At 41.0% G+C, this 62,631-nt stretch overlaps 1 protein-coding gene across 1 annotated transcript; it reads right to left on the bottom strand.

The window, feature by feature from the left end:
- Positions 1-1,990: 1,990 nt before the first annotated feature.
- dsg2.1 (desmoglein 2, tandem duplicate 1) lies at positions 1,991-21,126 on the bottom strand. Its single transcript, XM_039810201.1, has 14 exons — positions 21,007-21,126; positions 17,823-17,918; positions 14,605-14,763; positions 14,308-14,449; positions 12,202-12,362; positions 11,098-11,232; positions 10,727-10,912; positions 9,267-9,781; positions 7,995-8,165; positions 7,158-7,219; positions 6,685-6,915; positions 5,534-5,664; positions 5,030-5,350; positions 1,991-4,887 (listed from the first exon to the last, which is right to left on the bottom strand). Exons 1-14 carry the CDS (start codon positions 21,049-21,051, stop codon positions 3,793-3,795), a joined length of 3,450 nt encoding a protein of 1,149 aa, XP_039666135.1. The 5' UTR covers positions 21,052-21,126; the 3' UTR covers positions 1,991-3,792.
- Between the last annotated feature and the right edge of the window lie 41,505 nt (positions 21,127-62,631).

Genomic DNA, 62,631 nt, shown 5'->3' with positions numbered 1-62,631 from the left:
CGTAATACGGCAGCACGGTGGCAATTTAAACACATGACCATTACACATTAGCCTGACAAGCCAGACCCACATCAAGATGTTGGGTCTGGGAACTCACTATTGACGGAGCTCAATCCTAGGGGCGGGATAAACGGTTGTATTTCAAATTCCCTCTGCACGCAATAGGACAGCGCTGCAAACAGGCAGAGCAACGAAGAAGGTAGCGAAGCTAGTTGATAGATTAAACTTTAAACTTTTGCCATATCCGGTCCGAACACATCTTCCTTTTATAACCCTTGTGTGGTCCTTCGGGTCCCAGTGACCCAAAGGACCACACGAGGATTATGTACTTCCGTTTACTTTGTTGAGAATTGCTCTCTAAACAAGGGTTAATACAGCACCTTAGTTCTTGTTTGTACAGCATTTTGGTCAGCTTAAACTGTGTTTAAATGTGTTCTAAATAAACTTTACTTACTTACTTTACAAGAAACCGGGTTTAGAGAGCAATTCTCAACAAAGTAAACGGAAGTACATAATCCTTGTGTTGTCCTTCGGGTCACTGGGACCCGAAGGACAACACAAGGGTTAAGAATGATTTCTGTGCCGTTCTTTGTTCTTTTCTCAAAGAAAAGCTTAACTCCAAGTCTTCCAGAAGACCGCTGTTCCCAGCAGCAGCACCCATAAGCCCGCCCACTGACTCTAGTATACACGATGTGATTGGCCTGACCAGAGTTTGTTTTTTCCAGCTCGCAAGTCAACAGATAGTGCCTAGACTGACCCTGGCTGCAAATTAAATTAGCTAGGGTGCGTCTAGATTTCTAGGCTAATTACACATGGCTGTAACACGTGATCTCTGTGGCTGGTTTAATTACTATATGTGACTGTTGGTAACATTGTGAAACAGGGACGGGCTGATTCCTGAGGCGTTGACAGACACAATGTGCCAGGAGCAGAACAGTAGTGCATGATTCAAAGCAGAGGAATTCTATGGTGTGTGAGAGAATATGTGTTTGAAAAGTTAATTACACATTGCATTAAATGTTTAGGGAGTGATGAACCATCACAGGCATTAAGATTTACAACCTAAAATGATAAACCTAAACACGCAGGGCCTCCCAGCCATGGTCCACATTTCACCTGGTTAGACCTCTGCTCAGCACTGTGTGTGTGTGTGTGTGTGTGTGTGTGTGTGTGTGTGTGTTGTGTCCTGACTTCCACCTGAGCTGCTCAGCCAGAGTAACTAAAAGTCTCTGCAGGGCCTTTATGACGATCTCGCCCGGTACTTCGCAATGCTTTCGGCTTGATTCCACTTTAAAGGAATTCACGTCGCTTCAGGTATATTTGAATAATTATTGGAAGCCTGAAAGGGGTAAAATGATTATCCAGTAATCCACCAAGAAATGATTAATGGCGTCATGGTGGCCCAGGGGGTGAAAACACTGATTGTGTGTGGACCTTTGTTGGATGTCATTACCCCTCTCTCTCCCTTCACTTCCTGTCTCTTTGTAATGCATCATATTGAATAAAGAAAGATATCAGAGAATAAGTCAAATTGAATTGAAAAGTAAAGTGCGTAAGTCATATAAAGTAAAGCACTTATCTTAACATAGTTAAAGTGCTTCCCGAAGGAGAAAAAAATAAACACAATGCAAGTAAAATCAAGAAATGGAATCATAAAACACGAGAAAAAATGCAGTCAAAAGTACATAAGATCATAAAATAGTTAAAAAATGGAGGGATTTAACAGTTTTACAAACTGGAGGCAGCGTCAGTTGGCTGCGATAATGTTCAAATCTTTCTGAAATGAATTGTTCTTTGAAAATATGCCCCTGTGCATGCTCTGTCCTGATCGTCTTCATTGCTTCTGGGTGTGTTCTTACTGTCAAACACTGTTTTCCCTCTGCCAAGCCAATTACAGCAAAAAAAAGTAAAGCTTGTCATTCACAGTCATATCATGTTTGAGCCTGCCCTTGTGCAGGCAGAGACACAAAAAACGCTTGTGGACCTGAAGTATTCTGTGTAAAAGAGTTTATTAAAGTAAGCCAGCATAAGACAAATGCTTCCCATTGGACATCACTGAGACAGTCATTATCGCATTGTGATGCATTGTGCCTGTTTTTACCATTTATAGGAATGAACATGTACACACAATAAAAAAAAAGTTTAGTTCAACAAAAACAATTGTGGATTTCACGTTCTCAATTGATTTGAGTTTGAAAGTGTAAACACAGCATAATCGGCCATTTTACATTTATACTGAAAATGACATAACACAAAACCCATGACCTTACCACGGTGACTAAAAAAAAAAAAACCTTTGTCCAACATAAAAACATTTCCTGTAATTCATTCAAGAGCAACAATCAAATGGTATAAACACAAGAGCTGTGTAAAGGCAGATTGAGCTTGTTTAGCTCAAGCTGGATCACCATAAACCAAAGTGCAAATTAGCAGAAACAAATGTTTAGGTTTTTGTCAAGATTACCCCCACTTTGTATCTTATTGCTTAAAAGTGCTTCTGCTTTAAGAGAATTATGAAATATAATAGTCTTAGCTAGGCAAACATATATCTCTCTCCAAAGGTGTATAGAGCAAGAAAGCAGGTAATTCATGGTCAGCTGACTAGGAATAGTTCCAGTGGGTTATCTTCACCCATATAATCACAACAATGCATTCCAACCCAGACTCTTCAAATACGTAGTGGATCAGCTGTTGGGCTTTCTACTCTGGTTGTTGGTCTTCTGTTTAGGCATGTTGTCCTGTAGTATCGACATGTGCTGTACTGTATATTGCACCCTCAGGATGTTGTTTTTAGAGAAACATTTCAAAAATCTGAACAGCTGACAACAACTGTTTAATCAGTGACGAGAAGTCTGTTTTTGCCCTACAAGTGACCATTAGTGATTTGAAAATACTTTAAATTGATTGCAACCTGTTTAACTGATCTTTCATAATGAGTATAAAAAACATTTTATCAATCAATATTCTGTACAGTGACACATTTGAACCATTTCTGAATTTTAATTGTCTGTTGGACAAGACATGCATCTCAGTAAGTGTCACACTGCCCTAATGGTGGAGGGACAAATCTGCAGAGGATGTTTAGTTATATTACCACAGAGGCACTTTACCTGAAATAACATACCTAACCCTTACCCTAACCCCGCCAAAGGTTAAGGTTGTTGGTCAGTACAAATGTTTGTACCAATTCATCTGTTAGATGTTGCAATATTTAAAAGGATAAGGGAAAACGTTGACTTCATGGTGGCGCTAGTCAGGGGCGTCACCAAAGTTATTCAATATCATCCTCTCGGGTCCATAAATATCAGTACAGAATTTCACAACAATACATTACATACATTACAATAGTCGTTAAGACAATTGACCCTGATAACAAATTAGTGGACCGACAGACTAACAGTGCTGCCAGCATGGCAAACTAAACTGAACATCACAAAAATACCTTTGCAAAAACAAACAGTGGACAGAAAAAAACACCTTTTTCTAAAGATATGGCAGCTATGTGTTTGGAAATGAAATTTCCAGAAAACTGTGAATATAAACGTATAACATATGAACACACAATATGAAATATTCTTAAATCCAAGATTGATGGGCTTGATAGTGTTTGTCTGGGTGCATATGTTGGTGTCAAGCAGAAGCAGTGGTATCATGCGGGTACATGTTGCTTCATTCTGAGTCCATCTGCTGCAGCACACCCTCCACAAATAAACTGACATGAACTATAAAAATAGTTGAGAACTTGCCTTGCCATAAGTTTAAACTGCATTTAAAAAGTTTTTTTTTCTCACATCACATTTCAGTGGTTTTCTCCTGCACCACCACCTTGCGGTAGGTGGGGGTTCCGCTCACTCTGGTGGTAGAGGAACTTGCCACGCTGCTCTGAGGGCCAGCTGAAGTGCTGACCTTGCTGTAGAGGACTCTCTGAGAGCCAGAGATGTCACTTTTCTGGGACAGACCTCCTGTCTCCTGGACCAGCTGACCTGCGCTGCTCGTTGGCCCCCCGACCAGCAGGACCCTCTGAGATCCAGAATGTCCTCCTGGCTGCTGCAGAGTGCCCCCCTGCATGAGGAAGGTCTGGCTCCCCGACAGGCCTTTCATTGACCCTGCAGGGACCATGCCCTCCATGACCATCATGGTCTGGGAGCCAGAGAGGTTGCCAGCATGGATCATGTTGGCACCGCTCCCTTGGATCCCGCTCCTCTCCACTAGCATCATGTGGGGGCCCTGGGCTTGTCCGCCGGACATCACTGTCTGGTTCTGAAAAACCATGCCTTGGGCCGGACCAGTCTGGGTGCCGTTAAGCAGTACCATGTTCTGCATGTTGGTGGCTGGTGCCTCAGCCAGCAGCACTGTGTTCTGAACCTGTGGCTGGACTACATAGTGCATCGGCTGCATCACAGGGGCGGTGGTGTAGTAGACAGGCTGCTGCGCTGGCTGCTGTAGCAGGAGCATCTGGCCTTGAGTTGCCATCCCTTCCTTCACTGTAGTCATCCCTTTCGTCATTGTAGTCTTCTCTTCCCTAACTGTGGCTGTGCTTTTGTTCACTGTCTCACTGACCACGGCCTTAGGGACGCGGGGCTTCGGCTGGGGTGGAGGGGGAAGCTGTTGGGTAGTCATCAAAGTTGATACTGAGGACTGAGTGTTGACGGAAGCGCTGGGCAGAGGAGTGAATTCTTGTTTGACTTCAGTTGGGATCTTCTTTTCTCCGCATACCTCAGCCAGAGTCTTGAACTTTGGCCCGAGGTCATCGAGGAAGTGCAAGTCGTTGTCAGACTCCAGGAGGCTGCAGCAGCCCACTGAGCCAGCAGGGGAGCCCTGGCCCTCGTAGTCATAAACCAAAAGACAGTCCTTGCCTCTGAGGTTTCCATTTCCACTGGCCACCTTCTGTTGAAAAAAAGGAAATCATCCCCAAGGTTACCTCGTTTGTAGCAAATAGGTACTTTGTTATGGCAAAGATCCAAGACGACAAAACTCCCACTATGGGTGACAGAAAGTTGAGAGTAGAAATACCTTAATGACTCCTCACCTGAGTGTAGTACTGTGCCAGGAAGTGATCTGGCAGAGCCATGCCATCATACATTCCTCCACCTACTCCTGATTCTCTGCCCTCAAACTCAGAGTAGAAGCCACTGCCGCCCTGCTGGTTCATCCCCCATGCCCCTTCTCTGTGGCCACTTGCAAAACCTTCTTGATAGCCGGCCCCGTTCATCCCATCCATGGAAGTAACGGATGTCTGGAAATCCAAACCTGCCATGGGCGCCATTGCTAAAGTATTGTTAGCCATGCCCATATTCACGTTGACCATATTTCCATCTATTTGTGTTGGCATGTTCAGTAGCGGCACCTCCTATAAAAGGCCAATGATCGATTGTTAGTACAGAGTCAGCAGTTATTCTGCTGCCTAAATCACTTAATGCAGCTTTCAAGCAGACATCATCTCAATAGCAAGTGGTCAGTATGAATGAATGACAGTATTCCTGTCCTCAACAGTGAGGCTAGTGTGTTGAAAAGGCAAATATGTTAATCTTACCGTGTTCTCTCCCTGGCCCTCAGTGCGGTAGTTAATGAGGTGTGATTTGGTGTCGAAAGGCATCTCAGTAAAGCCCCCTGGCAAGCCCCCAGCCCCCCCACATTGGCAGAAAAGCAGCAACAGAAGAAGTACTGCAAAATCAACAACAACAAAGTTTTAGTCTAACATGTGGTCCTTTGGGGTCCTCCAAAAGAGAAAGTGCAGTTTCAGTTTACCTTACAATACAGTTTGATTATGCTTTCTTTTATCAAAGGAAACCCTGTGGTACTTTAAAACAACCATTGTGGTGTAAGTTGTATGTATGTGGCATTTTTTTGACTTCTCTCTCTCTGACTGTGTACAAACTGGGGCTGTTAGAGACCGTGATGGTTCATTGTGCTTGTTAAAGCATTTAAGGGGACCTGAACGTTCTCAATCAGCTTATTCCTGTGATTGATGGGAGCCTACATAAACACAGCTGTGTCATTTTTGAGTGTTAATAATAATATAATAATAATAATAATAATAATAATAATATTTTTTTCACCTAAATTGATGCTTATCTAGTCATGAAATACTTCATATTTGAAGCCAAGTTTTCAGGGGCTCAAATTCTCTTGTCTGTAGGCAGTGTAGAGGGTTTGAATGCCCGGAGGAAGTCCCTTTATGTCACCCCTGTGGAGTTACAGCTATGAACAACACAATATACCATATTATACATAGCCTTATTGAGGTATGGAGACCTCTTTGGCTTTTATCAGCCAGTCAGGCTTAAGTCCTTAATGTTGAGTCCTGTATTGAGACCACTTCTCTGACATCCCAGGCTTTGTCTTCATGTTCTGCCCATTCAGAGTCAGACCTTACTGTGTCCTGCATATCTAAAGTACTCAAACATCTTTTTTACTCTCTATATGGCAGCACTTACTATGTATGGGGTTGTGTATAGGATGTAGTAGTTTTCAACTGATGACATCCTATGTGTTCAGTGTGTTTAAAGGTTCCAGTCTTCATTTTGGTATTATTAAACACTTGAAAAGATGTGCGCACTGTCTTCGACCTAGTTTAAACTTGACTACGACTAAACTCGACCTGTCTTGGGATTGTCGTGAGCACAGCAAAGGTGTAAAATGTCTTAGCCCACTTCATCAGAATGAGCATCACATCATACTTACGTAGTAACAGCAGCAGACCCAGGAACAGCAGTCCGACGCCTAAAGGTCCGAACTCTGATCTTTTGCTGGTGGCTCGTTTTCCACACACCACCCCGTCCACACAGGTACAGACTTCGACCGTCACTTTCTGTGGGTCTGGACAGGCCTCTCCCTGCTTGTCCCTCACCACAAATTTCACCTCGTAGAATCCAGGCCACATGGATTCCTGGGCATTTAGGGAAGCTGCAGTGTCTGCGCCATGAAAAGTGTACTTAGTCAATCATCTTTACTCTGCAGTTGACTACAAATTGAAATTTCAAAACAAGGTTCCAGACCTTGTGGTACTACTGGTCCAAGAAAAAAAAGAAACAAATCTGTAGTAGACACCAATTAATGTCGATACAGAGCCATTTTTAATTTATTAATTTATTTCTATATCTGTATCTATCTTTTACTTTACAAAACTTTTAAGTAATTGTCAGTATTCCTCTCACCATTTAAAGGGTTCACCTGCCATTTGCCCTGAGTGCCCTCTGGGATGATGACAAAGTCAAAAGGGGGGGGGTGGTGGGTGGGTTTTTTTTTGTTGGGGGGGGAGAGGGGGGGGGGGGGGGGGGGGGGGGGGGGGGGGGGGGGGGGGGGGGGGGGGGGGGGGTGGGGGGGGGGGCCGGGGGGGGGGGGGGGGGGGGGGGGGGGGGGGGTTTGTTTGTGGGGGGGGTGGGTGTGGGGGGGGGGGGGGGGGGGGGGGGGGGGGGGGGGGGGGGGGGGGGGGGTTGGTGGGTTTGTTTTTTGGAAGATAATCCTACATGTATCTAGTAGCTGGCTAAACTCTTGCATACAAATAAAAACACTGCACAAACTTCATAATCTAATGGGATTGTCGTGAAAATTGTCATCTATGCTCCTGAATTATAATATTTAATGATTTTAATGACTCTATGGCATTTCCTCTCGAGCCATCCTCAGAGCAAACGTTAGATTTTAGCTCGGCTAGAAGATTAGCAACAACTGGCAGTGTTTTTTCATCTATCACGTTCATCTTGTTCATACTGTAGCCGGTAGAAGTCACTAGCAGAGTTCAGAGCTTGATGCTTGATGTTTCCTACTTTCCAAGGCTACTTTTCACCAAAGAAGAGCTGAAGAGCTCATAGTAGCCTATTGATCCCACTAGAACACTGCGCTGCCAGATTGAATAATTACTCACTAAGTAAATTATAGAGTGTGGTTTAGACCTACTCTATCTGTAAAGTGTCCTGAGATAACTTCTGCTATAATTTGACACTATAAATGAAATTGAATTGAATTAAGAATACTAGTATTATATGTATAACATCTGGAACATAGCGGCGTAGAGCGTACCTTCTGTAATGCAGACTATTTGTGCAATATATGTCCCATTGACCAGGTATGGAGATTCTCTATCAGGCTTCTTGTTCAGTTTGATCTCAGCTGTCAAAGGGTCGACGGTTAGCCAGTTGTCAGGATCTGAGCCCTTGGCATACCTACAGCAGAAGGAGACGGTATCGGTTATTATCGCTGAGTGTAGAATTAGCTGTAGTTTTAACTGCAGAGGCTTTCATCTTTGTGTTGTATTATTACGTACATGTAAAACAAAAAAAAGATAAAAGCAAAATAAAAGAACAATAACATTAAAATGAATTCTATACATCTATACACAAACTCAATGAATGCATTCTCAAAAACACAAATTCAGTTTTACATGTTCTCAATACTTTTTCATCTACTATTCATCATATCTATACATATATGCTAGGGCTGTACAATATTATTATTATTGTTATTTTTTTTAATCGTCATTGCAATATGAACTTGCGCAATATACAAATTGCAAAAGGCTGCAACATATCACAATAGACACTCAGAGATTTTTTGTGTTAGTTGAAAGAAAATATCTTTACAGGCTGTCGAGCATTGGATCACTAGAATACAGCACAGAGCCCAACGTAGGAGGTATGAGTAGCGTTACATTTTAATGGCCATTTAAATTGTGTGCACACATAACTAAGCATAAACCCAATGCATTGGCTGCTGACGAGGATGGACAATAGACTTTGCTTTGTTTGTTTACTGTGAACTTTTGATTGCCTGACTGACACAGAGATGCGTGACTCAGTGTCGGACATTATTACCGGGACCGGTGTGCATAAAGTTACCGCTGGTAAACCTAGTAGTGTGAGTAGCGTGTTGAAGCACAAACTGAAAAACAGGTAACGTTAGTTAAGCTCACTGCAGAAGCACATGCTGATAAATTGGACAGGTTGCAAAATGCTAGTAAGGCTAAGCTACACAAAGCAAGCCTCTTAATAAAATCAATACAAGGGTTGATATTAAAGGGTGATCTATAACTGTATTTTTATTAGGCTAATGACCGGAAAAACAATGTCAATGACATCATAAGTGCCTAGTCAATGTCGACTTGAGTTTCATCACATCAGGCAACTTTAAAAAATGTGAACTCATGCAAACCCTAGTATTCATACAAACCAACATATGCAATTAATTAACAATTATCTAACTTATTTGTAGCACGTGAATACACACTGTGTCCATAGAACTGTGTATGTGTTTGTGTATGCACTGACCTGACATTCTCAGCTGGTTTCCCAGTGTCTCCATCTATTGCCTGGTAGTGGCCGATGACATCATTCACGTTGAAGGAGGTGCCTCCTTCTGACACGGGAATCTTTTTGATCTTTGGGTCAAAAGCTGGCCCCTCGGGCTGGTTCATCACATTGATTTTGATTGGATAGGTCACAAATTTGCTCCCACCTTGCCATGATGCTCCTCCAGACCCACCTCCCCCACTTGTTCCACCTCCCCCACTTGTTCCACCTCCCCCACTTGTTCCACTTGTTCCACCTCCCCCACTTGCTCCACCTCCCCCACTTGCTCCACCTCCCACACTTGCTGCACTTGCCCCACCTGCTCCACCTCCCCCACCTGCTCCACCTCCCCCACCTGCTCCCCCTGCCCCATCTCCTCCCCCTCCGAAACCTATACCAGCTTCAGAACCTGCCCCAGATCCATCAAACATCGGAGCCTTGTTCTTCACAATTATGCCTAGGTTAAGGTCCTTCACATCTTCATAGTTCACAGCCTGTGAAATGGCACACACAAGCACAACAAGCACATAATACCATTAATACAAATATTAACATTGTGTCAATACACACTCTCTAAATTGAGTAAAATGAATGACAGCAACATGTGCTGAGTTTAGCACAACACACTGATAGGCATCAAAGTATGCAAGCACAAATCAAACACTGGAGCTGGAAGACCCGGCTGTGGGTGTGGCGCCGTCGCTCCACTGTTGCAATAAATTTGAATGGAAACACATAAACTGGCCAAAACACATTATAATTAATTAATTAATAGATGTGCCGAATGCAATAAATGAAATACTGAAGCAAATGGCATTTACATATACATATAGCCAAGGTGGAAGGGTGCAAGGTTCTTATTTTTTATTTTAAAAAAGTTTTCCAAAGAGGACAGAAGGTTCCGCAGCAGAAGGATTGGGTCTCTCTTTGACGCCTGAACTACTTTCCGTTGTAAATAAAGAAAAAAACCCGAATCCTTATGCATTTTTGTTCCGGACTGAACCGTGACTTCTAAACTGTGGATTCTGTGTGCGTTACACCGCTAAGGCTGACGCTGTAACTGACTATCATGTAGGGGGAACCACAGCTCCCAGAAGCTTGGCTCATTTGGATGAGGGGATGGCTGCTTCTTTGCTTTAAAAGGACTCTCAACTGAGTTGGTTCAGGTGGAAGGACTACATATCCAATCTGACTAGGGAATGCCTTGGGATCCCCCAGTAGGACCTGCATGTGGCTAGGGGGCCTCATTATTATTATTTTTTTCAGGTCATGTGTACACCTAGTCCTTTCATGATGGGCAAGTTACTATTTTCATGCAGTAAGTATGGGAGCAGTATGACTGGATTCACCACATTGATCCCACAAACGACTGGGAGACCAACATATTTCGTCTCGAATGATATTGCAGAAACACCACTGTGTTGCTCATTCAGCTGTACCTTGACGAGCATTAGGATGCCCTCGTTGGTGACGGGGTCTGTTTTGATGCTGAAGTACCCAGCCTCGTTGCCTTGGACAATGTCAAACACAGCTTCCCAGTTGTCTGTGTTCTGCAGGTCCATGTCATGTGTTTTGAGCCTCATCACCTCCACATCCTTTGTGTTCTCCTCAATGCTGCCCTGATACTGAAAGTCAAACACAAAGCAACTGGGTTCATTTCTGCAGCATTTGTTTTAACGACACATTCGTTGATTAGCATTTCCTCATGAGCATGTCAACATTTCCAAATGTTCTTTTTTCCTCACAAAACAACAACATTGAAACCATGCAACTAACCAACACAATACAACATGTTGATATGGAAAACTACCTGGGTTTTTTCCAGAGTTGGGGCGTTGTCATTCACGTCCAGGATATTAATGGTAACTGTGCCGGTTCCTGTGTTTCCCCCTGGTTCGCCATATAAGTCTTGACCTCTCACCCTCAGAACGTACTGATCTGTTTTCTGAAATTAGAGACATAAATGACTTACAGGGACTGCATCACATTGCTGTGAGATGGGACTATAAATGAGTTTGCTGCATGGTTGCACATTGGACAGAGTAGCAATGGTCCTGCTGTAAATTCCAGAAATGATAGGATTCACAGCCAATGAACTTGCAAATTTCTGGTATTTATAAATGCATATGTTGCAAGATACAAGGTAAAACCGGTAAATGTTCTGAAACCTATTAGAGTCAACAAGCATTCTGCAATTTCTCCAAACAAGATAATGAAGTCAGAGAAGGACATGAACTTATAATAGTTTGAAGGTGAGGATCATTAGCTGTATTTTCTTTGTAAACCTTCAGGAATATTTGCAGCAAACTGAGGTACAATGGTGTCTTTAACAATAAATCAACGGTGAACTTCAGATAAAGCAAATTATGATAATGGAAAAAAGCTCAAACAGAAAATGCTTGTTTGGCAGGTATAACGCAAACATTTAATCAGGAATCCTATGGGTCCCACACAAACGTTGCTTAATGTTGTCTTAAAGCTGCATTAACTGAACATTTTTGGCTTTTTAGGCATTGACATATGTGAAGTGTATGTTGCTATAATGTTGTTACGTTAATGTTAAAGGAAAAGATTGACTATTACTGTACTCCCAATGCAATTAGGTCAAATGTTTATTCTCCTTTTAGCTCTGGTTTAGTCTCCACCAACTCCCCTGGTTGGGAGTTAGTGCAGGGTGGGTGGGTAGCGTACAGTGGGTCTGTCAGAGCTCTTTTTCACTTTCCATCTGCCTGCTGCTGGAAACAAGGTGCACACGAGCAGACAGCAGTCCAGAAAATCGGAACACCGGAGCTGAGAGGGGCTCCAGAGTTTGGTGATATTTTTCTGTGTTCATCACTTTCACCAACACCTTTCACATTACACATTGTCATTTTAACCACTGTTGAGTAGGCTGTGGATGTAATTCAAACTGTACCTCTCTGTCCAGGCCAGAATTTTTGACAAGGATGTATCCAGATTTGCTCATCTCAAACATGTCATGAGCTGGTGTCTGATCTATGATGTGATAGGCGATCTGAGAGTTCTTATTCCCTGGTTGATCATCATCAGTTGCAATTACTCTCATAACTGTAGTCCCTGTAAAAACAGCATCACATCACCAAAATGAAAGATGTTCCGTGTAGTTTTGTTGTAAACAAACCAAAGTTACGTTTACATTCAGTGTTTTTCACCAAAACACTTGTAGCACGTTGTATCCTCGAGTGCATTTCTTTTCTCGTAAAATATTTGCAATCCTGATTTTTCAACTATGTTTAACATTTAAGACAAGGGGCTCAAATTGTGGGTCAGAACAGCCAGAAAAGCATGCTGGCTGGAATGTGACCAGATGCAGCAGGACATCCTGGTATTTTTGGCAGACTGCATTTAGAATTTATTCATTGTATTGTATATATTACTTATTTTTTTAAATATTATAAATTAATTTTTTTTTTAAATATAGTCCAGTATATATATATATATATATATATATATATATATATATATATATATATATATATATATATATATATATATATATATATATATAAATAATAAGCATGCTCAGAGTGTTAGTTTCTCTGGAATCAAAACACCTTGGTGCCCTCCAGCCTCAGGATATTGTCATCACACAAACTGCTGGTAAAAGTCACTGCGGTTTAACGTGGAGTGGTTAGCATATAAACTAAGTCACGTGTGCCCAGAGGAAGAACTGCTGCGTCGCCGTTCTCTTTAGTGAGCCCTCAGCCTTGGTGAGTGAAAACACATTTTATCATCCTGCCTCTGTGATGCTGGTCCTTATGTTGCGTTGGATCAATTGATATTACGTTAGATGGTGACACATTAACTGTAATTATGAGCCCAAGCCAGATTTAAACCCAACACTGTTTTCAAGTTTGGGCTAGGGCTCGGGCTGAGAATCTAAACTCTAATCTGTATGCATAGTCGCATGACGTTCACTTTTTCTGACTAAACTCCACTACCACGGCCCCTGAAAGGACCTGAACAACTGCCGCTGGTAGCCGGTGTCCTGGAGCTCTGTAGCGGCTAAATACAACCAGCAACTGCCGCTCAGATTTTATCGTTCTATGGCACTATAGACTGTTGTCTGTTCACGTCTTTATGGCCTTCATGGTGTTGAGCTCATGACTGTTTGTGTATGGCCCTGTAGGCGCATACGCCTTTTCTGGTTGAGTCCTTTTCTGGTTGAGTCGCCTTAAATATTTCATTCTTAATTTAGGTTTGTGACAGTGTTAGTTTTACCTGTGAGTGAGTGGGAGAGAAAGAGAGGGGGAAATGCAAAAGTTACGCTCCTGTCTCTGACACACACTCTCTCTCAGCCCATCTTTTGAAATGGTTGGTGCCCCACCAATTTCACCACTGATTGACATACTATCTTTTGGGACACTATACAGTATGGTAGTATGGGTATTAATAAAATGCAGGAATAATGTTTTTTGGAGAGTAACACTGAGTGTAAACATGAGAAAGTTTGATTTTTTTGCAGATCCAAATCAAAAGTTGTTTTTTATTTTAATCATCATTTAAAGGTCCCATGGCATGAAAATTTCACTTTATGAGGTTTTTTAACATTAATATTAGTTCCCCCAGCCTGCCTATGGTCCCCAATTGGCTTGAAATGGTGATAGGTGTAAACCGAGCCCTGGGTATCCTGCTCTGCCTTTGAGAAAATGAAAGCTCAGATGGGCCGATCTGGAATCTGCTCCTTATGAGGTCATAACAAGCGAGGTTAGTTGGTCAAGGCCACACTCCCACCATCCACCTTGCCCCTCCCTCTCTCCTCCTCAATAGCTACAGACACAGAAATGGCACATCCTAAGGAAAGCTCATTGTGGGACTGGCTCTAGTGGTTGTAATTCTGCACCAAGGCTGAATTTCTGGAAAGAGACTTCAGATACAGTATTAGGGGACCACTAAGGTCTATAGAAAAGCATCCAAAGAGCACCATGTCATGGGACCTTTAATGAAGCTATTAAGGATTACGAACAGTATAGACATGTTACACAAAAGCAGAAACACTAACCTGCAGCACTGCACTCATGCACCCCCCCAGTCTGGATTTCTTGAAACACTGGAGAGTTGTCGTTGTCATCTTCAACATTGAATCGTATGTCAACGTTGCTCTCTGCAAGGCTGCCATCTTTGTACCTAGCAACACCTGACAGCTGAAACAGAAAACTCAAATGATGTCTTCATCCTCTGTCTTAGCAGGTTAGGACAGACATAAATAGCCTGTGACGTCAATGTGTAGCAAATGGCTGCCAAATATTTCAATAGTCAATATGACAAGCACAGAAGAACAGAATCTGTCATTACTCACATTGTAGGAATTGATGAATTCCCTGTCAAGAATTTTGGTGACACGAATGTTTCCAGTTGTAGGGTGGACTACAAACACATGGAAGGGATTTTGGTTTGCACCCTTGCCTTCTAGAGAGTATTCAATATTCCCATTCCCTTGATCAAAATCGGAATGAATCTGAAACACAGTGCACAGAGCTGGTTAAGCTAAATACAGTCTAATTCACATACATTTGAAAAGCTCTAAACCATCATATCTTGAGAAATAATTGCGATGAACAATATAATTGTCTCTTTCAGTCAATTTAAAATTTTTAAATATTTATTTATGTATTACTTTTGCAAACAAATTAAAGTTTTGAATGAATTCCAGGATACATCTTTTGGTTATATCACTGTCATGTGACCCAGATAATGTAATAGGACAGGTACACGGCATATGAAGTCAACCACACCTCTTTATTATCATAAAACGTATCTTTTTCTTAAAGGGATACTTCACCGATTTAGCATTCAGCTTTGTATCAGTAGAAACCCGATAGTATTTCTGAATGACCGTGCTTCCCTCCCTCATGTCCCCCTGAGACGAGAGATCTCTGCATTTGGGGCCTGGAAAAAATCTTCCGATGACGTAAAATGACGATTTTTGCGTCATCGGAAGATTTTTTGGGCCAGAGGCAAAGGACTACAGCCAGTAGTAGGATCTACTTCCGTATGTTTTCAACACGCCCACAGGGGGTTGGACTGCCGAGGTACAGTATTCCGAATGAAAACGACTGTCAGCCATCTTGAAGCTTCGCTAAACAGGCTCTCGGTTTTCAGCAGAAAACTTTTACAACAATTATCTGCATTCAAACTACCGGACGTGTGTACCAACGGGATACATCGGAGAATATGGAGGAAACGTTATTACAGACGCAATACTCGGCACACTACGTGAGCTTCGGCTGCACGGAGACCAGCGGTGTCGCTCAATGCCGCTAGCCGGCTAGGGGACATCCTCATCGGCTAGGTGGAAAGCTAACGCTAGCTGTCCACCTGTCCCAGCCATCCTGCTTGCAAGTTTCTGCTCATTAAACAATAAGCTGGACTACATCCTCCTTCAACGAAACTCCAAACGTGAGTTCAGAGACTGCTATGTTTTTGTTGGAAACATCCCTGAAAAACAGTGTACCGGAACCGGGACTATCCAGCTACCAGGCTGCTCTCGCCGGCCCGTGGAGGTGGACTGGTGTAGAAATAAAATCCAACTAGCTACTGCTAACTGCTGGTGGAGCTTGTGACTGTTAATTGCCGACCATTCGACATTCCACGCTAATTCACGCCTGTGTTTAGCTACACCAATGCTAGTATGCGTTAGCTGAACCTTACGGATCCTGCTTGCAAGTGTCCGCTCATTTAGGGCGTTTTCACACATGAAAGTCCGAACCAAGGTCCGGACCAAGGTTCATGTTTTTGTTACATTGTATACATTTGATCTGGTAAGTTTTGGTTTCACACTGCAGTTTTGCAAGCGCACTAAAGATCTATACGTGACAAAACTACGTCCTGCCGTCATCACATACGTGAGCTGCGTCTCCAGATAATTATAATTGATTGGTTTGTAGGCGGACATCCCCGTCCCTCTCTCTGTGTCGGAGTTTTTTCAACTGACTGCTGCTCTCCCCTTTTGTTGTGATGTTGAGATGCAAGATACGGGAACTTTCTTTCTGGAGCATTTATTCAGAGACAAACTGAAACCTACACTGTACATTTACTACCACTTAACAAATAAACTGCTGATGTATTCTCTGCTCTGATAGCCGACAGCTGTCTTCTTTGAGCGCATTCACCGTCACTCTCTCTCTCTCACTAAGCACCGAGCTGTTCCTTAAGGGAGCTTCCCCGGTCTTGTAACACAAGGAGAGGCTGCCAGAGCTTCTTGTATTGGTCCGAAAGTCCGAACCATCCAAAAAATGCTTTCACACTACAAACGAACTGAACCATGGTTCAGTTTGGTCCGGACCGAGACCACCTCTTTTTATCGGACCAAAATTTGGTCTTTTGATCCGGACTGTGGTCCGGGGGAGGTTTCACACCTGTAATTTTGGTTCGGATCAAACTAAAAAGTCTGAAAGTCCGGACCAAACGAGGTATGTGTGAAAACGCCCCTAGACCACAAACTGGACTACATCCAACTTCAACGACACTCCCAACGTGAGTTCAGAGACTGCTGTGTTTTTGCTGTTGTGGAAACATGCCTGAATAGTGTACCGGACTGTCCAGCTACCAGGCCTGCTAGCCCTCCGAGCTAGAGATGCTCTGTCGCCAGGTAAAAGAGGTGGGCTGTGTTAACACCGAGTGGCGCAGAAATGTGGTGATTTGTATTCATTTAACTAACTGCTGGTGGAGTTTGTGACTGTTAAATGCCGACCATTCTACATTGTACACTAATTCACGGCTGTGTTTATGCTCGGTGTTTACAGCCCACCAAGCGCTAATGCTAGTATGTGTTAGCTGAACTTTACGGAGCCTATAAAGTGTGTGTACTAAAGGTAGCATGTTTCGTATGTCGTTTTTATATAATGTCGTTTTTATATATGTTAAATGTGTAACACCACTTGAGTCAAGATGAAACGTTGTTTCGTGTATATGGTTGAAATGACAATAAAACACGCTTGAGTTGAGTTGAATGCCTCTGTCGGTCTGTCAAGCGGTAGGCGGGGCTTGGGAGTGGACTCAAAGCAACGAAGCAGGTGCATTCTGGGATTTGGTGTTTTTCATCCATATAAGACCAAAACACATTTACTGGCTTTTCTCAGCCTAGAAGGCACCAATTTCAATTTTTTTTTCACATTTCTACTACATAAGTGACCCAATTTAAAGATATATTCAGCTTTCCAGCGATGAAATATTCCTTTAAGTAAACCTGAAACTGTCAATTACCATCAACAGTCATACCATTTGGACCTTAGCTAATGTTAGCAATTCATTGCGGTTAAACAAAGAATGGGCCATTATGTAAAAAAAATGGGAAGACAATTATGCAATAATTGTTACAGGCCTGTATATGACAGTATATCAAATCAATGTTCTTGTTTCTTGATTTGGACATTGGAGCAATGGTAACATTGGGGCACTAGAAGGTACGCAAGGGCTTCTTCAGCTACATGTGTGTTAAAATACTTCTGTTTCTTTCATAGTTATCAGTTAAATAGTAGCAATAGAGAGAGTTGAAGTCAATGACCAATGACTCACCTTGGCAACATGTTCCTGTTTGGTGTAGTCTACATTTTCCCTTAGTGGTTTTGGTGGGGGAATCCAATGGGCCTTCACCACAGCAACAGCCTGCAGCTGGAATATAATACATGGAATTACTTCACAATGGACCCTTACTTGACTGATTCACATAGGTTGATGCTAGAATGGATGGTTCGGAGGAACAGGCAAAGCCGTGACCCGCCCTACTCTGCCTCTGATTGGTTTACCCTGATATTCCTACTCTAACATTAACAGATCTCCCTCCTCATTCCTAAACCCAACCACCAGCCAATCAGAGGCAGGTCATGCCTTTGCCCATCTCGAATTGTAAGGGATTACAATTTCCAAAACAGTAATTATATTACAGTTATTAATTCAGATGTTACCAGAACGCAATATGTTTTTTTGTCCTAGGTCTGATGATGAGTCAGGGCCAGGGCAGGTCACGTTGGCTACTAACCAAAAAAAAGCTAAACTAAGGATCAGGATGGAAGAAGACAAGGAGTCCAGGCCTGAGGTTACTTGCCGAAATTAACTCACGGTCATAGCGCCACCTGCTGGCAACAGGAAGTTATCCTTTTACTCAAGGTGCTGTACTTTAACGGACTCCTCCTACAGATTCAACACAATTGACTTCAAATTGTTTCTGTGCAATCTAAAGGCCTTAACGATGAAAAGTTATTATAAGCTTGAGTTTTCTTCGAATGACGCTGTCGTGGCCATTTTGCACGTTTGGCCATGAAACAGGAAGTTGTTGTAACTCGAGTGTTCATTGTCCAATCTGCCAGCCTGATATGACAATCATCATTCGATTTACGTGACGTTTACAATGTGCGGTATACACTTGAAGGTTTGCCCCGCCCCCCTTTTATAACTCGAACCATCTGTCATTTGCAGTACACCATTTCCAAAGCGCACACTCCACGCAGGAAATGAAGTCTAACTCGTGTCTCAGTGTCCGATGGTCACGCAAATGCACGGCTGCGTCAACAGACATCACACTGGGAGGGCCCGTCAATCGCTGCTTGTAGCTTTGATATTAAATTAAATCTTAATCTATTAAATTAAATTGATCCCGCATGGGAGGAAGGATGGTTTACGTCTACAGCCGACAGCCCACATCACTCAAATGACTAATTAAATAGTAGTTATACAACCATAATAAACAGATCCAATTGAGTGTGTTTTTATATTTGTATGTGTGTGTAAAATACAACAAATAAAAATGTAGACATCTGTACATTCTTGCAACACAAAGCCACGTTGTGAATAGAATTCAAAGTAAATCTATACGTTGTTGTGAACACCGTTCTGTATATGACAAAACAACGGACGCATCTCTTCCTCGCCTCCTCCGCTCGAAACAAAACCCAGGACAATAACACCTAGTGTCATTGTAATGAGGGAGAAACTCCTGATGTAATCGTTTTGTCCACTGATGCTGAAATACAGACATTGTGTTCGGACTGGATTTGTTCCTGTTGTCAATCAGAAACTACTACAGAGCGACTTATTAGAGACCCTCATTACCTCCATTTTTAATAAAAGCTAGGAAAGATTCTGAGTTGCGTCGAACCTCATCAGCTCCTGTTATTCTGGCTGGTCGGGGCTCTGCCCTGTCTCAACTTGGTGGAACTATGCAGCATGAAATTCCATATGCTCAAGAGAATTCCATATGCTCAAGAGAATGAGAACTGTAAGGTGTCCTGTTCAAACAAGTAACAAAAACCACAGTGTAGAGTCAGTGAGATGTCAGTCCTGAGAGGAGGTCTGACCGCATTCAGAAGTGAGTGCATTCCCCTGCTGATGCTCCTGCAGAGTTTACTCTGGCTGAAATTTGACCTGCACATTTGAGAGCGAGTGTGGGGCTAACCTGTTGTTCAGGTTCTACTGACTTTTCTACCTTTTGTTTGTTGCTGCTTAGTGAAATTATACAAGTGCAACCACGCCACGATGGTCAGCAAATAGTGTGAGAGTTGAAGCACGAGCTACAGAGCCAGCGTGGCTAGTGAACGGTAGCATTCTGTGTGTTGAAAATTTGATAGACTTTTATCAAACACTGAGCTGTCTTTGTCATCCGTCCTCATTCTGCTGCATTCATTAGCAAACAATTACTCAAACTTAACGAAGGAGAGGTCAATCTCAAAACTGGCAACATCAATGTACTACGACTTGTTCAAACACCATTTCAAAATGGATACTCACATTGTAAGCTCTGTAGTCAAACCATAAGAGTAAATGCATAGCTCTCTAACAGGCTTCCCTGTGTTTAGCCAGTAGGGAAGCCTGCTGGAGATGTATAATAGAACAAGACTTAATTAGCTTTTCTTTTCTTTTCAAATGTGTTGCAGCTGAGTGTGTCACAGATTTCAGTGGTCATATTGGAGTGGTAACAATAATGAATTTGCAGCATTTTGGCCTCCATTGGTTAACACTATTGCCAGTCCTCTGCTGATCACTACTGTGAGGGCCTGTGAACTGTCAGGTACTGGTTAGCTGCTTGTGTTGAGAGGAGAGGCCGACACGCCCTAGCTCTCCTACTGAAAGAGATCTAACTACGCCTCACCTGTTCAGTCAATGCACAGGCATGTCAAGGAAAACAGAAGAGCTGGGATGACTCACCCGGTACATCCCATTTATGAAAAACAGCTGAAAAAATATCTCAAAGCTCGTTAATACCCTTCCCATGCTTGAATAATTATTCACTAGTGAATCATAATTTGTAATCTGCAACTCCGTACTAGAGAAAAGAGCATCTGTGTTGTCAGTCAGTCCAGGTACAGCTGGATCAGTTCAGAAGTTGTAATACCTCAGGCATCCAAACTCCTGTGTTGACTGAATTCCGGATGAATTTGTTAGCCACACAATTGAGCTGGAACATAAATGCATTTCTATCATCCATAAACACACTGATGATCCCTGACCACTAATGATTGATATGATGAGAGCAGGATTCCATAGAAAACAAGTTTACAGAATGATAACACCTTAGAATAAATAAGAATATATGATGATTTAACAATTAACTAACACTATATGTAGAAAAGCTTGAATGCCTCTGTGTGTTGCCATGGCAGCCGGTTCACGTCAACATGAGCCGGTCATTGTCCTGAGCAATGGAGTGAAACCTAAAGACTTTCGGACTACAACGCGGTTCAGTGTCTAACAGTGGGAAACTCACCCCAAACAGCAGCCACACACACACGGCCGGAGAAACCCGAGTCATGATGGAGAGAAGTCCCGGGAAGTGAAGACAAGTTCCGTCAAGAGTTCCAGACAGACTGAGCTAAGAGAGGAGAGGAGGAGGCTTATGAAAGAGGAGGAGGAGGAGTGTTGCACACACACACACACACCCACACACACACATACATGTGTCTGTGTGTGTGTGTGTGTGGATGGCCTAGCGCTACAGTCCTAACTTATAAAACGAAAGAAAATTGAAAGAAAAGAGACAGACTGGATGATATGTTTTTCTTTGTTCTTTAAAAAGATGAAATACAGTGTGTGTTGCCTCTGAGCTGGACTTATTATTTGTGAGTTTCAGTCGAATAATTATTGTCACATTTTGGATAAAATGCTTGAGACACAGCGAAAGTAGAAAAGGGGTATTTTTCATTTTTAAATTTGAATGTTCATTTGCATATGGAGCATAAACCTTTGCGACACAGCAGATATGAGTGACGGCCATAATTGTGCCGATCCCATACAATGTGCTGATGCTGTCACACCCAGAGAGGATTATCAAACGTATTTCAGTGTCACTCCTTTTCCAACTAGCTGCTATTGACTGGCAGCCACCGAGAGTCGGCACAAAGACGTCAGCACTGTTGCTGGTTCTGCTTTAACGGTTCGTGTGTGACGAGATCTGTCACCTGCAGCACCTCTCTAAAAACCTGTTTGGGTCCTGTCTCTACCGGTAACTGAGTTAATGTTACTGATGCCTCCTTGGCCTGTCCTGCACCACAATCCATCTTCCAACTCAGTGGTTAAATGTCAGATCTCTGGCAAGTTAATAGTTGTTCTGTCCTGATTTCATTTTCATTTTTTAAAGATTTTAGGCCTTTACTGACAGGACAGCTGAAGAAATGAAAGGGGAGCGAGCGAGGGGGGAATGACATGCAGTAAAGGGCCGCAGGTCGGAGTCGAACCCCCGGCCCGCTGCGTGAGGAGTACACCTCTATACATGGGTGCCCCCTCTACAAACTGAGCTATCCGGGCACCCTGTCCTGATTTCATTTGATAAAGTGTTACCGGTCAAATCAATTGGACTTTGACCGTGTGGCATTAAACAAAATATGTCCAACAGATTTCTATGATTTTTACCTGGTTTTCAGGTGGTGGAGGGACTGCCTCTGATTCACTGAAACTATTTTAAATCTTCCCTGTACTGTCTTGAAATGTCCTCCTCATTTGAATCACTTGGTTTTTATGATACTATGTGTTTTAATCTACATACGCCCAACATCTAACTCTTTTATTCAGGAATTCCCTGATATTTCTGCTTTTATTACACCTCGCTTTGATAGACTCTTGGTTTTAGGTGATTTTTACATACATGTCGTCCCTCAGGTTCCTCTTTTACTATGGATTTTAAAGACATTTAATCTGGTTTAATTAGTTGAGGGTCTCACTCACACAAGGGGACGCAGCCTGGACATTGTTCTCTCCTCTGTTTTACTTTGTCTTGATCTCTGTGAAGCTAGCTGCTAGCTGTTTCTAACCACAAAGCTCTTATCTTTAATGCCCTCTCTCCACCTCCTGCTCCCTCAGTGGCTACTTATATGTATTCCCATGTCCTCAGTACGAACTCTGCTGACAGCCTTCATAAGGCCTTCACCACTGCACTCACACATAACAGTAACAAAACACCTAATATGTCCACAGACACTTTTCTAAATGCCTTGATAGCACCTGCACAAATCAGGAAAGTCAAACAAACTCGCAGACAAATAAAGAGAAAATGCAGTCAAGCTGAATGGAAACGGGGAAAGGACCGTCTGGTGGTGTCATATGACATTCTGAAATATCTAATGTCCACTTATCATAAAGCAGTAACAGAGGCCAGGCCCTCCTATTTCTCCAACATCATTACAACAAACCGTCATAACCCCAAAGTCCTTTATCCAAACCATCGACACTGTAATAAACCCTCATCCTGAACATCACACTGAAGCAATGTCGCTCTTTCTTCACAAACCTAATCATTTAAAAATAAAACATGAACATTACTTTTGGTATTGGTATTTCCATTTAAACTTGAGTTGTAATTGTAATCTTTTTGATTTAATATCATCATAGTCAATATTTGTATCCCTGTTTCAACCACATAAAGCACTTTGTAACTTGGTTTTGAGTGCTGTATAAATAAAGTGTATTATTTATAGAGCTAGTTGCAAAGTGTTGGTACAGTGTTTGGTGTCCAGCCAGTCATTGGTCAGGTACAGTACAATAGTTAGTTGATGTGTTTGTAAGGAGCATGGCAGCATGGATGAGTCAGTGGACCGCTGAAGGACAGTCTCCTGTTGGACAGGAGAGTAACGGAATACATGTACCGGTGTTACGTATTCAGAATACAAATTAGGAGTAACTGTATTCCACTACAGTTACATTTAAATAGTTGGTATTTAGAATACAGTTACATTGTTGAAATCAATAGATTACACGACTTTACTTCTCTGTTTCACGAGTTTATTCACTCTCTGAATAAATTAAGAAAACTCCATGCATTTCCAAGAAGCCCCAATATGAAAACGGAAAGATTTGCTATTTGCGTGATCACTGATAGAGGTAGAGATGGAGCCGGAACTGGCACAACAGAGCCAGGGCAGGAATGCGTTTCTAGCTTGGAAATTCAAATAGCATTTCATATTAAAGATAGAACAGGGAGAACGAAATATAACTGTGCAGTGCAAGTTCTGCTTGCCAGCAACCAACCTCCTTTCAGCATCCAAATTACTCCACCTCCAACCTGAAAAAGCATCTTAAAGTAAGTTATTTTTTTTTAATTAGCCAAGGGTAGTCGTCTGCTGTAGTTTTACTGGTCACCTTGCTATTTTATAGTTGACGTGCGACTTTACATTCTCCTACGTGCTGATTTACTAGCCCCAGAGCCGTTGAAAGACCGACTAGCCCCGTTTGACATGCTAGCTAACATTAGTAGGCTTAGACTGCAGTTAGACTACAAATACAAAAATCTATCCGCTTGTTCGGGTACACATTCAGCCAGTTGGAACAGAAGAACACAGTTTAGTAAGCTGTATGTGATGGACACATTCCTACACTTATAAAAATTCAATTTTCAAAAAATTTCAAAAATTCAATGTGGAAGTAATCCAATTCAGAATACGTTACTCAGATTGAGTAAATCTGACCAAAAACTGACAGATTGAGTAAACCAACCCAAAAACACACGGAAAGTGTTTCTTAAACTGCAATTACCTGACATTCAAAGCAGACATTTGGGCAGATTTGCCGACTCTGAGACTCAGAAATTGCCCCAGAAGCAGCAGAGAGTTTTCATATTCAGGCTGAGAAACAGGTTGTTGTTAAAAAACAGAATGCATCATTGTTTTGCTTGATTTTCTAAATTCTACGATGGGTTAGGAGCTCTTTTGATGACTTTTGTAGGGCTTCATGTCAACAAAAATGTGACAAAAAGCGTACAAAAAAATGTCAGAAAAAGCAACAAATTTACTAAAAGGTGACAAATGTCTGAGCATGTCTGGACAGGGGTGTCAAACTAATTTGACACCCCTGTCCAGACATGCTCATAGACTCATAGACTCATAGACATGCTCATTTGTCACCTTTTTGTAAATTTGTTTTTTGTAAATTTCTAGATTGTCCTGTTTGTCTGGCTGTTTGGAATGAGGCCCTCAGAGCTTCTCATGACTAAGAAAGGGAAAGGCTAGTTTCTGCCTCCCTGTCCTCTTTTCAAGGTACAATTTAGGGCAGCAGCGAACAATTATCTTCATTATAAATTAATCTGGCAATTATTATCCATTAATCATATCCAATAATCATTGAGTCTATGAAATATAAAAACTGGGAAGAATTCAGATTAATTTTTTATTTCCTTTATAGAGGAAATTAGTTTTCAGTTTGTACACAGATCTCACACTCCATCTGACATCCTCAATATATAAGAATATTAAAAATAAAGAGTTCTCTTTATGACCATTTGCTGTTGCGTCTGCCTGCTGTTTATGTGAGCATGCAACAGTGGTTTTGGAGATCAAGACACACAGCAGCCTGTTCTTGTGAGTATTGGCCTTTATTTGGCCACTCGGTGCCTGGAAGATCCAGACTGACTGAACACTGTTTAAACAGGGGTGTGGGGGAAAAATTGTGTGTGTATGTGTGTGGGTGTGTGTGTGTGGGGGATGTATGGGTGTGTGGGTGTGTGTATGTGTGTGTGGGTGGGTTTGTGTGGGGTGTGTATGTGTGTGTGTGTGTGTTTGTGGTTGTCATACTACAGTTGTTAGCAGACAAACATGCAGGGAGTGGTGGTAATTGCAGGTGTGTCTGTCTGTGTGTGAGTCATGGTTCGGTGTGAGATGTGCTGCGTTGTGAGAGAAACCAAAATGTTTGTGATGTTTTGGTGCTGTTTGTGCCTTCGGCTATTTGGCACGAGCACAAAGTCAGGGATCAGGCTGGGTTGAAACCTGCATGGTGTCTGGATGGCGCCGATGGGGAAAACACACCAACCCTAACCCACGCTTTTTGCTCGGCATGATTTCCACTCTTGGTGACCTGTGGAAGAAAACAACAGCACATTAACTCACAACTCCCTGCTCCTTATCTGTGGTTCAATAACAAACTCTGAGGCCATGAACTCAGAACATGAGAAAACATAAAAAAAAAAACAACATAACCATAGAGCAACATCCGACAATGTATGAGCTATTAACTGAAACAACAGAACTCTTCCACAAGTTAAGGCATCTCCCAAAGACATCTTCCTCTGATTTTACTCGTGGTCCTGCTTCATTCATAAATTGTTCATTGCTTTAATCACTGTATTCATCCATCATCACATTTATTAATTCAATTGTATGTTAGTAGGGTTGGGAATCTCTGAGAGGCCCCACAATACGATATTATCACAATATGTATGTCACTTTACGATATATATTGCAATATTCTGCAATATATAAAATTTTTTCCAACTTCCAATGATGTCGTCGAAGGAAAACTTTGTCAACATCTACATTTCTCTGTTTGTTCAGCTCAGTTTAATTCTATTGCTGCAAAAAATCTAGTAGACTGAAGTTAAATTCTTATGTGCACTTTATGTAATAAAAAATCCATAATTGGCGTCCGCGTATCTATGCTGTATACATTTTTTGAACTATAAAGAACTTAATTATGGGGTTCATGAACTGTTTATCCCTAAAAGCTGAAGTAGCGTAGAGTACCCTCCGTTTTGCTGTACTATGTACTACTATGTTAATGTGTTTTATGTATTATGTAATTCTACTGAAATCACGGAAACCTTTATCTCATTTGTGTTGGTTTATTTGGAAACCCCCAAATGTATGATGATCACAAATGTGAAAGAGAAACAAAAAAGAGAGAGAGGAAGAAAATAATCTGAAGTGTTCACCTGGGTGGATAACACAGCATGCCTGTGACCACATTAACCAACAAATGTTCAGCTTCATCTTACCGCTTTCTTGTGACATGTTTGGTGAGAAAAAGAAAAGTCCTGATCATTAAAAGGGTGGAGTGAATCTATTTGGTGTGGGAAGGGAGGGAAAACCGGTCCTACAGGAAACCTGAAACGTGCGCACACACAAACACACACACAAGTGCGTCTCACTATCTTTGTGGGGACCCGTCATTGACATAATGCATTCCCTAGCCCCTTACCCTAACCTTAACCATCACAACTAAATGCCTAACCTCAACCCTTACACTCACCCTAACCCTAACCATAACCAAATTCTATCCCTAATCCTAAAACCAAGTCTTAACCCTCAAACAGCCCTTTAAAGTTGTGGGGTCCAGCATTTTGGCTCCACAAAGCTGTCCGGACCCCACAAGTATACTGTATTCCACAAGTACACACACACACACACACACACACACACACACACACACACACACACACACACACACACACACACACAGATTAGATCTGTTTTAAACATGTCCACTAATGTTTACTGAGACCGTCTGAGCAGAAAAACTACCTGAGCATCATGCTAATGTTATGCGTTTGTTTTTTTCTCTAATTCCATGTACCCACAAGATCCAGCTGTCACCCCATCTCACCACAACGGAGAAAAGAACACATCTGAGTCATCATAATTAACTCATCATCATATCGACAGCTCACACTAGACCCAGCAGTCTCACTGCAGGTCGGGAGGTTGTCTTATTGAACCTTTATGGAACAGCCAGGCGACATAGCTGAGCATAAAGACACTCCCGGTGTTCAGTGCACCCTGAGACTGAGCCATGATAGAACCTACGCCACAACGTTACACTCCTCCCAACCTGCTACTGCTGGGATCAAACCAGTAACCCCTGTAGTCGCAGGACGGTTTCTTGTGGGGTTACTGTGCGTTGGCTTTGGTGTTAGGTAAAGGGAAGAATAACTCCCCAAAGGAAGTTATAATACACTGGCACTAGTTCATATAGCATATATATTTATATAAATGTATTTTTTTATGGTGTCAACTAGTCATACTTTTTAAAGACCTAAAACCAAAGAAATAATGGGAACAACTAAGAAGTTCAAAACTAGGAATTGGTTAGGATTGGCTCAGAGCTGCATACCCTAAAAGGTTTTAATCCCCCTCTATCAGAGAGATCTGACATTCCACCACTTCATTCAAAAATACAGATTTGTTATGAACCAGTTAATTTATTTAAGGTAAGGTTTAAAAGAGCAGGACAACCATAATACCTACATAAAACCCCACTCCACTGAAATATACAGTACAGGCCAAAAGTTTGGACACACCTTCTCATTCAATGCGTTTCCTTTTTATTTTCATGACTATTTACATTGTAGATTCTCACTGAAGGCATCAAAACTATGAATGAACACATATGGAATTATGTACTTAACAAAAAAGTGTGAAATAACTGAAAACATGTCTTATATTTTAGATTCTTCAAAGTAGCCACCCTTTGCTTATTTTATTAATAAGGGGGAAAAATTCCACTAATTAACCCTGATAAAGCACACCTGTGAAGTGAAAACCATCTCAGGTGACTACTTCATGAAGCTCATTGAGAGAACACCAAGGGTTTGCAGAGTTATCAAAAAAGCAAAGGGTGGCTACTTTGAAGAATCTAAAATATAAGACTTATTTCCTTATTACCTTATTTCACACTTTTTTGTTAAGTACATAATAATGTTCATTCATAGTTTTGATGCCTTCAGTGAGAATCTACAATGTAAATAGTCATGAAAATAAAGAAACACATTGAATGAGAAGGTGTGTCCAAACTTTGACCTGTATATATATATATATATATATATATATATATATATATATATATATATATATATATACAGTATCTCACAAAACTGAGTACACCCCTCACATTTTAGTAAATATTTCATTATATCTTTTAATGAGACAACACTGAAGAAATGACACTTTGCTACAATGTACTTGGGGTACTTTCCATAAAATCATCTCTCAATGCAAATCAAACCAGCTATTAGGCTAACTGACATAAAACCATCCCAATCTCTAGGTATGGTGAAGGGTATGTGATGATGTGGGGCTATTTTAATTCTAAAGGCCAAGGGAACTTTATCAGGATGCATAGTATCCTGGATCCATGAAATAACTGGCCTTTAAAAATAAACATCTGCCTGCCTCTATCGGAATTTAACATAGGGGTGTACGGACTTTTGTTGCCAGCGGTTTAGACATTGATGGCTGTATGTTGAGTTATTTTGAGGGGACAGCACATTTACACTGTTATATAAGCTGTAAACTTAATACTTTACATTGTAGTAATTTCTTCAGTGTTGTCCCATTAAAAGATATAATTAAATATTTATTCAAATGTGAGGGGTGTACTCACTTTTCTGAGATACTGTATATATAGAGGCTTGGGGGTGGGGGTTGGGTGGGTTAGTGCGCGTGCACATGAAAGGGGGTGTGGGGAGTGGAGTAGAGAGAAGCATCAAGAGGGAAGTTAGGTAGAGGAGAGCTGTCCTAGACAACGACAACGAGCCTAGCCTCCGTTTTGTTTGACAATACTTTGAACGTCAACAAGAAGTAATGTCACCCAACATCGCTTAGTGAGCCTTTAAATTAGATTTCCCATAGGTACTTGGGAGCGTTTTCACATAATCACAAAACAGCAGTTAAACCACCAGAAAGAGAGGCAGAACATTATTCAAAAATAACCTCGACATAATATCTTTGGTTTATCTGCAATAATAATAAAAATAATAATACACGTTTAAACAGATGGCCTGCAAAGTATTTTAGCAGGTACTTCTCACTATTCTCAATGATGCTTGTGTTTCTACATTCAAAGAAATCATGACATTTATCTCCCAGGAAGTTGGAAACCCTTTTATTTCTTTCCAGAAATCCCCATGCCTTCACCTCCGCCTTCTCTGGAATAAGGTGCACACCTCACCCATTTGCATGTACAACAATGTAAAAAAAAAATCCTTCATCCCCACTGCCATCACCACACCCAGCAGTCAGCTCATTCAGGCTTTTGCCCTGTTTATGCATTTTGCATGTTTTTACGGTCAATGTTTTGTCACTGTTTCTACATATATCATTTATGTTCTTATATGTATTTTATGTCATTTGAGTCACTCCTGACAGACAATAAAGTTTTCTTATCTTATCTCTTATTCATTACTGGAAACTGTTTAACACTAAGGCCGGTTACACACTGGATGCGTCGCGCGAGCGTGTCAACTGCGTGGCGTGTCTATTTTTCACGCGCCTATTTTTCACGCGACACGCAAGCGTGTTGGAAGCATTTCCAGGCAAAATAGAATAGGAAAATATGTTTATATGTCATTTAGACACAAATACATATTAATAAATGACATGTTGATGTTTGAAAGTCTCTAGGTTTTGATATAAATGCAGATATAAATGTAATAAAAAAAAAATCAATTTTCTAATATTGCACCTGTCAATATAGAACGAAATATTCTGTACTAAACTGATAACTGTCAGAGTGATGCTACACAAAGAAAACATAACATTGCAACACCTTCATTTCTTTAAACGTTATTATTCCAAAAAAAATGGAAAAAGGGACCAAAGGAGCAAAGAGGAAGGGCCAATACATCTAATTACGTTAATATTTATAAAGGGAAAATCCTTGTAGTCCATTGAAGACATCAAATCCCCAGTGTGTACCACTGAATATGGCAGAGCTGGCAACTGCTCAGTCTCTACACGGAGAGCGTCTGGGTTCCGTTGAGAGAGTGAACCCCGCTGGCGGTTAAAAAAACCCGTTGGTACACTCCAACATGTGAGCAGCAACCATGGAGCTGCCAGAACAACCTCTCTATGTTTTGTAATTGCCTTCCGCCCCTTTGGCTGAATTGATTTAAGTGTTTGTGTCTGTTTTTCAGAGATAAAATAGGCTACTTGCTGTACCTGAACATGGGGATTAGATATATTGTAGGCCTATACTAAAACTACACTGAGAGTGTTAGTTACTATATACTATAACTATTCAAATATAAATGTATATAACATGTGTTGCTTTGTGTTAAAGAATTAGCATTGAATAACCTATTTAATATTTTCTCAATGTCATATTACACTTTTGATTCATATTAAGGCTGTGAAATGATGAAAATGACTATAGGCCCTATCAATGTTGTCTGTGAAGCTTTCACAAACAACCACCAGGTCTTTTTAGCCCCCTTCCCTGTTTGTTAGCACGTTTAGAGTGGTACCAATGCATGCCTGATGTTTTCCAGTTTAATTCAATACCATAGTCTTCATCCTTGCAGCAAAAGTGAGCTCACTACAACCTCTCATATACAACCAAGTGAAATCGCGGTCAACCCGCGATTAATTTCTAACGTGTTTAATGTTTCAAATTAACCTAACAGAAATGATTAAATACGTTAAGTTTGACAGCACTAAATGACACGATTATTTTCATAATCATGTTGAGCTGACTATGCAATTCGCTAAAATAGAGATAAAGGCAGCCTATAATGCTCCTGGCACTTACCAGTGTTGCTGATGTGAAATTAACTCACGTCAAAGCCAGTCTACGGAAAGCCGTTCCACTCCCTATTCAGCCCCATTGTACCGAATTTGTTTGCAGTTCCACCAGAGTTCCACTGGGGGTGATCGCGGTCCAGTGCAAAATGAATGGGACTCAATTTGTCTCTTTCGCCTGATTGTTGTTGAGAAACCTCAGATTTGATTGTAATTTTTGCAAGTGCAACATGGGTTATAGGTCAAAAGTTGAATGAACGAGTACTTATGTCCTTTTGATTTCTTACAGGGTGAGTCGTTGTTGCCCATAACACGCTAGCATTCTGCTAATGAATGCTGATTGGTCAGTGAAGGACTGATTACGACCGGAAGGCCCGCTTAATGGCATCCAAAGCAGAACCAGAATGTCAGAGTGAATATTTCGGCGTGGTCTTTAAAACATTAGCAAACCTCTTTCTAGCACGTGTATTAACAGGGAGAGCCAAACCTGTCGCACAAAGCAGTGTTGTCGATGCCTCGAGAGAACAAAGGAAGCGACTCAGAGCTTGCCATAAAGCAGTATCTCTGGCCGTATATGTGTATGACGTCATTGACATTTTAAAAGGCTTTTTAGAACAAAAAAGCCACTTTAAAAATCTAACACCCAGCAGTGTGTATTTTCTTAGCCTCCCCTTTCGAATGCAACATTCAAATTACTAGACAAAAAATGATATCCTGAGAAAAGTGGATTTTGAGGGGTATAGCTCCATAGAGCCCCATTCATTCTGCACTGGCCTGTGAGCACCCCCTATATGGAACTCTGGTGGAACTGCAACCAGTTCAGAAGCCGGAAGTAACAAGAGAGTGAAACTTCTTCCCTTATTAGAAATTCTATGCTCACGTCTTATCATGTAGGCCGACTCTTCTTCTTCAGTTTTATTTTTACACGTAGCATATAAGTGATTGTATTTGCGCCCCCTGCTGTTGGCTGTTAATATTGCTTTAATAGACTTTTTTTTTGTGCCAACGGTCGTCGGTTGGACGGCTGTTCTGGACTTTTCCAGAACGCACCGATTGTCAATCCGTCCCTGTACACAGTCCTTTTTTGTATTAGGTGTCACAGTTAGCAAAAGGAGAACCCAGGGTTGGATGAACAAAAAGCGAGCTTTATTAACTAAATGCTGGATCCAAAAAGTGACAAGGAGTACGTTTACACTTGGCCGACTATTTTCATGAACGGACATTTCAACCTCTCTGTTTTCAAAAATAACATCGTGCACAGCTGTCAGTTTTCAGAAAAGTGTTCGTTTACACGTATCCGTGTATATATGCCGTCAAGAGCATGCCAAACCTGTAGGTGGCAATGTAACGAGAAGCTCAAGCCCACGTTAGCCAATCAGAATCCCGAAAATAGCAACAACAGCAACAAATCACTTCCTCTCTCTTCTCTTCCTCTCTTCTTCGGCTGCCTAAACCTCCGTTTGTCTCAGTTTACATGCAAACGTGCAAACAAAGTTTTCCAAAATCTCCACTCTGGCCGGAGTTTTTAGAAAGAATCGTTTTCAGAGCTGAATTCTCCATTTGCGTGTAAACGAAGGGCACCATTGAAGGGAAATGTCTCAGTTTTTCAAAATGACCATGTACGTGTAAACAGGGTATAGAAAAGAAAATCCAGAAATTCCAACTAACTGGAAGAAACGACGCAAACAGCTAGCCAGGGTCGAACGCAGACAATCTAACAGTGAACAACAAAACGAAGAACACCAAAGGAAAGGAGGCTGGTAACAAAGGACAGGTGGGACACATCAGGGACCAATCAGACTCAACAGGGAACAAAGCTAGACAAAGACACATGAAACCAAACACTACAGAATAAAACAGGAAGTAAAGCATCAAACACACACGAGGAATGGATCTAGGAAAACAAACCAGAGAACACGGGGTGAACAAAACACAACCATGGACAAGGAACGAGAATACAGAGACAGGGAGAGGAGAGACAGAAGAAAAACAATACAGCAAAACAGGAAACGCAGAACAGACGACAGGGAAACAGGAAGCAAGCCAACAGCACACAGGGAATCAAATCACAACCATGCCACTAATGTTTTCCTCTGGTTGATATGGTTTAAAACAAGATTGACAAACTCAACTTCACTAAGGGTCACACTGGAAAATAAGAAACACATCCAGGTCCAGACATGTAGAGTTTATTGACATGCTTTTATTTCATCGAAAAAGTCAAATATCTTTGACTGTATTATTGCATGTCTCATATTGCCCTCTCGCTTACAGTTTGGTCGACATAAAGCCCTAAAATCGTCAGGAAATCTCTCTGCTTCTGCGGGGATTTCTGAGTCTCAGAGTTGGCAAATCTGCCAAATTCTGCTCTGAGTGTAGCGTAATTACAGTTTGAAAAACAGTTTTTGGTCTGGCGCACAACTTGGCTGTCCAAAATCTATTGTGAACCTAAATTGATATGCGGGCCGGACTTGAGTTTGACACATGTGGTTTGAAACCTACAAAACTAGAAGAAATAGGCGGCACGCGACAGCGGAGGTCAAAGCAATTAGTTGTCAATGTTAAAAGTTGAAAGAAAAACAGCAAAGCAGGTCGCCTTCCCTTTCTTCTAAAATAAAAATGAATCCATTGTTCCCTTAAAGGGGAAAACATGTTTCCTGGAGCAAATAACAAAGTTAAGTGATTCTTACTTTACTGTGGCCAGATGGTGAGGTCAGAAAAACATTGTCTCTTTGTTGGTTGTCCAGAAAGCGGGAAACCTCCTTTATATGTGCAAATAAATAAAAAATAAATAAATATGCACAGTTGACTGGCGGTAGTTGGCAAATGAGACTAGAAAAGACTAGGACTACCACAAAGAGAAGCAAAACCACAGCCGACGAATACGCGTAACACAGGCGTTGGATCCCTGGGGCTGCAGTCTGCATGTTGAAGTGTCCTTGGGCAAGACACTGAACCCTGAATGGCTCGGCGCTGCACCATCAGTGGGTGAATGTGTTTGAATGTTTATCTGATGAGCAGGCGGCACCTTGTGTGGCAGCCTCGGTCACCAGTGTGTGAATGGTGCCTGTGGTGTGTAAAGCTCTTGTAAAGTAGTTGTTAAGACTAGGCCATAAAACGACCACGAAGAGACTCCACACAACCACAAAGAGGCATACCACTACCACTAAGAGACATAAAAAGAACAAACAACAAAAGGCGCCCCATAGCATCCACCGCCATAGCCAGCAAGTGCTTTGAGAAGCTGGATAACTCCCATATCTACACCCCCTTGCTATTCGCATACCTCCTAGTCTCACATTGCAAGACCTTCCTCCACAGCGCTGCAGTGGAAGGTCTGGCTAGTCCACACAGCATTCTGTGATAGGGGAAAAACATGCTTTGGTTAATTGGCATTTCTTTAAACCAATCACAATCGTCTTGGGCGTCGGTAAGTGCCAGACGGAGCAACGGTGCCTCTGCAAAATAGTTTCGGGAAGAAACTTGTTTTGGTGGAACATGTGTAAGTTCAAAAGTAGATTGGACAGATAGTCTAGCTAGCTGTCTAGATTTACCCTGCAGAGATCTGAGGAGCAGTTAACCATAGTCCTCATAAATCCACCGGAGTTTAGATTGCCAACACAAAGAAAGAGGAAGGAAACGCTCTCACCCTGTGGCAGAGGATATGTAAACTCAAAATGTTATCTATTTTGGACCTACCTTGCTAAAAACTTTGAAAAAAGTTGCTCGAGGCTGCATGGGTTGTGCAATAGCTTCATGGTATGATGCAAAGGGTTGTGTAATAGGTTGTTCTTATCACTGTTTATAAAAGATGTGCAATGTAGATTGTGGTTGTGATGTGGTTCAAAAGTAGCTGTTGTTTTTAATTGCAACTACTGTCAGCTGTATGATGTATAATAAGACAATATGTTAAGTGTTATGTGTGCAGCATTTGAGCCCAAGGCAAATATCCCTATGGGGACAATAGACAATAGAGTATCGCCTGCAAAGTGTTTGGACTAAAGAAAACACATTGTTGGAAAGGTCTCAACCTGAACTCATGCTATGTAAGTTGAGACAGTGGTACCCCAGGGGCCTGTTTCACAAAAGCAGAATATATAAATCCAGGATGACTGATAAAGCGAGGCTTGACCTAGTCTAATCTGTGCAGCCTGGCTTGGTGCGTTTCACGAAGGCAGAGCCAGGCTAAGGAGGAGCGACTAGGTCGAGCCAGGATGAAGTAATTCGGATAGATGCGCGTCCACAGCTTTCCTCAAAAGACCGGGAGGTCGATCACAGATTTACTGATGCCAAAATGGAGATATGCATTGTGCATAGGCTACTTTATACAGAGTGAGCAGCAGCTTCTTGTGGAAGTATGATGACGAAAAAAAGTGCAGCAGACGATCACGGACTGACTGAATGCGTAAGCAGCCTAAATGTATACATTAACGGACCACTGCTCTGAATTGAAGCTGTCATAATCATACCATTCAAGGATTAGGCTACTAATCATTTGCACAGATTAACAGTTGTACTCTTTGTCTTAAAAGTAAGCAGAAGATAATGTTACTCAGGAAATTTACCATGAAGATCAATTTTCTATAACGCTAGAATATGATGCGTAAATACAGTATCTCTCTCACTCTGTTCTTCCCTCTCTCTTAACTTCTACTGCTCGCTTTTAATGCAACGTGCACAACTGTACGTTTTGCAAGTGACAGTGACTCATTGAATGGTTTCAGTTAAGAGCAGTAGTTCATAAATGTATATTTTTAAACTAGCATTCAGTCAGTCCACTACTATCTCTTTTTCTCACTTTTTTTTTTTTTTTTTTAGAGTTTCCTTCTCTACATATTATATGCCTTGCTCCCCCGTATATATCGACATAGAAAATAAAGACACTGAAGAAATTGGACTCTAAAATCTAGAAACTGTAAAGATAATTAAGTGATAAATTCCATGCACTCTGTAAACATGAATGGAACAGAGTGTATTCATCAGTTATTTCCCCCCAGCAAAATATAAGGTCAAAAACCACTGAGGTGTCCTCTCTCTGTTGTCATGAATGTATAGTAGCCTACATCACTAGATAGTTCCTGGTCCAGTGAACTAAGACTATAATTTGGGAGGATTGCACAATTAGAATATGTTCTTAAAATTGTACAGTCCTCCCAAATTATAGTCCCAGTTTACTGGACAACACAAATTGTGTGCTAAGAATGCCAAATACAATGCAAACATGATCCGTATTGTTAAAGAATTTAAAAAAAAAATTATCAACTAAAATAAATCAAGGTGCATTGGTCAACTATAGAAATGTACAGCATTGTATGTATTGCTCTTGGTAACAGACTTCATTCAAAACACATTTGAAATGTTATCAGCCTTTTCTTATTTTCTCAACAACTGCCGTAATATATCCATCAAACTTCTAACAACAATATGAACAGCAGTCTTCATACAGCAATATAACAGTAACAATGACTGTTACATGAATAATTAGAAAACTAAAAAATAATGGTCACAACTTTAAATAATAACAGTACTTAAATGAACAGCAATATGCACCTGTTTTATTTTAATGCAGGCTGATAACAACAGGGTAAAACCACTGCTGGGTGATCAGAAAAGGCTCCAGGATTAAATAAATCCTGGCTGTTAGCCCTGGTCTGGAGCAGGCTAGCTGCACAGAATAAATCTCCATGGTGATTTATGTGCCTCCGCTTTCGTGAGGCACTCTTTCCGAGTCAAGGCTAAATTCATCCAGGATAACGGGGAAATCCCAGCTTAATCCCTTATCTTGGTTTTGTGAAACAGGCCCCAGGTCTCATTCAGATTAGACAGTAGAATCAGCTGGCCTCTTGTGTGTTGCTATAAACTGATTGCTGTAAAACTAAATGTCATAAACATGTCTGGCACAGAGTCGAGGGGGATAAGGTGAGTGACACACAGTAGCTATGTTTCCATCCACTTGTCAGTCGAATTATCTGAAGTTCATTAAAACGTTCATGCAAATAAAGCCGGTGAAAGTGTGTTTACATCCAATGGCTTTAAAGTGAATAAAAACCTGTGCATAATGACGTCACATGCTGTTTTGCGGTTTGGTATTGAAAAGATTTGACTTATTTTAAGGTTTTTATCCATTCATTTTCGCATTGAATCTCACAACAGTCAAGCTAACATTTTTGAACAAAGTATGCTAGCCAAAATGGATTGCGCCATATACCTACAAATGATTAATATTGCACAATTTGTAATAGTGCTTGTGTGCCAGCTGATAGCGACATATCAAGCTATAATAAGACAAAAACGCTATCAAAACATTGTTATAAAATTATGGCATTTCTTAGATTTTTGCTATCTAAAATAGCTGTTGTATTTCGCTCGTAAATTAAATTAAAAAAGTCTCTCGTCTCCTCGTTGGTCCACTTATATCTGTCTTTGTTGACACCCACCATGTCTGCAAAGAAAGCGGAAATACATAAAACTCATTCTTCGTTTTATGGCGGGTTGCAACCATGAAATGACCTACAATGTAATTCTGCAATTTATTTTGCATTTCATTATTTATTCTGCAATTAACGTTTCCATCAGCGTTTATCGCATAAGCCGTTTACCGATTAAGAAAAAATCCGATGAGATTAAATGTACAAACTTTGTGTCGATATTCACGAAATTCAACCGAATTTTACAGTTTCCATAAGGCATTTTTCATTCAGTGTTACTTAATTTGCATAAAAACGTGTGGATGTAAACATGGCTACATACAGCTAGCTCCCACCATAGCGTGGAAATACTCCTCCGCTGTAGGTTACTGTGATAAACAATTGTATTTATAGTGTCAAATCATAACAGAAGTTATGTCAGGACACTTTACAGATAGAGTAGGTCTAGACCATCTATCTATCTGTCTATCTGTCTATCTATCTATCTATCTATCTATCTATCTATCTATTTTATCTGTCTATCTGTCTATCTATATATATATATATATATATATATATATATATATATATATATATATATATATATATATATATATATATATATTGCCCTACAAAGGCAAAAGACCTTAACTCGCTGGAGTGTGGATCTGAGAAAATGAATAATAGGTAGGACACTTGAAATCTGGCAATTAGATGTTTTAGTAATGAAATGCATCTACATAACAAATCTTTAGCTCAAACTTGACTTGTTGTCTTTTGACCTCTATTTTGAAGTTACTGTACTCTGCCTTTGTATTGTCTGCAAAAAGTGAGAAGTCAAGCCAAGGCAAAAGGCAGTAACTTCCACATTATCAATATTTGGTTGTTGACACTATTTAAAAAATCATTATAGTAACACGTGTATAAAATGTAGTGATCAAGACCTACATTTCTTGTAGCCATCTACTTATTGCTATCCTGTACCGTAACTCAATATGTGCGTTCCAAAAAAAAGTCAGAGAGCGGTAACTGGTGTTACGTTGGTTTCTTCCGGGCTTTTGGAAGTAACTGTTAAGACAGACCATTATTTTCTCGAAAAAACAACAAAATTTACTCAAGATACTTATCCACATGATAAAGGATGTCTTGAATGTCCCAAAAATATAATTAACTCACTTTTGACCAAAAACGAAGCTCATGCCTTTTGCCTTTGCAGGGCACTATATGTATATATAATTTACAAATACACAACATTTCCCCCCAGGAGAAAGCATTTGGCGAGGAAAAATGCCAAAAACATCCTTTTTACAGACAATTGTGATTTCTGTCACATGTTTGTTCATTTCTGTTGCCTGTATTATTGATTTCTGTATGTTTCCTGTGTTTGTATATTCATTCTGTATATTTCTGTTCCCTGTTGTGTTGATGTATCCTGTTTTGTGTATTGTGGTCTGTGTGTATTTAGTCGTGCATTTCCCTGTTTATGTTCTGCTTCCTGTTTTATTTTGATAGTCTGTTTTCTGTCTTGTCTTGTCCAGTTACTTCCTGTGTTTTCCCTCCTTTGTTGATTGTCCTGCCCCGCCCTGATGTGTATCACCTGTTGCTGATTTACTCATCACCTCATGTATTTAGCCTCTGTGTTCCCTTTGTCTCTTGTTAGATTGTCTCGTGTTGCTTCCCTGTGCCTTGTGTTTGTGTCAGTTTGCTCCTGCCTGTGTTTTGCTCGTCAGTTTGTGATAACGTGAGTTTTCCAGTCTGTGTGTTGCCGTTTTTTTGTTGTATTAAATCCCTGAGTTCAACCATCTCCTGCCTACCTGCCTGCCTCCCTCTGCGTTTGGGTCCTCTTTCTTCTGCCATACACACGTCACAAGAAATAGTATATAATAATTTTTATAGTGATGCAATCTTAATAAAATGAATTCAAATGACGGTGTAATGTTTTACCATATCAAAAACACCCCAGTATCTGCAGTTATACAGAGACTGGTATGGATTCCTTACAATAGGAAAGTGTCATTTAATCCGAGGCTCTAAGTGGTCAGAGTTATAAATGCTGCTCTGCTGCCCCCCTCAGGAATGTCACTGTTATCCCAGTCATCAGCCTTTACCTGTACACCTGATATTACTACTTCACATATTTGAATTTACAATATTACAATGATAAAAACAAATAAAATAATAATTTTCAGGCTACCCAAACAAACAGTAACGGAGGTCAGTGCTTGATTAGTTATTCTTCTTTACTGGTAATATTTAATATTAATGTAGTAATAACAAAAGAAACTAAAGCACATGCAAATCAATGCACTTGTATATACATCATTGTAATAGTGAAAACAGAAGATGGGACACCTTTAAAGGACAGAAAAATGACAATTCAATTAGAGTAACAGAATGAAATGAACAGGTGACAGGGTAAAAAGACGATAAGGTTAGGTTGGGTGATTATGATCGAGGAAATTTTGACGAAGAATGAGCTTATCGGCTTTCAGTGCCAACTCTGGAAAATCCCAATTTAGATTAAAAGGTTAAAACGATATTCGACTGATGTCAGAGCTATGAAATATAAATACGTATAATAAACCATAGTTCTGTTTAAGGCCCATGCTGCAGCGCACCAAACAATGTCTATCATATCACACCGGACCCTCAAAGAACAGTATCAACCATAGACTGTATAATATTGATGGACAGCGCATGTGTGACGTCACCCATTGGTTTGTGGAGATCTGCTATGAGTCGTCGAGTTTGCCATTACGGGTGCAGCCATCCTGGTTGCGGATGTGACGATTTTAGATGAAAGGGAGGAGCGAGGGAGGAGCCACGTTACGTTACACACTTTCACTGGCAATCACATCATAGCCACGCCCTATAACACCCCCTGGTTTATCGCCGATTTTAAAATCAACGAGACCATAATTCGAAAAATGAACATCATTCTGTGTTGCAGAAGACTTAACACTAGCGATTGAGACCATAAACTCATTATGAAAATGTTTACTGAGGTAATAAATCAAGTGAGAAGTGGGTCACTTTCTCATAGACTTCTACAGAAACCGACCTCCTTTAGCAACCGCACGTGTCGCCCCCTGCTGGAATTCAGATACATTGTAAGAAATGATTCTGTGGTCATGTAGATTTGAATTAATGTATTAGGTAAAATATATTCAATATGATTGTGTTTTTGATTTTGAGGCAAATATTTAATTAAATTTAAAATAAAAATGTTTGGAATAAAATCCACCCATTATAATTAAATAAAACATAAGCATTATATGTATCTTATCCCAAATAGAGAGAATATTGAGTTAATTCAAATTAATGTAATCAGGCAAATTTTAATTGAAAAGCACTTCCTGTCAACCTAGCTAGCTAGCAGCTATAATGTTACCCACCATGCCGTTCGGCTGTGTAAATTTGTAAATGTAAAATTATTAGTGTTAGAAATTGTTAAGGTCACAAATACTTGTGTGCTATGGTGTTTTATCCTGTTAAAGAGAGTTAGTTGTGGGTTATTAATTGTCGTTATGAAGTTACAACCATGAGTGAGAAGGGTACGAAGTTAACACGGCTCCCGTTCTGAAGTCACTCGCAGATTAATTCGGCCGTAGCATTCTCTGTGGCAATGCAACGGTATTACAGTATATGAAAAATTCACATCATACGGGAAATTAATACCGGTATATGGTACAAACCGGTATACCGCCCAGCACTACTACAATGAGTCGAAAGCACAAAAGTGAATTGTTAATAAAAGTATTTGTTAAGTTCTGTACTTTCTGGGCCATAGACTAGTTATTCCGAAGAAATAATATTAAGATTTAATTCATTGCATTGATTCAATTCAAATCGATGTGCAGATTAATGTAGATGATTATTACTCAATTATATATCATTGATATGTAGAATTAAATTAATTTTTATTAGTACTATTTACACATTAGGGAGTTTATCTTTTTCAAATCAACTCAATATTTTTCTTTAGGTTATAATTAATTCTGTGCTGTTTTCTATTCAAATCTACTCATATTAAATGGATAACTATTAAGGGTCTCATTTAATTAATATTTGCTCAATACCAAACCATGTGAAATTTAATTAATAATATTGCTTGTAATCTGTTGCCTCATTTTTATTGAGTAGATATGGTGTATCTTTTCTTACAGTGTTGAATGCAGGTTTAAGACACTTCCGCATTTGCAGCACTTCGCCGAACCGGATGCTTTGTCCATTAATATTTACAGTCAATGGTATCAACCCAATGTTTCTGACTAATCCTTCACTCTGTGTGTGTGTGTGTGTGTGTGCTTCTCTGTAGCATAATGCTGGCCTCAGCAGTGTTCAGACATTTCCAGGCTGATCTGCACACTCCCCGGCGGCTCCAGGCTTATCACACACAGTCAGACAGTGTGCACTCTAATAATTTGATTACAACCACAGTATAAGGCAATCCTGTGATTATTGCAACTCAATGTAAACACCTGGTTATCTCCCCCGCATTAAGGTTGTAATGGGAGTAAGCATAACTGGATTCACAGAGCTGGATTACATATTGCTCTTTCAAATAATGTTTAGCATGTTTGCAGCTCAGAGTTTGATTCTGAGCACACAGCACAAAGGTCAAAGAGCTAACCACATGCACAGACATGAGTTTAAACAAAGAGCAGCAGGCCTGGCAGTTGTGACAAACATAACAATAGGGTTTGGGGCGGTAGTGGAAAAGATGTGATGCTTCATCTGACACTGGCAGTAAAGAAGCTGTATGAATCTCTCAGAGCAATTGTCTCATATCAGCCAAGTCTTACGGCAGTTCGTGAAATGGTCACGTAATTTAATCTATTAATTCGTATACACAGACACGTTTATCTCCTTTTATCCGTGATGGTCAGCATCGCTTTTTTAAACTAATGTATTTCTATGGGAAGCATCTTTTGTGATTACAGCACGATTCATTAAGAGTTACTATGGTAGCGAGTAGTATGAAAGCCCGAAAATCCGCATAGGGAGGTTGGTTGGGGTGGTGGATGGGTCAAACAACACAGGACTTTGACCCAGGAGACCGGGGATTGTGTCCCACGTGTCACGTTTTCTAAACCCAACCGTCGCTTTCTTCTTTTACTAAACCCAACGGTCCCGTTATTTTTTTCCTAAACCCAACGGTCCCGTTGTTGTCCCAAGTGTCATGGAAACGTAAGCCCACCCACAACCTTTTCCTTAAAAGGATATGCCACCGTTTGTTGAAATAGGGCTTATCACGGTCTCCCCTAGCTGTAGATAGGTGGGCCAACGCATTTTTTTGTTCATGCATTGTTTTAGTCCGGTGCAACACCGGCAGCGCCGCCGTTAGTTAGCTTAGCGTAGTGAATGGAATCCTATGTTGCCAGTTAGCATGTTGTGAGTAAAAGTGAGCCAAAAAAAGACAATAAAACAACCTAATTACTTGCACTGAGACAAAAAATGCATTGGCCCACCTATCTACAGCCAGGGTAGACCGTGATAAGCCCTATTTCAACAAACGGTGGCGTATTCCTTTAACTTAAGGGGCCGTGTTCATTTCACGGAATTCTGTGAGATGAGGTTGTAAAAAAACGTGCTGACCATCACGAAAAAAAGGAGATAAACGTGTCCGTGTACACAAATCAATCGATTAAATTACGTGACCATTTCACAAACTGCCGTGAGACTGGGTTGCTCATATGATGTTAGCTAACACACATCCTTTCACACATTAGCCAGTCCCTCCAGAAAAACGCCATTATGCGATTGCATAATTCAATGCATAATCAGCCAAAGTTCACATATTTATGCGGGGGCCACATATCACACATATCTTAGCAGAAAGTTGAAAATTGTTGTGTTTACTTCACACAAGAGCAGCCATTTTCCCCTGTTACCATAGGAACGTTATGAAGTGACGTAATTATGTCATCAAATCACTTTTTTTCTCTTTTTCATCAAACCACAGTTTTTGCAAGTTCCCGCAATTTTTGCAAGTTCCCGCAATTTCATTGCATAAATTTGCATAAATATCCCGCATATTTCATCGCATTTTTTAAGAAAACGTGCCGCATAGGATTTTTGGCCGCAACAATCACAAAAAAACTCTGCATTTATCTGGAAGGATTGATTAGCTGATTCTAGGAATGCATCCATGTCCAGAAGGAGGCAGACTGCAAACTCCAATTCACTTTCATAAATTGAGTCCTTTCCTTAATTTGACAAAAACAACCCCGACTCAAGGTCCAGTTAATACCTCTTTGGACCATGGTGATTATGTAGTCTCTTTGTCTGCAGGCTTTCATCAGGTTTTCTTATAGCAATTTGAATTTGGCTCCCTGGCTGTTTTAAAAGATTAGAGCATTTCCAAACATATTAGCACACTGGATGACATTTAAGCTGCCACCATTCAAAATGTGTATTTCACAAATGAAAGCAGAGCCACTGGGCCTCATTCATCAATATCTTCCTAGTTTGTTTTTTTCTTCAAATTTAGTCTTAAGAAAGGTCAATGTCAGATTCATGAAGATGTTCTTAAACATTATTTTCATCTGAGTTCTTATAATGATGAATCTCATTGTCCTCGTAAATTGAAAGCGGGTGCCAGTTGATCCTGCCCATAAAAGGGCATGAGACTGCAGGGCCGTGTGCACACACAAACTCATAAGAAAAGTTGAGAGGATTAAGTCAAGAATGCCCAAACATAAGTGTAAAGCAGCCACCAGCAGAGGCACTGTCCTGTCTGGAAATAGAGAGCGATAAGCTGTCTCAAACCGCCTACTTACACACTTCAAACACTTAGTTTTAAGTATATAGTGCAGGGCTCGACATTAAGGCTTGTCCGCTTGTCCGGGACAAGTGGATTTTTTTGTAGGGCAAGTGGAAGTGAAATTTACTTGCCCCACTGGACAAGTTAAAACTCAAACAAAATAAAATGCCATGTTACTTTGCGTTATGTGCCACTCATTACGTCTATGTTACTGATTTGAAATGATACATGTTTTTCCCCTGCAATCCGGGCAGCGGACTGCTAACGTTAGACCCAGCCCGCTGTTAGCCTACCATTAGCTAGCAGCTGGAATAAACCATAAACATGGTTAAAATGCTGACAGCTAAACGGTGTAAAAGTTTGTCTGTATTTCACTGTAGTAGAGGAATGTATAACAGTGTGCAGCAGCTGTTGCCAGAAAAACAACACAGATGTTGCGTTCACTTGAAAATCGCCTCGCCAGCCTTGTGCTGCATTCAAAGTTGTTGTAAAATGCAGATTAAATATCAGGTAATAATCAACTGTAAAGTAGCTACACCTTTTAAAGCATTCCTTCGGTAAGTCAGCCTCTGCTGGGTAGAAATTAGTGAAATTGTATTTAAAAAAACAAGAAACCATTTAGTTGCAAAATCCATTGTTAGGTCTACAAAATTATTTTAGATATAGTATAAGTTCAAGTTTAAGTCACCACTACCTCTGGTCATTGACTTAGTATCTCAGAATATAAACTAAGAATCTCAAAGTAATAAGAAAATGTAAAATATTGACTTAAAATCTCAATATATTGGCTTAGTATCTCAATAATATTGACTTAATATCTGACACTATTGGTTCAGTATCTCAATATATTGACTTAGTAAGTCAGAATATTGACTAAGAATCTCAATATATCAACTTCTGCACACCGGCGGGTAAAGTATTACTTTATATTATGGAGTCTGGAGATCCTTTTTTCGTTCAAAAAGTTCAGTGAGGAACGATGGACGCTACTCGCACTAAACCGGCGCCATCTTGACTACAAAGCGGAAGGGGAGGGACCAGGGACGTTGGCAAGTTTTTAATAAGTTGAATCCAGGCTACTTTATGCAAATGAGGGGCAGTCATCAACTGTATGGCCTATTCCTCGTTTAAAATGTTTTCAGAAACACGTTTTGGTGAACTATTTTCGTAAAATAGGAGATCGTATTCCGAACGAGCCGCCATTATGGTCGGTTTTGAAATTCGGGAGCAGCCAGACCCACATGACGCGTTCGTCCAATCAGCTGCCATGTGTTGCGTTCATCGCGTTCGTCATGCTCATCCCGCTCGTCATTTCCAGTAAGTGTTTTAACATAAGTGTTCCTTTTGGGACAATACTAACCATTGAAAGTGGGCACTATGGCAGTAAGTGCTCAGTGCACATTAGCAGTGTACTGATGGAAGTATGCGGAATGAGACACAGCCATAATCAGGTAATGACCACATTGTAACATGCTGCAGTACATTTGATGCATGCTAGATATCTTTGTATTGCTCAGATGAAACAGACAATGCCAGTGGGTGTCGGCCTAATTAGACTTCATTTCCTTCCCATGTGCCCCCCCGTGTCAAAAACACTGAATATAATCAGGAGCAACACTCTTTCAAGTAGAGAGTGTTTGATCCCATCAGGAACATGACAATCCACGCCTCAACAAGGTAAAACAAAGGAACCATAGAGAACAAACTCCTCTCTTCATTCTTTATGCATTTTGAAGTGGCGATATGAATGAAGTATGGTCATGAGGTTCATGTTCTAGGCTTTGCTCAGCAGCGTGGCACAAAAGTATCCAAGAAGTAAGTTTTTTATGCATTTATTTTTTTCAGGCTTTTAATGTGCATAAACAACTTTCACCAAAATAGACCTTGAAATGCCCCCACAGCATTCTGGGCTTTCAAACACACTCTGCTTTAAGAGTTGTTTATCACTAACTATTCACTCATTCTTATTCGTGAAGTTTAAAAAAAAAAAAAAAAAAGGAAAATTACAGTGCAGGATAAATACTCTCAAACTGTATGTGTTCCAGATATGTGGTGAATAGAAACTGAACGCTGCTTCTCCCTGTTTAGTTCTGACTCTGGGGACAGAAACCAGGCCTGACCCAGACCACCTAAGAGGTCTGGATGGTTCAGAATTTAGCAGCAGATCAGAAATAAACCATTCAGTGCTTCATAAACCAACAGGAGTATTTGTATCATTTTGTAAATTTATAAGCACAAAGTGTAAAAGAGTCCACACGTGGAGCAGCGAGCAGCGTTGCCAGTCGCTCTCTCTGACTCCCTGCATTCAGCTGCTCAATGGCAGTCAGTGAAATAATTGATTTTGAAGGGTTCATTGGCAAATTGTTCCTGAATTGTGTTCTGTGCAATCCAGGGAATTTTAATCAAACTGATGTTGGTTTGTTGTCTAGTGTTCGTGTGCCAATTTAAAGGTAGGCTATATGACAGACGCTGGCTGCTGTCGGCAGATCCAGCTGTCATCAGAACAAAGGGTTAAGTTGAGGTTGGGGTTAAAACGCAGTACCCGGGATAGGCGCTATGAGGGGCACGGGGACACAAGAGTATTAGTAGTAGTAGTAGTAGTAGTAGTAGTAGTGGTAGATTGAATTTGTATAGCGCACCTTTCAAGGACTCAAAGAGGACCATTGATGTGGGAACACACTTTAAAACCTCCTTACAAAATCAGGTTTGGTTATCTAAAAAGCCATATGAAAGGGACACAGATATTAAAAGCAGGTTAAAAGAACCAGTGGACAGGACAGTCAGCGGGAGTATCAAACTTTAAATAAAAGGTCACCTCCACACATGCCCTGGTCTCTCTCCTGGAAAGATTAAACACATGCCCTGGTGTCACAATATAAAAATCTATTCTAACGTTTAAATACATTTGATTTAAGGGTTAGGGTTAGGGTTAGGGTCTATGATCGAGTCTCAATGCGCCGTACGACCGCCATGCAAATGCTTCAATACTGCTACAGAGGACAGGCAAAGGAGAGTTCTAATGTTAATCAGCACTTCTTCAGGCAACTGAAAGTGTTTTTGTGTGGAAAACATCATTTATTTGCTTATCCAAACATTATTCTATCATTAGATAGATACAGTGCCTTGCGAAAGTATTCGGCCCCCTTGAACTTTTCGACCTTTTGCCACATTTCAGGCTTCAAACATAAAGATATAAAACTGTAATTTTTTGTGAAGAATCAAAAACAAGTGGGACACAATCATGAAGTGGAACGACATTTATTGGATATTTCAAACCTTTTTAACAAATAAAAAACTGAAAAATTGGGCGTGCAAAATTATTCAGCCCCCTTAAGTTAATACTTTGTAGCGCCACCTTTTGCTGCGATTACAGCTGTAAGTCGCTTGGGGTATGTCTCAGTTTTGCACATCGAGAGACTGAAATTTTTGCCCATTCCTCCTTGCATAACAGCTAGAGCTCAGTGAGGTTGGATGGAGAGCGTTTGTGAACAGCAGTTTTCAGTTCTTTCCAGATTCTCGATTGGATTCAGGTCTGGACTTTGACTTGGCTATTCTAACACCTGGATATGTTTATTTGTGAACCATTCCATTGTAGATTTTGCTTTATGTTTTGGATCATTGTCTTGTTGGAAGACAAATCTCCGTCCCAGTCTCAGGTCTTTTGCAGACTCCATCAGGTTTTCTTCCAGAATGGTCCTGTATTTGGCTCCATCCATCTTCCCATCAATTTTAACCATCTTCCCTGTCCCTGCCGAAGAAAAGCAGGCCCAAACCATGATGCTGCCACCACCATGTTTGACAGTGGGGATGGTGTGTTCAGGGTGATGAGCTGTGTTGCTTTTACACAAAACGTTTTTGAATTGTTGCCAAAAAGTTCGATTTTGGTTTCATCTGACCAGAGCACCTTCTTCCACATGTTTGGTGTGTCTCCCAGGTGGCTTGTGGCAAACTTTAAACGACACTTTTTATGGATATCTTTAAGAAATGGCTTTCTTCTTGCCACTCTTCCATAAAGGCCAGATTTGTGCAGTATACGACTGATTGTTGTCCTATGGACAGAGTCTCCCACCTCAGCTGTAGATCTCTGCAGTTCATCCAGAGTGATCATGGGCCTCCTGGCTGCATCTCTGATCAGTCTTCTCCTTGTATGAGCTGAAAGTTTAGAGGGACGGCCGGGTCTTCGTAGATTTGCAGTGGTCTGATACTCCTTCCATTTCAATATTATCACTTGCACAGTGCTCCTTGGGATGTTTAAAGCTTGGGAAATCTCTTTGTATCCAAATCCGGCTTTAAACTTCTCCACAACAGTATCTCGGACCTGCCTGGTGTGTTCCTTGTTCTTCATGATGCTCTCTGCGCTTTAAACGGACCTCTGAGACTATCACAGAGCAGGTGCATTTATACGGAGACTTGATTACACACAGGTGGATTCTATTTATCATCATTAGTCATTTAGGTCAACATTGGATCATTCAGAGATCCTCACTGAACTTCTGGAGAGAGTTTGCTGCACTGAAAGTAAGGGGGCTGAATAATTTTGCACGCCCAATTTTTCAGTTTTTTATTTGTTAAAAAAGTTTGAAATATCCAATGAATTTCGTTCCACTTCATAATTGTGTCCCACTTGTTGTTGATTCTTCACAAAAAATTACAGTTTTATATCTTTATGTTTGAGGCCTGCAATGTGGCAAAAGGTCGAAAAGTTCAAGGGGGCCGAATACTTTCGCAAGGCACTGTAGATAGATAGATAGATAGATAGATAGATAGATAGATAGATAGATAGATAGATAGAAGTATTTATTAGTAGGATGACCCCTTGAGATGAATCATCTCATTTTCGAGGGGGTCCTTAAAACAATTAAACAATAAATACAAAGCACAAAATACATTCACACATACACACAGCACTCCCAAGCTTGACTGCTCCAACACCAACTGACACCCCCCCCCCATATACACACAAGTAAAACACAGTAAATTTCAATACATCCCAAATATGCTGCTATTTATAGTAGATGCACAAACAGGAGCCAACGCACACAAAAAAGAATATATATATATATATATATATATATATATACAAATATATTCATTACACTATATTCATATAACATATTCATATACATTATACTGGCTCATAAACACTAGCCTCGTGAGATCGTCCTGATCTCGCGAGCTCCAGTTTTCCACTCCCATATCAGTCTGGCATCTTGAGATAGAGAAAATTTGGAGCCGTTCGCCAAACGATCGACCAATCAGCGTTGGTTTTGAGGCGGGTTTAGGTGTGACGCAACGAGAAGCGACTGTTCAGTCTAAATAACGTAGATGAGCGTAGCTATCGCGCAAGTTTTATCCGAATTAGAAAGTATTCCTTCATTGAAAGAAGAACAATAAATGTTAATATATAAATATTACGGTTGCTCGTTCAGAAGTCAGAGACGATGTAAGTTTGTACTCTTTATATTTAGCTATTGTTGCAGCAGATGAAGCTATTCCTGAGTTGTTTCAGTCTGAAATGAGTCCTGAATGTTAACCGTTTGACCCTGTGATGTGAAGCTGCTAGTTTATCTGGATTTTGATAGCTTGCTAACTTTCCACTACATCACACATTTTATTTCAGTATTTGTTAATAAGTGATTAATAACCCACTGTTATTTCAGATAATAGTAGTTATAGCAGCTGTGACATTAATGTACCTTTTTGGGTTTATTTCCGATACTTCCTTCATATCCAGCAATGTACAGCTTGTGACTGCCGGTAATGCACCGTCTTAATACCAAGTAAAAAGTTGAACTCCAACAATATGACATTCAAAATTTGATTGCTTTCTTTAATAACTACATAACAGAATACTTGTACTTTTACTTTTAGTACTTGAGTAGTACATTTTAAAATAAACTACTTGCAATACTTAAGTACAAAAAATGTTGAATACTTTAGTACTTCCACTTAAGTGGGGTGCTTAAAGAGCACTTCAACTTCTACTCAAGTCACTTTTTTGATAAAGCACTTGTATTTTTACTCAAGTATGGGTCTCTAGTACTTTATATACCCCTGTATATATATATATATATATATATATATATATGGTGTTCAAGTGTTCTTTTGAGTCCAGGAGTCTGATGGCTTGTGGGAAGAAGCTGTTCTCCACCGCATGCTGCCAAACCTCTTGCCAGCAGAAAGAGCTCCGTACAGACTTCCAGCCTGAGGCTCTGCAGACCCCAAACCAGACAGAGATGCAGCTGGTCAGCATGCTCTCTATCGGGCCTCTGTAGATAGTGGCGAGGATGGGAGGGGGGGAAGGTGTGCTCTTCTCATCCGGAGCAGAAAGTGAAGACGCTGCTGTGCTCTCTTCACAAGAGAGGCGGTGTTGAGAGACCATGACGGAACTTGGTGCCGCTGGCTAATTCCACCAAGGCGGTGCTGTTAATGAGGAGCAGTGTGTTTCTCCTGAAGGCAACGACGATCTCCTTCGTTTGCACATTCAGATAGCAGGTTGTTTGTGTTGGACCTGTCTCACCTCCTCAGGGCCTTGCAGAGACCTTTCGAGTGGCAGGGGCTCAAATTAAAAAAAGGGCACATGGAACAAGATTTGTTAACAATATATATCATATTTATTTTTAAAACTGTATATTTAACATTTTTACATAATACTAAATCCACAATACTGTACACCTCAAAATGAAATATGGAGCCTTACATTAGACTAGATTCAAACAAATATATTTAAAAAATGCAACCGTTGTCCAAGCAAAATGGAATCTTACATACAGTATCCAAACTATATATAGAAAGTGCAATATGAAATTTTACATAATACTAAATCCACAATACTGTACATCTCAAAATGAATATGGAGCCTTACATAAGACTACATTCACACAAATATATCAAAAAAATGCAACTGTTTTCCAAGCAAAATAGAATCTTACATACAGTATCAAAACTATATATAGAAAGTGCAATATGACATTTTACATAATACTAAATCCACAATACTGTACAACTCAAAATGAAATATGGAGCCTTACATTAGACTACATTCACAAAAATATATCAAAAAAATGCAACTGTTTTCCAAGCAAAATGGAATCTTACATACAGTATCCAAACTATATATAGAAAGTGCAATATGAAATTTTACATAATACTAAATCCACAATACTGTACACCTTAGAATGACTACATTCACACAAATAATATCTATCCAAAATGCAACAATCTGACTTGAAATAAAAATCTAGTGTGTGTGTGGGTGGTGTGTGTATGTGTGTGTGTGTGTGTGTGTGTGTGTGTGTGTGAGCTTGAGGTAGTGAGAGAGAGACAGAGAGAGAGAGAGAGGAGAGAGAGTGTGTGTGTGTGTGTGTGTGTGCCTCACCAGCTGAGTCTGGGGGATCTTGCTCTGTCATTTCCTGAATGAACTTCATAAGAGCAGGAAGGACCTTCCTAAGAGTCTTGAGGGCCATCTCTCTGCAGGCCCAGGGGTGTCTGATAGCTTCTGAAGCTCCAGTGGGCATTGACCCAGGTGCATTTGCTTCTGTGTCTCAATAAATGCACAGTGCCATTTTGATGAATTGGCCACAAAAGCGTAACATTTTTCAACTAAATCGAAAAATGGGAGAAAGGTGATGTTCGACTTGGCACTTTCCACCAACACCAGGTTCAGGCAATGTGCTTGGCAATGCACGCACAAGGCCTTGGGATTTTGTCTGAGATTTCTTGATTGAAGGCCAACCCTCATGTTTGCAGCCCCATCATAACCTTGACCACATTCTCTACTTTGAGGCCATTTTCTTTCAGTAACGCCATCACCAGAATTCTGAGAACATCTCCACTTGTTGAATGAACATTACACACCTGAAGAAAGCGCTCCTTAATTTTCAAATTGCGTACATATCTCACAACAAAGGAAACCTGTTCAGCGTGTGAAACACCTGTGGTTTCATCCATCAGTATGGAAAAGATCTTGCTCTCTTGAATTTCTTTTTGGATGTCATGTTTCACTGATCTGGCCAGAGCTTTGATTAAATCATTCTATGTTCTGTTTGAGAGTAGTGACACAAGAGGTCTTGTTTGACTTCCCTGCTTTTCTTTTACAGCATCAAGGTGTAGTTTAATTGCACTCAATTGTCATATTTGCTTAACAACTCCACCAACTCTAGGAAATTCCCTCGATTTTGGCTTGATGAGGTTTCTTCGGCCCCCCCTAAAGGACAAACCCTGTCTTGCCAGGTAAAGAGTAATGTCGATTAATCGGGACAACAGTTCTCTGTTTCCCTTTCCCTGTCTCGTTGTTTAGCAGACTGCCATTCAAGATGGCCAACTTCAAAAGCAGCCTCCAATGAATTTTTCTTGAATGTGTTCAAGTGTTCTGATGCACTGCGTTCTTTGATATATTCTAAAGCCTTTCTCCACTTGTTTGCCCCCTTATGTTTTCCAGGTGTTGCGGCTTGTGTGTTTTTCATCTTTTGAGAAAAGACGGCAACTAAAACAAAACATGGCATCAACACTGGGAGAATGGACCTTTTTCACAGCAGACATTTTGACTTGTCATAGTAGGAAAAGCCCAGCTGAAATTGATAACCTTAACTATGGCTCAATTCCATCAAGTGTCCCAGTAAGCTATTTCAGTGAGTCAGCATGCTCAATACCAGGGCCTCTCCTAAGTGGAATGCAGCCAGTAATGGTTTTGAATACACCTGTGCTTTTCCTGCTATGACATGTCAACATGTCTTCTGTGAAAAAGGTCTATACTCCAACCATGAATTTTTGTCATACCATTGTTTTTTAAATGACCATCCGTCTGCATTCTTTGGAAATGATGAGAATACTGGCTGGCAGGGACCAATATTGTTGCAAAATTTGACACAAGCCTCATCATACTTTGATTGAATTTGAGGATATGAGCAGGATCGGTTGGGTGTTGCAGTTCAAGTACATTTGAGAATGGCCCTTCTCTGGCTTCAATGTCCTCCTGAGCTGACCCCTGTGCTGCACACTCCTCTGCATCTCCCTCATTCACTGCATGTGGATGAGTTGCTTCCTGCACACTTTCAGTTTCCAGCTCTGCCTCATCATCTGAATCTCTGCCCTGCCCCTCATTCACCACCTCTGTCTCCTCCATCTCCTCATCTGATGACTCACTTTCCTCTCCTCCTGAGAACAAGTAACAATTTGCTTAGCAGTACCCTAAAAAGTCAGTACCATTTCAATGTGAACAGCTGGTATATATCCCTAAAAGAATTGACAAGGTAATTCTGACACTGTGCATTTCATAATAGAAATAACAGTTTCAGCACCAAATTATATATATCAGCAGCAAATCATATATATTATTATAATCAGTGTTGTGCCTGAACGCGTTCATTGAAGGATAGTTCATGAACTCGTTCGTATTTTGGGTGAACGTGAACTGAACGTACCGTATTACTGCCTGATGAACGATACTGTGAACTCGTTCATTCTGGTGTCTGTGAACGACACGCTCTCTCAGTTTAACTTTGTTCAACAGGGTGCCAGATTTCTATAGAGCCTTCCAGGCGAAAAAACCCGGCTAAAACACACCATAAACAGGCCTTAATATGTAGCGGAAAAAACACCCAATCTGGCAGCGTGGAGGCTTATGATCCTTTAAACGTGTTTTATGACAAGGTCGGTCAGGATGCGAAAATCTTACATTTCTGTGCAAACTTTGCCCGCCGCCTTTCAAAAAGTAAATCCGCACTTCAGTCCCATCCACAGCAAACCTGAGACGGCACGTTGAACTGATTGGATATGAAGATGAAATCTGACGCATAGTTTCACTGTTAAAACTGATAAAATAATTGCTGTCTGTGGTTCTATATGTGGGCTGTGGCAATAATTTTGAAAAATAATAGCTCGCGGCAACATATGGAAAAAAAGAACTATGAACTAGTTCATTTTTGGAACTGTGAACTAAGTTCAAAATGTTGAAGTATGAACTATGAACTGAACTAGTTCATTTTAAAATTTGTGAACTGAACTTTGAACTAGTTCATGTAGAAAGTGAACTTTCCCAACACTGATTATAATAATAAGTATGTATGAACATGTCAGATTCTTGTGTGAAGCACTATTCTAACCTATGGAGCTCCTAACAACCCAGCTGCTTAGGGATCCACTGCCTTTTGCTGCCTCCTGCAGGTCCTTCTTCTCTCTTTACGTGGCATCTTTGCACTGTAGCACAATTCAATATCATGATTTACAAAAAGAGACAAGATAACAAGACATCAAACCAGATAAACAGTTTAATTGTAGCCTATAACTGCAACATGAGCTGACCAGAGCTGATCAGATTTCTGTAGCAGTGGTCTAGTAGGCTTTGAATCAGAAAGGGATTTGCAAAGGTATGCAGCATGTTTCAGATTATTTTCTCAAAATATAAGGATGTCCTTTATTAAGAAGTCAAAATGTATAGCCCACCAACCTACACCGCAGACTACAAATAACGTAAGCTAATTTCCCGTGACATGTTATTTTAAGTGGGCTGCTGGTTGAGCAGAGCAGAAACACACACACACACACACACACACACACACACACACACACACACACACACACACACACACACACACACACACACACACACACACACACACACACAGAGAGAGAGAACTGCTGTCTGTCATCTCTTGTGTATCAGAGAATGAAACAGTGACACTATAAAAGGCTATCACACGATGACTCTAGTGTGTGCCCTGATAAAACGAGTAATTGTGGCCTTGGCAGCTTGTGCAGTTACTGAGAAATGTCACTACTTCAAAGTTAGCTGCTGCTGCCACAAATTTAGCTTGCCTGCTGGCTGTTTTCATCCTGGAGGAGACTCGTTAACTAGCGGCAGCGACTAGAGGCTACTATAACAAAGCAAATGTGCACGCACGCATGCATTCTCATTCACTTCAAAAGCAAACTTCAACTTCCAACTCTCGCTCTTGCTGGCCGCCGACGGACTCACTAGTGTCAAAGTGGCGCGCCTGGCAGGAAGCGGACATGCGTCACGCAATAACCCTGGTCATCATGTGATATGAAGGTTTAGGTCGTTTTATCTAACTAATTATTACTGTTAAATATTCTTCATAAACAGACCTCACCTCTTGTGGGCCATCGTCAAAGAAAAAATATGACGAAAAAAATATGGACATAAAAAGGGCACTTTGGCCTTGAGGGCAAAAGGGGCTGGTGCTCAAGCACCGATAGTCCCCCCTGCACGTGCATGCACCTCCTCCCTATAGGCCTGTTCACTGTTATCCTGGATAATGCCCACCACTATCGTGTCATCTGCATACTTTAAAATGTGGTTTGTGCTGAACTTGGCACGGCAGTCATTCCAACACTCACAGACTGAGGTCTCTCTGTTAGAGAGTCCCGGAGCCAGTTACACAGAGGGGTGCCCAGCGGCCCCAGTTTGCTTACCAGATGCTGGGGGATGATCGTGTTGAACGCCGAACTGAAGTCCACAAACGTGAGTGTTCTTCCCCTCCAGATGTGCCAGGCTCAGATGGAGTACAGAGGAGATGGTGTCCTCTGTGGAGTGGTCGGGGCGGGAAGCAAACTGGACCAGGTAAAATATGGCGATATAAGGACAATTTATGCTTCTGAGTTATATCGACGCAGCGGGTCCGTACGTAGGTACGTGGAGACACAGACCCTACGCCGGACCCTATGCTGTAGCCTTACGTGCAAGCCTAAAAAAACAATTTAACTACACATCGCGACGACGCAGACTGTGATCGGTCCGCTTGGCCGTGGCTTGTTAGGGTTGAATTTCCATCTACTCATTTCCTGGTTCTCCTTCTCCATAAACAACATGAAATCAAGGAGAGGGTTAACTTTTCCGGTCAGAAAGCACAGGGGAGACACTTTGTTTCTTTTCTTTTGATGCCATCCTTATTTTGTACTAAGATTGGACGAAATGTACAGGAGAAGTAATGAAAAAGGCAAAGCATGTGCACATGGGTTTTTCTTCCCTGCGCTGGGGGGCTCCCTGACAGACTGACATGTGAAGTTATTAGTACATCAACTGGAATATAGGGCTGTTCCTTTGTTTTTGTTCTATGTAAGACAATGTGTGTATGGCCTGGTGTGTTCAAAGGAAATTAAATGACATCTGTGGGAGCTGACTGCATGCAGCGTTGTCATGTTTTACAGCAGAGGCTCATTGATTCTCCTTTGATCATCTCTTGGAGGGAGCATTTACTGGGAGAGTGTGTGTGTGTGTGTGTGTGTGTGTGTGTGTGTGTGTATGTGTGTGTGTGTGTGTGTTTGTGTGCGTTACATTACAAATGATATTGGAACATTAAAAATTACTAATCCTGCGGCACTTTTTTTTTTTGCCTTTGCCCACCCACCCACATTCTCCTACACACACACACACACACACACACACACACACAACACACACACACACACACACACACACACACACACACACACACACACACACACACACAAACAGAAAGAAAGACTGAGGTAGAAAGACAGACTGAGGTAAAGATGAGTATTGAAGGGATTCATTGTAAGGTAATGGGACTGGAATGAGGAGGTCGCGACCTCTTTTTAATAGGATCGTTTTTCCCAAATGTGTAATCGTGACTGTTCAATCCTGCAACATCCATACAGACAACACAATCACACAAGTGAAAGTTTCTTCAGACGCGACGGCGAGTGAGGTCATCATTGGCACAAAAAAACACCCCACAGCCATGCAGCACCCTGATGAGCTGCCAGGCGTGAATGAGAACAAGCTTGACTTGTCCACATTAAAATGCACTCCTCACTCAGTTAACGTAACAGTGCACCACTGGTGGCTCATATCCTCCTCCACTCCCTGAAACTGTGTGCAGCCATGAGTATGAGACACAGGCTACTCTTCATTTAAATGTGGGTTGACTTTTTGGAAAAAAAGTTTGTCGACTGTTTTAATGAGGCAAGTCCTCAGGAAAGACAGCAAAACTATGGTAAATGTGGGCAATATGTTGTCTCACCAATTTTAGATTAAATGTTCCTCCTCCTACCTTCGGGGGTTTGTATCCACTTGTTTTCAGGCTGCTCGCAGCCTCAAGTGTATGAATCGCATTACTTGACATCAGCTGTGATGATAAATCCACTTCTGAGAGTGTTTTATGCTTTTTACAGTGTCAGAATGATGCTGGAATGAACGGCAGCAGAGAATAGCAGCTAAGCTTCAAACAGCTGTCTCTGTTGTTAATCTGTTTGTGTAGCCACAGTGTCACTGTGTGATGTATCTATACGACAGTGGGTGCACACAGAGACGGTTGAGGAGGAGGACTGTATCTTGGATACACCATTACACACACACACACGCACACACACACACACACACACACACACACACACACACACACACACACACACACACACACACGCTTCACTGGCTCCTGCATTTGAATTGCCCTGACTATAACAGATTAGCATTGCTAACAGCTTTGATTTTTGACAGCAGGAATAGATTGATTAACATTGGAGCTGTTTCTGTGTGTTAGTGTGGTGCATGGTTACCTTGCTGCTATGTTAGCCTTTAAGTGCATCTCTATAAAGGCTGAGAAGAGAGGCCCTGTTCAGACCTGGTATTAACATGCATTCTGATCAGTAGCAAACGGTGACTCTTAAACTTCGGCCCTCTGACACCCCATCTGATTTCTTAAGCAGAATGCAAATATGGTGACAACAGGTTGGAGTGCAAAATGCATATAACAGCATATAATAAACAGAGTTCATGGGTTTCAAAGACTCTTGGTTTTGCCACCTCCAATCTTCCTCCCAGCCCAGTCTTTTGAATCACGACTGTGATCTAATTTTTAAGATCATCAATTTTTCTAAACGATGAATTTATGAAATGCCTTTAATGCTCCCCCGCCTCAGAAAGTCTGAGTCACAATGCAGTGATCGATTAAAATGTGGACCTCCATTTAAACACTCTAAGTGTATTTCGATAGCTGGAGGGCAGCCAGAGAACGCAGGAGGGGATTGCGGCTGCCTCTTTCTGTGAGGTTGGCAATTCCCTGCAAATATAAATTCTCAAATCATGCATTTTTATGATATATATATAGAGATATATACACTATGGCTGTCAACATTTACATGTTAATGCATGCGATTAATCTAAAAAAGTAACACATTATTTTATTTTTAACAAAAAGTAATCATTTTATCAAGTTTGACCCCAACCTCTTCCCATTATCACAGCGTGGATGGTTGGGCTTTGTGTGATACATGCGGCTCTGCGAAAGCGACTAAACGATGACAGAGGAGACGGTGCCCGCTCTGCTGAACGGCAAGTTTCATTATAAAATGCTTCCAGATGGAAGTTTTGATATAACCAAAGTTGTGTGCACTTATTGGAGTTATGAACTGTCCTTCCAACGAAGCACGGCATGACGATGACAGAACTAATGAAAAAACGCTTCAGAAACCTTGCACAGCTGGTGGATTGGCCCCACTAAATTTCCAGCAATATTATTGATCCTGCAATATCCGGCCACTGTACGCCTGGCAGTCCAAGCCCTCATCTGTCTCTCATACTTCTCTACATTCCATCCTTTGCTCAGCACTTCCTTGGGTCCACCTTATATGAACATTTACTTCCAATCCAATCATATCCGTTTCTGTTTGAATTTGGAAACTATTTAGAAAGGCTTTGACGTGCTGCATCAACTTTGTTTCTAATGACATGAAATTGATGTTTTTGTAATTGGATGCTTACGCCCATAGATGAAATCTATTTGGCATGCGCAGGCAAAACACGTTTTGAAAGTTTACATGAATTGGTACTTTGTGAAGTCTCTGGTTCGCATATTTGATTTTCTCTAGATCGCCCAGCTCTACGTTACGTACGATCATAAAAACAATCTGATAGAAAACAGGAACTGTGAGATATAAAGTCTACTTGTGCTCCATTGGGGGGTTAAAGAACACAACAGGACCTCACACAAGTGGGACGTTTCAGTGACACTCCCACCGCTGCACAACCCTGCGGAAAGTCGGCGGATCCACTTTTGGTGATGTGAACGCAGCCTTATGGAGCCAGTAGTGGAGATGAGGAAGTGAACTGACTTAACAGAGCCAGCAGCTCAGGTGTCCAGCTGACTTACAAGAAAGTGCAAGTGTTTCCAAATGTCTCTGTTGTAAGGGCTCAGAAACACCAGAGTAGTGTGGACGTCAGGCGTAAACGTAGCAAAAAATATGTGTTTTAATTTAAATGGAATCTTGAGTGCCTGAGCACAAGTCCATTCACACACTGTGGTGGGACTGATCTGTACACAGTACAAGTACAGTACAGAGTGCAGGTTTTTCATAAATGTAGGTCTTTGTCAAACAGTTTAATCATGTTTAAACATTCAGAAAACGCTGCTGTAGAAAACAGCAGAACAAAGTTGACTGAAAGCTGATCCAGCTGTGATCCAGCTGTGCCATGGTCATCAGAAACAGACAGTTCAGGGGAAAATTATGTTTCATTTCTCGTAAACCTTTTCTCTTCACATTTTCAGTGGGAGGGACTAAAATTCAAAGAAAAGACACAGGTTAGGAAACATTAATGCAACTGAGGGAATTGAGATTTACCCACGATGCAGCTAAAAGCACACCCCAAGGATAACCCCACCCTCAACACCTCACACAGAGTGACAAACTGAGGCATTTGTCTCTCTGTGAATTTCTTTCTCTGGCTCTTACAGTACTAACGCTATTGCTTTCCATCACTGACAACTACAACCCACAGCTGGGAAGGCATCAGCTTCACGCTCCATGTTGTTGTCAACAGGAAGCTCAGCTCAAATTACTATTTAAAGTAGAAGGATACAGTTTGAAGGAAACTATATAGTATAGTAAACAAACACAAAGTAACTCCTGGAATGAAGTGGATTCATGATATCTCACAATGATGTTAAGGATATCTTAATAGACATTTATGTTTCCTTGAGTCCTGTGATGCTTCTGTCAGAATGTGACTTTAGGCAGCTTTTCATTTTGTTCCCAATGTTGCATGTTTTGGTTAATTGCCCAGTTTGAGTTTTAGCAGTTTGTGTATTTTTCATTTGGTTTTATTAGTACATTAGTTATTATTTGCATGGTTTTGTGGAATGTTTTAACAGTTATTATTTGCAGGGGTCTGTGGATTTTCTGTGTTTTTCTAATTGTTTGTTGGACTTGGAATTAGGATTATGAGAAGCAGCTGTGATTGCCCCCCCCCCCCACAGCTCATGATTGGCCACAGGATCTAATGATGTGCTTGTTAAAGGTGGACGCGAAACAGGTGCAAGGAAGGAAAAAGGAGGACAAAGAAAGAGAATCCCTGATGTGACCTGTTGGAGGAGAGTTGTGCTTTTTTTGGTAATTTTTAGTAACCGGGTTGATTTTAAATACATTATTGTATTGTTTTTTTGTTTTTTTTAAAGGTGCTAGAAGTGTCACACAACCATGTGACACTTCTGTCAGCTTACTCCAAACGCTACACACGTGGTGTCCAGGGGCCTGTTTCACAAAACCAAGGTAAGGGATTAAGCTGGGATTTCCCCATTATCCTGGATGAATTTAGCCTTGACTCGGTTTCACGAAAGCGGAGGCACACAGATCACCATGGAGATTTATTCTGTGCAGCTAGCCTGCTCCAGACCAGGCTAACAGCTAGGATTTATTAAGCCTGGAGACTTTTCTGATCACCCAGCAGTGGTTTTACCCTATTGTTATCAGCCTGCATTAAAATACAACAGGTGCATATTGCTGTTCATTGCTGCTTAGGCATTCAGTCAGTCTGTGATCCTCTGCCTCGCTTTCTCTCGTTGTTTCATTACAGGGGCCGTGTTTCTTTTCTTTTTATACAAATAATGTGTTTCACGTCATCATACTTTCACAAGAAGCTGCTGCTCACTCTGTATAAAGTATGTACAATGTGTATTCTCCATTCTGGCATCAGTAAATCTGTGATCTACCTCCCGGTCTTTTGAGGAAAGCCGTGGACGCGCATCTATCTGAATTGCTTCAGCCTGGCTCGACCTAGTCTCTCCTCATCAGCCTGGCTTGGACTTCGTGAAACACACCAGGCTAGGCTGCACAGATTAGACTAAGTCAAGCCTCGCTTTATCAGTCATCCTGGATTTATATATTCTGCTTTTGTGAAACAGGCCCCCGGTGGCCAGCGTCAGGGCAGAGTCCTGCATTTAGAGCTGAGAATGGGACTAAGCCAGCGCTGTAGTGTGGAGAGGGCTGGACCAATACCAGGTGACTGCAGCCTGCAGGAGATATGCTGATGGTGGCACTGGGGACGTATTCCATGATACTGTGTATTTACTGCCAGACTCTGAGTCAGATAACTAAGTCCTCCACCCACATCCACAAATAACTTAATTCCAATTTTCCATCTCTCAGCACAGGACTGCAGCATATTAGTTGCTCATAGTTGCTCTTTTTTAAAGGGAATAGATCTTAGAGTCCGTATGCAAACAGCAATAATGATTGAGGCTGGAGCTGTGCACACCCTCACATATGTGCACATAGTGGTTTGTGAATTATTGATTAAGTGGATAATGTGTCCACTCCTTTGCAGTGAACACATATGAACATGGCCATGAAAGTATCTCTGCAAGTTTTGATGCATATTCATGTTTTCGGTCAGTTTAACAGATTGAAAAGATAAAAGCAGTACACAGGATGTGCAAAAGCCAGGGGCAGAATTGTTGAAGGTCTCAGAACAAGTCAATTGATTCATCAGACCTTCATTAAGGCTGCCCTAATCAATATATGTTTTGGGCCATTAAAAGTGGCAAAGCAGCAGGGATTCACTCCATTCCAGCAGAGCTACTGAAGGCTGCCCTCAGGTGCTGGCTGATCTTTTCTCTAAGATCTGGAAAGAAGACAGACTGGAGAAAAAGCCTCATCATCAAAAGTGACAAAGAAGGGGAACCTCAGCAACCATGACACCTGGCGAGGTATGACACTTCTTTTTATTGCCAGAACTCTTCTGCAGGATACTCCTGAAAAGGATTGACAGCACTCTGGATGAAGAACCTCAGACCCAAAAACAAGGTTGGAGCTGTAGTGGAAGTGGATGTATAGATCAGGGGCCTATTGCACAAAAGTAGAATAAAGAAATCCAGGATAACTGAAAACGCGCAGCTTGATTTAGTGTGGTCCGCTCATCGCGGCTCAATCGGTTGCACGTTTGCCGAGCCAGGATAAGTAGGTGAAGCTATGTCAAGGATTTAAATCAAACTCGTGACAGCAATAGTGACAAGTAGCCTAATGCATGTTAATAAAATGAAGCGGAACACATTCAGAAGACAACGGAATAACTGTTAAACACGTTTATTTCGGATCAGAGCGGCAGCTGATTGAACACATAAAAAGACTCCAGGATTAATCTTAGCCTGGCTGTTAGCCTGCTCTGGACCAGGCTAGCTGCAAAGAATAAA

This window comes from Perca fluviatilis, chromosome 9 (genome assembly GCF_010015445.1).
Source record: "Perca fluviatilis chromosome 9, GENO_Pfluv_1.0, whole genome shotgun sequence".
In the NCBI taxonomy this organism is placed as follows: domain Eukaryota; kingdom Metazoa; phylum Chordata; class Actinopteri; order Perciformes; family Percidae; genus Perca; species Perca fluviatilis.
The sequence above is the reverse complement of the archived record's forward strand: the minus strand, read 5'-3'. Positions and strand labels throughout refer to the sequence as shown.

Coding starts and splice junctions, on each gene's coding strand:
- dsg2.1 (XM_039810201.1), bottom strand. CDS start 21,051: ATGACTCGGGTTTCTCCGGCCGTGTGTGTGTGGCTGCTGTTTGGG. Junction 10,913..11,097: donor CAACTCTGGAAAAAACCCAG/GTAGTTTTCCAT, acceptor TTTGACTTTCAG/TATCAGGGCAGCATTGAGGA. Junction 5,665..6,684: donor GGGTCTGCTGCTGTTACTAC/GTAAGTATGATG, acceptor TTGATTTTGCAG/TACTTCTTCTGTTGCTGCTT.